Source organism: Dipodomys spectabilis, unplaced genomic scaffold, assembly GCF_019054845.1.
Source record: "Dipodomys spectabilis isolate Male_0828 unplaced genomic scaffold, ASM1905484v1 ptg000240l, whole genome shotgun sequence".
In the NCBI taxonomy this organism is placed as follows: domain Eukaryota; kingdom Metazoa; phylum Chordata; class Mammalia; order Rodentia; family Heteromyidae; genus Dipodomys; species Dipodomys spectabilis.
The window spans coordinates 4424242-4495014 of NW_024870917.1; the positions used below are offsets into that span (position 1 = coordinate 4424242).

Consider the following 70773-nt stretch of genomic DNA (forward strand, 5'->3'; position numbering starts at 1 on the left):
CCGGTCAGTAGGTGAGTTTCAAGGCTTTCTTTCACTTTTTCTGTTTACTCACTTATGGGCAGAAAAAGCTGGTCCCAGGTGGGCTCCCTGTTCTTCTAAATTAACACCTCCGTGGAGGTCCTAGAAGGAGAGCAGGCTGCTCTGATTTTTCAGCTCACTTCCTGGTTCTAATGTCTAAGTCAGACCCTTTTAATATTGATTAAATATTATTTTAATATTTATTAAATATGCTTCACTGTAACAGCAGCATGAGAGAATTCAGAAGGTCTGAGCATCTATCCAGCACGTGGGACATGAAGATGAGAGATTGCTACAGTAGTTTAATTTTACTTAAAGCTGGGTGCAGATGACTCTTGCTTGGAATCCTAGCTACAGAAGAGGCTGAGATCTGAGGATCGCAGTTTGAAATCAGAGCAGGCAGAAAAGTGAAACTGTGGCTCAAGTGACAGAGCACTGGCCTTGAGCCAAAGAAGCTCAGTCAGGGACAGTGTCCAAGCCCCAAGTTCAAGTCCCAGGACAGGCACAAACACACACACACAAAGATTGAGCTTAAGGAAGATGTAGCACATTGCCTGACAGGCAGGATCCTTGGGTTTCATCTCCACTCCTTAGGAGACAAAATGAACACCAAATTTGGCAGAACAAAAATTCAATTTGGAGCCATTTTTATTATGTTGAAAAATATGGAGCCTCTTCTGTCTTTGGTTGATACTGTTTTTGTTCGATCTTTCCCACGATTAGTGTATTTATTATATATTAGAATGATGGAAAGTCAGGCTAGTCATTTGTTGTTGCTAAGTTGGATGGATAAAGGCAAACAACAAACTGTGCAAGATTCTAATATGTTGATGATTAAATATCACAAAGGGATTTCAATTATATAAAATTGTGAAGTAACAGTTGAATTGTAAAACTGTTAAAATAAAAATATAATAGTTTAAGGTTTACAGACTTCTTTATTTGTGTCAATACTGGGGCTTGAACAACTCAAGGCCTCAGGCTGCCTCTTGGATTTCTTGTTCACAACTAGTGCTCTACCACTTGAGTCATGCCTCTAGCCTAGCTTTTTTGCTGGTTCATTGGAGAAAGAGGCTCACAGATTTTTCTGCCCTTGATGACTCTGAACCAAGATCCTCTAGGTCTCAGCCTTCTAAGGAGCTAGGATTACAGGTGTGAGCCACAGACACCCAAATAATTTTACTGACTTTTTTCTTCCCTCCTTTCCTCCCTCCCTTTTTTATTTTTCCTCCTAATGCATTTCATTTGTGCCAGGCTCCATAGATATGTGCATAACTATGTTAATTAGTATAACTGAAGCAGAAGTTTCATGAATAATACAATGCACTCCAATATTTCTTATTTTCCTTCTTTCTCGACACTGGTAACCTACTAAATTGATTTTATAAGCTTCCCTTGGGGAAGCGCTACTGTTTGAAGAATACTTGCTGAGTAAAATCCTAATCAGAATTCCCCAGAGAATGGGGATGAGGTAGTATTCAAAAAACCACGCGCCAGCCCCCAGCTCATCATGCTAAGTGAGATGGCAGATCACAAAAGATAAATGTGGTAGGATTCCATTTATATGAGGTCTCTAGCGTGGTCAGAGCCATACAGAGAGTAGCATGGTTGTTGCCAGAGTGGGGCCAAGGCCAGGTGGGGGGTTACTAAGAGGTACAGAATTTCAATTTCAGAAGATGAGAGAAGTTTTGGAGATGAGGTATGATGGTTGCATAGCAACATGGGCACAGTTGTAGCCCTGGTGTGGGGTTGGAGGGGAGGGGCAGAGGAATAAAGAGAGGAAGGGTGGGCAGGTACCCTTGCACTATTTCGTGTACTTTTGTGAAAATGGAACCAGGTAGCTTGAGGGCAGGGGTGGGGTTGGGATGGAAGCCTGGGAGCCTGATGGGAGGGGTGGCCAGACCCAGATGCATCGTGCTCATCACGTGTTGCCCTGAAACCCCTTTGTATCACTATTTAAAGATAACAAAACATAAAGAATTAAATTTTAGCTGGTGGTGGCTCACACCTGTCACCCTAGCTACTCAGGAGGCTGAGATCTGAGGATCACTGCACAAAGCCAGCCGGGGCAGGAACGTCCACAACACTCTTATTGCCAATGAACCCCAGAGAAACCGGAAGTGCACTGTGCTTCAAAGTGGTAGAGGGCTAGCCTAAAGCAAAAAGAGCTCAGGGACAGAGCCCAGACCGCGAATGCAAGGTCCATGACCAACTCAATGAATAAATATTAAAGCAACAACAAAACAAAGTTAATAGGCAGTCTAGTATGATCACTCATGCCTGTAATTACAGTTGCTCAGGAGGAGAGATTAGGAAGATTGTGATTTGAGGCTAACCTAGACAAAAAGTTAGTGAAACACCATTTTAACCAGTAAGTTGAGCATCCTGGGTGTTCTGTAATTCCAGCTGTGTAGGAGGTGTAGGTAGGAGTATTGTAGTCAAAGAAGAGAATTTATCATCCTCCTGGAAAAGTGGCTAAAAAGTAAAAGGGTTGGGGTTTATTCCAAGTAGTAGAGTACCTACCTACCAAGCATGAGTCCCTGAGTTCAAACCCACCAAAAATTAAATTTAATAAAAAGTAAAATTAATAAGTGGTAGATGGAAAATTCAGTGTGAGGCGTATTTAGCATAGAAAAAGGTAAAAATAAAGATACTGTCTGGAGAATGAGCACAAACACTAATCAAGTTCAAAAGGCCCAGTGGGTTCAGGGCAGGGTAATGATAGAGTGTGGGGAAATGCATCGCACAACGCAGGAACGTGGGGGTTTCTACGAAGTGCTGATGCCTGAGCTCTGGGGAAGAACAGTGGGAGCAGCATGGGAGGGGGGCGCAGGTGCTCACGGGGCCCACAGCCAGCGAAGGAGCCACAGATCTGGCAAGGGCAACAGTGGCTCACACCTATCATCTAGAGTTGTCAGCTTGAGGCCAGTCTGGGCAAAAAATGTAGGGAGACTCCATCTCAACAAACACACTGGAAATGGTTGTGGTGCATGTCTACCATCTCAGCACCTGGGAGTTAGCACTACAGTGACTAAGTAGGAAAAGCACCGTCCAAGCCAGCCCAGACAAAAGCATGAGAACCTAAGCAAAAAATTAAGAAAAAAAAGGGGGGGGGGCTAGGGTGTGGAGCACCACCTAGCAAGTGTGTGAGTTCAGACCCCAATACAGGAAGAAAATGTAAAAAAAAAAAAAAAAAACTTCTGCAGACAAACAAAAGCTCAGAGGGTTTGCACCAACAAACCCCAAACAACACTTGAACACATACGTGGGGTGAATCATTAGGAGAGCATCCCAGCGGTGCAGGTTGAGATGCAAAGAGAAAAGATGAGTGAAGAAATGGGAACTGTGCATAGAACTGACTGGAGAAGATAAGTAAGCAGTATCTTGTGAGGTTGATGGACAAGATGAAGAGTGTACCACATGACCGCATGGAGGCAGATATCTGAGGGGTCCACAGTTATAAATCACTCTATCCTTACAGTTTTATGAATCAGGGCAAAGAGACCTTAAATAAAATTAAAGACTAAAAGAAGATCAAAATATACCTTGTCCATGTAATTGTAACTCCTCTGTATAGTATTTTCACAATAATAAAAAAAGATCAAAACACTGAAAGAAGAAAGAAGATTAAAAAGAAATAAGCACACAGTTCAAAAATTTAAGATAGCCATTAAAACAACTGAAATGAAATAAAGGAAGAAGAAAACAGTAGGAGAAAAATCCTACAGAAACATTAGAAAAAGGAAAGGGAGGAGAAGGAGAAAGAAGGAGGAAGAGGAGGAGAAGAAGAAAGGAGGAGGAAGAGAAGGAGCAAGAGGAGGAGGAGGAGGAGGAGGAAGAACCACCCAAGTGGTAAACATAGAAATAATGCAATTTGGGAGAAAAATGGGGGAGAGGGGAACAAGTTTGACAAGAAATGTACACACTACCTTATCTATGTAACTGTAACCCCTCTGTTTATCACCTTGACAATAAAATTAAATTTAAAAAAAGAAAAAATAATGCAATTTAATAATAGATACAAATATAGCAGTACATATAATAAGTATAAGTGGACTAAATGTTCCAGCTAAAAGACAAAGATTATCCTTTAAACAACTTTTATTATTTTTAAAATCCCAAGTATACAGAAAATTGAGAATTGAAAGATACAGTGCTAACGTGCGGGGTCAACTGTTATTAATGATTTTTCTCTGTCACATCTATCTCTGTTTGATCAGGCGTGTGTTTAGAACACCTATTTCAGGTACTATGTATTATACAATAATATACTATTTACTGATAACAATGTAGTTTTTGAAGTCAAATAGTAATCTAGGACCCCAGCACTTCCAAATCGAGTAACCCGTTTGCGTGTTATTTATTCAAAGATGTGCGCGGGGTCATCCTTCCTGGCCCCCCAACTAATACGTATTTGTTGCTTAAACAAATGGTATCCAGGAAAGGATGCATCACAGAGCTTTTTGATTGGCAAGCCCTTATTGCAGGGTAGCTTTGTTTCTGGAAGCTGCTTGTTACTGCAAGTATTCAGCAGAGTGGCACAAAATCAGCCAACAATAATTGGCAGTGTATTATATTTGTAATGATTATTTATGAACTGTCACAGTACCCAGACACATCACTCACCCATCAACCATGTATCTAATAAGTATTCTCATGACTATTCAAAGCCTCTAACAGAGCCTGGCATTCCAAGAGCAAGAGAAAAGTGGAAGTTCATTCTCGTTAATGATTATTGTTCGTAAGTAAAGCACCTCACCGGGCCCGCCCCGACGGGCCTTTCATAAACAAGGCTCGCACGGACCGCCCCTCCGTCCTGGGGGAACAAGGCCCCGCCCCCTGCTGTCGGAAGCCCCGCCCCGAGACTCGGCCTGCGCCTGCGCACTGCTCCGAGGGACTCCGGGTGCGCGCGCGCAGCCTCCCTCCCGCCCCTGCGGCCTGCGCCGGGCACCGCTTCCCGCTGCCGGAGCCAGCCAGCTGCTGCTTGCGTGCGTACGTCCTTGCGTGTGTGCGTGCGTGCGTGCGTGCGTGCCGTGAGCTCGCCGGCACCGCGGCCTCGGCCTCGCCCTCCGCCCCTGCGCCTGCACCGCGTAGGCCGCCCCCCCCCCCCGCGCGCCCCGCCGCCGCCCCCCGCCCGCGCCGCCGCCCCCTCCGGGTAAATTTAAAGGGGGCGCGGCGTCCCGCTCGGTTCAGGTGACCTCCCGGGGCCTCCCGCAGAGTGCCCCGCCGCCGAGGAACATGGCGAAGGTGGAGCAGGTCCTGAGCCTGGAGCCGCAGCACGAGCTCAAGTTCCGAGGTGAGTGTGCGCGAGGCCGCCCGCCCCGGCCCGCGCCCCGGGAGGGGAGCGGGAGCCCGGCGCGCGGGTGACGTCGCCACCCCGCCCCCTCCCGACGGCGCGGCCGGGCCCTGCGCGGCGGCCACGTGCGCTCCCGCCGCCCCCGCCGCCTCCGGCCGTCGACGCGCCCGGGGCCGGGACCCCGTCCGTGCGCGGGGAGGCCGCCCGGGCCCGGGCGCCCGCTGGTCGGCCCCGCACCTCGAACCCCCGCGGGTCCGCGCACACCTCCCACCCCCCACCCCCCCACCGGAACGGGACCTCGAGGAACCAGTGGGCACGCGGAGCCCTGCACGGCAGGACCGGACCCGGCCTTGAGCTCCGCCCTGAGCCCGGCCCCCAGCCCTCCAACCACAGCCCCACTTCCGGCGTTGGGGTGGTTAATCGGGCTGCGTCTCCGGGACGGCCTTGCCCCGGGTGTCTTCGAAGCCCCTCTCCCGGACCTCGGCCTCCTGCCTGACGAGGGCCGCGAGCTGAGCTTTCCTGCTTTCCTCTTGGTGAGGGAGACAAACGCACGCAGGCGGTGACGAGTGTGCGCGGGGAAGAAGGCGGACCCAAGTGATGGGGTGGCCGGCAGGCTCACACGGAGGCTCCCGCGTGTGGCCCAACGTGGCGGAGCCAGTGGAAGCCAGGGCACCCCGGTGGGGAAGTAGTGTGGAGTAACTTGGCCAAGTTACCCATTTGGCACCTGGCACACTTGAACTCCGCCTTCCAAGCTCGCGGTCCGAACCACTGCACTGCCGGTCAGGCTCCCGGGAAAGGCTCTGAGACCGTTGTTGCCAGTTTGTGAAATGACCTCCTATGAGGAACTAACAAATCCCTCCCCCCACAACAAAACAAAACACACCCAATAGTTCCACAACAGTGCTGGGGACTCTGACTTAGGATGGTCTGTCACTCTGTCTTAGGACTTGAGGATGGTGTGAGAGTGGTGTGCATTTGGTAGAAGCTGTTCTGAGTTGTGGGCTTTCCGGGTTAAGGACGCATGGGTTAGCCCTCTGCGATGATGGGAACAGCAGTGTGCTGCAGCTCCCTCCCAAGCTCAGCGGAAGGGAAGCCCTGAGATAGCTATGGACTGTCACTTTTCCATAGCAGGGCTCGGGATTCTGCATCTTGTTGTCTTCAAAGCCTTTATCTGTGTGTGGACCTGAGCTTTTCAACACATAGTTTAAGTAACAGATTATTTTAAAATAGGCTTTGTGTTAGATGATTTTGCACAACTGAAGGTTAACCAGAGTTCTAAGCAATAAGTGCTGGTTAACTAAGAAGGTTAAGTGTTAAATGAATCTTTGAGTTAGAATGTTTGCAACTTTCAGTTGGGGCACTGGTGACTCACACCTGTAATCCTAGATGCAGGAGGCTGAGATCTGAGAATGATGGTTTGAAGCTATCCTGGGTAGGAAAACCTGAGACTCTTCATGTCCACAAAGGAAAAAAAAAAACGAAAACAAAACAACCAAAAAAAAAAAACCCGAAACCTAAGCTGGACACAGCTGGCTCATGCCTGTCATCCCAGCTACTCAGGAGGCTGAGATCTGATGATCTCGGTTCAAGCCAGCCCAGGCAGGAAAGTCCGTGAGACTCCTATCTCCAGTAAACCACTAGAAAACCGGAAGTGGTCCTGTGGCTCAAGCGGTAGAGAGCTCGCCTTGAGCTGAAGAGCCCAAGGACAGCGCCCAAGCCCAGAGTTCAAGCCCCACGACGACAAAAAAAAAACAAAAACAAAAACAGAAAAAACAAAACAAAACCAAAAAACAAACTAGAAGTGGCAGGGCACCGGTGGATCAGGCCTGTAATCCTAGTTACTCAGGAGGCTGAGATCTGAGGATAGTGGTTCAAAAGTAGCCTGGGCAGGAAAGTCTGTGAGACTCTTATCTTCAAAAATCCACCAGAAAACCGGAAATGATGCTGTGACTCAAGTGGTAGAGGCTAGCCTTGAGCTGAAGAGCTGAGGGACAGTGCCCAGGCCCAGAGTTCAAGCCCCATGACTGACAAAACACACACAAAACAACCAGAAGTGGAGCTGTGGCTTAAGCGGTAAAGTGCCAGTCTTGAGTGAAAAAGCTTAAGTGATAGCTCCCAGGCCCTGAGTTCAAACCCCAGACCTGTCACAAATAAATACATCAATAATAAAAACTAAAAAAAAAAAAACCCCAAAACCATATTGACCTTTCAACCTGTTTGTGAGGATGTAACCCCAGTGTAAGTTGAAGGGTATCTGTACTCGAGTTCCTGTGGTAGGTATTCTTGAGTCTGTGGGAGAAAGGAATCCAGATGGCTGCCATGAATCTCATGAGCCCTGGGTTTAAGGAAGTTCTCACACAAGAAGATGGGCTTGGTCCTTGTGTGAATCGCACATTGATTTAGTTGTGCCTGCTTCTTGTGTCAGATACCAGAAACCAACTCAACCTAGGTTGCATTTCCCTAGGGCTTCATGTCTAGGGAAGAGGCTGACAGGAGAACTGTCCAGGCAATCCATAGGGCCCCAGGAACACTGTGGAGGTCAGCTCAAGGTTTCACTTAAATGTGTGAGACTTTGGGCCGCCACTTCACTCCCCAAAGCCGTGGGTCACCTTTGAGTTGACATGGTTGATGCCACATTTCCTTGCCTCTAGTGGAAGTATTGCTACTGTTTCGGAAGTCCATGTTGGGGTTGTCCCACTGCTTTGTGAATACACAACCCAAGTGGCTATTGGTTGTTTTCTTTAGACATCTCAATTTGTCATTGCAGCTTCTCAACCTGAGAGGTTGGCGGACTAATCTTCCTGGCCATGGTGGGCCAAAGGAGTGATGGCCAAAATATCACTGGCTATTTTTGTTAGGGAAGTGGTCCAGAAGAACTTTGGGCATCAAATCGTTGAAGGGTATTGCATCTCACTTTAGAAGAGCCATCTGTCTGTAGGCCTGTGCAAATCACTTTCTGAGGTTCTTACTTTGCTTTAAGCTTGAAGGCAAAGATGATAAAATTAGAGGCTTAATACTCAGGTTTACTGTACAGAGATCATTAATTTTGGTCTTTTTCTGGTTACCCAGGGTCTTAACGGATATGATTTTGCTTAAGAAAGTAATAATTGGGGCTGGGAAGGTGGCTCAGTGGTAGAGTGTTTGCCTTGCATGCATGAGGCCCAGGGTTTGATTCCTCAGTACCACATAAGCAGAAAAAGCCCGAAGTGGCGCTGTGGCTCAAGCAGTAGAGCACTAGCCTTGAGCTGAAGAGCTGAGGGACAGTGCCCAGGTCCAGAGTTCAGGTCTTACGACTGACAAAAAACAAAAAAAGTAATAATTAAAGTATCTATCATTCAGAAATTAAAAATGAACCTTCTGGGGCTGGGAATGCGACTTAGTGGTGGAGTGCTTGCCTAGCATGCATGAAGCCCTGAGTTCAATTCCTCAGTACCACATAAACAGAAAAAGCTGGAAGTGGTGCTGTAGCTCGCTCAAGTGGTAGAGTAGCTAGTCTCGAACAAAAGAAGTTCAGGGACAGTGCCCAGGCCCTGAGGTCAAGTCCCAGGACTGGCAAAACAAAAAACAAAACAAAAAGCACAAAAAAAACCCTCTGTTAGGTGCAACTTAACAGCACAGTAGGATTATGTACCATGATATTCTTTGTGATCTTTGGAATTGTATGTGGTATGTTAGGGTTTAAAAATTATGCAAAAGAAAATAATACAAGTGTGCACAACCTCATTAAGTGTTATGGGAAGTGTTGTGTTAAATATCCCAAAGAGAAAGACTGGTGGTTTTCTGACAGGTACGCGACACAGGTTGCCATGACACAGGCTTTATCTCGACTTAGTGCATCTTCACGGCATCTTCTTTAAACCTCAGTGTAAGCAGTTGCTACTTTGGACTGTTCTGAGAGTGAAGGGTTTGGAGACCCAAGAGACAAAGATAGATTCATTGTCACCTGTTCTGTTGGTGCCAGTTCTTCCCAGGTCTAACCCTTTCCTGCTGTCTCCTTCCTCGGAGGTCTACTTGGGTCCAGCTCTGAGAGAGCTTTGTGAACGAGTGCCTCTCAGAGAATCTTTTATGTCTTCTTCCATCAAATTCCAGCTGTGGTAAGTAGCATGTCATGTACGTTTTGCGCTGTTGTCCAACACTTCTTTGCAGCTAGGACACTCTTCTGGCAATGGTATGTGAGAGTGCTTGCTAACCATTCTTGCTAGGTTGAGGCTCAAACCTACCATGTCTTGTTCTGAGCCTAAGCCAGCAGCCTAAAGGATGTCTGGATCTTGAGTTGGTTGGTGGGAACAGCACCAGTGGACTGGCGTTCATTACCACTGTGGCAGGTAGGCACTTGGGCACTGTAAGTACTGGTTTAGGGACACTGTCTTTGTTTGAGGAAAACAGGCTTATTAGAATCATTAATTCAGCCCCCTGGAGTTGATGTATAATTTAGGATTGTTTAGGAGGTTATAAGGAAAAATCTAATACCCTGTGGATATAGTCCATTCAGTGCAGTAATTATCTTTCAGATGCTAAGTACAACATTAATTCTTTAGCTTTAATATAGCACTGATTTCCTTAACATTTCATGATTGCATAGAGCAGACTGTGTTTTACAGCACAACAAAATGTCAGAAGTGTGCTTAAGATTTTTTATGGTAGTGGTTTCAATCCATCCTGAATAGATTATCTTCATTTATTTAATTATTAACCAGCTTGCTTGTCAAAAGCAAGTGGTATTAAATTAAGCTGGAGTCAAACTTAAATTATCATAGACAGTACTCTATACTTCTGAAGTCTTTTTTTTTTTTCTTTTTCTACCATTTGAGCCCTTAGGAAACACTGAACTCTTGTCCCTGGAAGGAAAATGTGAACTGGAAGTTAACTTCCTTTTATCTCCATCTCCACTTCCTTTTCTTCACAGTTAATTCCCCAGGGGAACATGTAGCCCCCTGCCCCATGCTTGGGAGCACACTTGGGAAACAGGGCTGTTCCTTTGATGTAAGTGGTTGTAACCTGTGCCACGTTAGGCTCATAATTACCTAATGGCTTTTCATCTGAATGTGGATTTATTAAAATAATTAGTCTGAATTGACGCTTATTAAAGAGCTGGACTCTTAAAACATTAATGTTAACTTTTATTTATTAGAATCATATAACATCTTTCTTTCAAATGCGGAAGGCAAAATCCTGGGCACTTTGACCCTGCAATATTCCCACTGAGTATTGGAAAAGGAAGGGAGGAGTCATGGGTGTGGGTTATGTTGACTATCATCCACACGCTTTCCTCAGGCTGGAGTTTTAGAACCTGAAACTTGAATTTTTACATAAAGAATTATCTCCATATATGTGATATATGAGGATTGCCTCACACATCCCCGCCTGTAGAACAATTTGCTATCTGGAGAATGACCACGATGGGCAGAAATGCGCACAGCTTTCAGCAAGATGACAGGTAGAAGAGCTCAGGAGTGCTGGGTTCCATTAGTCAGGAAAGGGTTGCCATAGAGCCTCTTTAATAAAATAAAATAAAAGCCTCTGCAGTGATTTTTGCACAGAGGATTGTGGGAGAAACGAAGTTGCATTATGGTTTTTAGGCTGGCTTCCTTGTTTTCTGTCATTTTAGGCCCCTTTCAGGCTGTCATCAGTGTATCATATCCTGAATTGCTTTGGCCTTGCTCAGCGGGTTTGCGTATTCTTTGAAGTTTTTACCCAGCAGACCTAGGCAGCTGGCTCTACAAAAACAAGACTTGTTTAAAGAGAGCTCTTTAGAGAAACAAAGTTACTGAACTTGACAGTCATTTTAAGAGTATTTTAAAAAATAAAAACATGGTAAAATAGTATCTCTAGAATATCCACTTTTTGAAATGTTAAATGCTCTGTTTAAATAAAACCTGTTGATGCCAAAATCCAGGGTTTACTATCTTGCATGGGTGGTGGTGGTAGGGGGAAGACTTGATAAAATGGTATAGCCCGCTGGGAAAACTAGTGTGTGTGTGTGTGTGTGTGTGTGTGTGTGTGTGTGTGTATATATATATATATGTATATATATATATATATATATATATATCTCATGTACAAGATATTAAAGGTAAATGTTTAAGTTGAATTATTTAACGTTATATGTGCGTGTATACGTTTAATGTGTTTTGTTGTGGATGCTGGATATTGGTGTGTGTGTGTGTGTGTGTGTGTGTGTGTGTTGTGCTGGGTATTGACCGCAGGGCCTGGAGCTTGTTGGTGTGCAGTCTACCATTGAGCTGTGCATCTTATGCCCAGTATCTTATATTAATTGCATAAAACTAAAGACATAGAAGTACTTTCCTACAGAAGTACTTTTTCTTCATCTGTTTGGAAGGGTTATTACTATCTTTAGAATAGGTAGTACTGGGGTTGGAATTTAAGGCCTCATGTTTGCTAAACAGGGCTCTGCCATCTTTTTTGGATTAGTAGGTTAGTATTTCTCTTCACCTATACTGGATAATGTCTTCACCAGGCTTTTGGTCTATGCCTGTGTGTGCATTCCACACAGGCCCCAAAGTCCTTCTGGTGGGAATATGCTCTGCTGATGTATACAAGGGGTTTGAAGGCATACACAGATTTGATTTGAACAGAGCCCTGTTTTTGCCTATTTGGGGCGGGGTTAGGGAAGTGACTGTTTACAGGAGGATATATTGAGATGGCATCCTATTAGATTATACTTGGAGATGGTGGCTATACTTGGACCACCTACCTGGAGCTGCATTGTTTGTGGTGTGCACCACAATTTTAGGGTCCCAAGGTCCTTGGGTTATCTTAAAGGGCATAAAAGGGAAAGCTAACAGCAGAGGACATGGTTGTAAAGGGATGAAGTGGTGGACCTCATCTTCACTCAGTTGGGTTGGGTCTTGGAGTTAAAAATTATGACAACACTTTTTTTTTTTTGGCCAGTCCTGGGGCTTGAACTCTGGGCCTAGGCACTGTCCATAAGCCTTTTACTCAAGGCTAGTACTCTACCACTCGAGCCACAGTGCCACTTCCAGCTTTTTTGAGTAGTTTTTGGAGATAGTGGTCTCACCGACTTTCCTGTACAGGCTGGCTTTGAACTCAGATCTCAGATCTCAGCTACATGAGTGGGTAGGATGACAGGCATGAGCCACCAGTGCCTGGTGACAATCACACATTTTATTATTTATTTATTTGGTTGGTTATGGGGCCTAAACTCTGGGCCTGGGCGCTGTCCCTCAGCTCTTCAGCTCAATTCTAGCTCTCTACTACTTGAGCCACAGCTCTACTTCCGGCTTTTTCTCCTTATATGGTGCTGAGGAATGGAACCCAGGGCCTCATGCATTCAAGGCAAGCACTCTACCACTGAGCCACCTTACGAGCCCCCAGTCACATATCTTTTAATGCAAGAGTAAAGATAAGGGAAGGGAAAGATGAGCATTTCCGGAGTGCACACGCTTCATTTCCAAAGATAATAACAGGGTCCAGAGACTGGCAGGTGGGTGTTTTCTAGTCCTTACCCCGCTAATAATCATCCTCTGTGAGACAGGCTTCTGGGTGGGATGCCCTCCATGATCCGGGAACTTGCCCCTAAGAAGGCCACAGCCATGACGGCAGTGCAGACGTCTGACCCAGGTTCTGTGCTGACACACACACACACACACACACACACACACACACCTGGGTGGGATGCCCTCCATTCTGTGCACGCACACACACACACACCCTTATAGCCATAAGGCAGGTACACACACACACACACACACACACACACACACACACACACACACACACACACACACACACACACACACACACACACACACACACACACACACACACACACACACACACACACACACACCCTTATAGCCATAAAGCAGGTACTAATGGCTGTCAGGATAATTTCTTAAAAATATCAATTCATCAAGGATTCTTCTTTGAATTTTTTTGGAGGGATATGGTGACTATAGAGCATGCTTAAATTGACCTTGTGAGTGTTTGTTCAGATCCTTCTGATATTCATGATTCTTTGTATTTAGAAAGCCTTGCCTTTTTGACTGTGATCCTGCTAGACTACTTCTTGGCAGGTAGGGCAGAGCTTGTCTGATAGAGATCTTGTAGGCTGTGGGTTTAGAGAGTGGGGATCCAAAGAGGTCAGGGTGCCTGGTGTCTGTAAGAACTGGCCTTCCCAGGTGCCTCTAAACTCTGCCACAGAGAACCGTATTGTTAGCCCTCTGTGCTCCAGTCTTGCTTTTCTTTGGGCAGAAGAACAAATAGGTGAATTACTTGAGACTTCTCTCAGTGTAGTATGTCACCTTAAGGGGACAACTGAAGTGATGTTTTATTCTGTATGAACATGCCTTGGAATGACACCATGCTCCAAATGATATCCAAGTACATGAACTAGAAACCATGTATGTCATGATCATCTTTCTAAGACGACATCCAGGGTGGAGATTCCCAACCTTCCCCCACTCCCTTGCTTTGGGATTTTCTTCATAGACAAGTCCTGGGGACAATATTTCCAGACTTTAACCAGAGATGGGTACTTTGCCATGCTCTGAAAGCTTCTGGTGGCCCAGGTTTGGGTTTGGTTTGGGTTGTGAACTGGTGAGAAAATCCTGGTCTTTTTGAGTTTCCAGTCTCCAAGTGTTGCGAGACAAGGAGAGAAGATAAGGAATGAATTCTTGTGGTCTGTCTGTCCCCAACTGGGGGCTTGGCAAAGGCTGTGCCAGTTCAGCTCTGGGCTTGATCTACTGGGAAAGATGACATGTGAGGGAGATGAGGCTGTGGGTGTTTTTGTAGGTACTCCCTCCCTGAATTCTTGCAGCAACCTAGAGGGGTATATTGTAACCTTCAGGTTATTAAGCCGGGTCATGAACTGAAGTTAGGAGTGGAGCTGGGATTTGAACAAAGATCTATCTGGCTGCAAAGCCATGTTTCCTGTCTTTGTGCTGGCCTGGTTTTCTCTTGGAAAAGATAGGTTGGGTGTGTGACTGCCCTTGGCTTTCTTAGTTATTACATTGTTAAGGAGGTGACAGGAAGGCTGGTAACAGGAATGTGGGAACAAGAGAAGGCACTGAAAGAGAGATGGGATACAAAAAAAAAGCAAAGGTGTTAAATTGTAATTGTCTCCTTGGCACTTCTTACATAAAGGACAGTTGCTGTGGACATTAGAGTGAGTGCAAGTGACTTGAAAAGAAAATGTCAAGTTTGGTGTCCTAACTTGGTCACTTCTCATTATGCATCATTTATGATTAATGTTGAAAGTACTGTGATTGTGCTAATGACCAACTGTGTATTTCTCTCTGGCCACCCCTACTTTATGGCAATTATTTTCTAATTCCTCTTGAATAAACAGTGCATTTTTGGGTTGATTGGCCACTGTTCCAGTGTTTTATTTTAATTAATTTTGTGTCAGTACTAGAGCTTGAACTTCAGTCCTGGGTGCCATTCTTTTCCTTTTTTGCTCAAGACTGATGCTCTATCGCTTTAGCTACAGCTCCACTTAGAACTTTTGGGTAGTTAACTGGAGATAATCTCATGGACTTTTCTGCCAAGGTTAGCTTCAAACTGTGATCCTTCAATCCCAGCCTCCTAGTAGCAAGGATTATGAATATAAGCAAGCCATCAGTGGCTAGCTTTTTGTTTCAACATGTTGGTTGGGGAGAAAAGGGCAGGGGATGGAGTGTTGCTTTCCTGGGAAAGCTTTCACCTCTTCCAGGACCAGGACTTGGCCAAGCGTGCCCAGCTATTTCAGACTCTGCATGCGCTTGCCTCACTTGGCTGTTAGCGTCACTCAGCCAGCCTCTACCATGGTGTCCTTGTTAGCATGAGGGGCTCGGAGTCTATGGGACTGTTTGCAGCTCCATACTCAAGAGTCTGTTTTAGCTGAAGGAGAGGTCCGTTCAGATTGCCGGCACTTTTCACATCTTTGGCACATCAGGTAGCCCTCTCTTCCAGGAGCCCACTGCTTCTGTTAGAAACCTTTTCTGGAGAATTCTCACTGACTTGTTTCTTGTGACTTCTGTGTGTCACTGACTTATTTTGTTAGGTTCTCTGTGCTTTGTTTACTTGTTGCTTGGAGTTCTGGTAGGGTTTTGCCCTACGGTTTCTCAGTGGTGACTGGTAGAATATATTCTTTCTTTACTGTTATTTCCTTCTCCTAGAACCCTAAAGATGACTGTATCCTGGCTGGGACATCTTTCATCATTTGGTGTGTAACCAGAGCCTTGTCCTTAATGGAGGCTTACCGGGATTTGTTGTTGAATTGACTTGTTGGCATTTAGATGGATCCTGATGACTCCTGTCCCTCCTCGCCCCACCTGAGTTAGGTGCATTGGGGCAGGATCCTGTCCAGCCTACCTAGAGCATAGGTGTTGGGTCTAGAAGATGCATGTCTTCTAGAGAAGTTCACAAAAGCTGATCTGCCCCTGTGGATATTTTAGTTTTATTTTTAAAATTATTGCCTTGTTGCCTTTCTTCTTCAAAGGAAGATTCTGTCCCTTCTTTGCCTACCTAGCACAGGGCTCGGTAGAGCACAAGACTTGGCACTTAGCCACGTGCAGCAAACACCTGTGTGTAGTCTCTTCCAACTTGGGAGAAGTGAGAGCCTGCTTCCTGAGCTGTGATTGCCCTTGCTTTCCTTATGTACAGCCCTTGTACACACCCTCCACTCCCACCGTCATGCCCAAGGACCTCGCTGCCGAAAAACTGCACTCTGCCTGCGTGACATCGGTCACCTTGTGGGTTCTGCCTACTACTTGCCGCTCTGCCTCCCTGGGCACCCTGCTTGCCTTCTGCTGCTGTGGGCACGCTTGTCCACGTCCATGCGGTGTCAGCGATGATGCTTGCTGCAGGGTCTCCTCCGCCTCTCCTCTGTTACCTTCCTGTCGGCCTCTTGAGTGCTCTACCTGTGCCTTTGTGGTAATAGAGGCAGCGGCTGCTGTTGCTGCTGCTCCTCCTCCTCTTCCTCTTCTTCATCCCATGCCTCACCCTGCCATCATCATGATCTTCATCATCATCCCTCCACACCTCACCCTAGCCCATATATAGAACTGCAGGGACTGTAAATACAACATGCTTCAAACTTATACCACACCACTCCCTCCCCTTGTCTCTCCATCCTCTTCCTGCTACTCATTGAATGGCATTTACACAGTTGACCAGTCCCCAGAGCCGGTGACTCAGATCTACCCTGCTCCCTCTTTCCCCTGGATGACTAATCATCTCCTAATGGACTTCCTGTCTGACTCTTTCCTTTGTCTCCACACGGAAGGAGCTTTCAAAAATGTGCATTTGATCACAGCTGTTGCTTGCTTAAAAAAAAAAAAAGTCACAAAATGTCTCCCTGTGGCCAGCAGAGTAAAGTTTAAGTTCTTCAGTGAGCCCCTTGTCTCTGTCGCCCACAGGAGCCTGGCATCGCCTCCCCTCGCGCTTGTGTTCCCTCATTAGCTCTCCACCACACCGTTTTGGCATATGCTGTTTCTATCACTGAAAATTAGTTTCTTCTCTTTCACTACTCTAGGGCCATTTCCTGACACTCTGCACTTACTTTGTTGTTCCCTGGGCTTCCACACTTACTGCTGTGGGTTACAGTCCATTATTTGGCTTCTTCCCCACGAGTCAGCAGGTCCTTTGTCAGTTTTGGACTACATCGCTTCCCCAGGTACCTGCACCTGCCACAGAACATGGCACGTGGCAGGTTCTCTGGCCAGAGGGGTGTTGTCTAAGAAAACAGGAGAAGACTTGCTGCAGCAGGTCTGGGCCTGCAGTTGTGTTGCTCAGGAAGTATCTGAAGGTTTTCTCCCATCTTCCCCACTGTTCTCACTTGCCCTCTCCGGTCCCAGGGCTCAACCCGGCCTCCTTTCCCATCACCTGTAGTCTTGCTCCTGTAGTTGGCCTCTGTTCCTGATGCTGTGACTTTCCCTTTACTTGATTTATCCTGTGCCCATGAACACACTCGGCCTGCCCTTCCCCATTTAAGCAGATGCCCAGTCTTCCACTGTGGCCACTTTGGGAGAGCAGTGAGTGCCAGCTACCGCTTTGTGTTCTCATTGCTTTCAATTTGCCATCCTTGCCTTCTGCCCAAGGCCTTCAGTTCACAGAGTTCTTTGTGTGACCCTTGTTGGTGATGTCGTTCACCTCTTTCTTACTGGATGTCTCCCAGGATGCTGACCTCGCAATGTAGTTCAGCACCCCGAACACCGTGTATTCCCAGAGGTCATCTCCAGAAGGATCTGGCGTTCCCTAGTTGAATGCTGGCTAGATATCCCTGTCTACTTCATTGCCATTAAAATACCTCATATTCATCCTGCCTCTACTGCTGGTTTACCCTCCCACTGTACTGTACTGTACTGTACTGTTAGTGTACAGTGAGTTGGGCATGTGCCAAATCGTAACTTACCTTCCACTCCCTTTCCCAGATCTCACCCTCTGGCAGTGATATCTTCTGCACTTTTTGGGGTTTTTTGATCAGTCATGGGGCTTGAACTCTGGGCCTGGGCGCTGTCCCTCAGCTCTTCAGCTCAAGGTGAGTGCTCTACCACTTGAGCCACAGTGCCACTTCTGGTTTTCTGGTGGTTTATTGGAGATAAGAGACTCATGGATTTTCCTGCCTGGGCTGGCTTTGAACCACGATCCTCAGATCTCAGCTTCCTGAGTAGTTAGGATGACAGGCATGAGCCAGCAGCGCCCGGCTTTTTGCACCTTTTTGCTGGTCTTACTCTCCCACAGTAGCTGGACCCTGTTCTCCTTGTTTGGGATTACTGAAAGAGTCCTGTGTCTGACCCTTTGAGCTATCCAGATTTAAAATAATTTTTAATGATTCAATTTTTAGTTGAAATTTGGTTAGGTTATTTCTCTTTTTAAAAACATCCACTGGTGCCGGGTACCAGTGGCCCTGTAATCCTAGCTACTCAGGAGGCTGAGATCTGAGGATTGCGGTTCAAAGCCAGCCCAGGCAGGAAAGTCTGTGAGACTCTTCTCTCCAATAAGCCATTAGAAAACTGGAAGTGGTGCTGTGGTTCAAGCGGTAGAGCACCCGCCTTGAGCTGAACAGCGCAAGGACAGCGCCCGAGCCCAGAGTTCAAGCCCCACGACCGGCCAAAAAAAGAAAAAAATTCACTGGTGCTAGAACTGACAGGTTCATGTCCACAGTTGTTAAGTTGCAGCCCTTCCAAATCAGGCAAACCATGTCTTTGAGCCTCAGCTTCACTCTCCCCTCTGTGCTCTTCTTTGGCCAGCTCATCAGGCTGTGCTCAGGTCCAGCTAGCTCTTGTGTATTCCTCCCTGGTGTACATGCACTCTGCAAGCCCATTCCAGCAGTGTTCCCCGCGGTGAGAGGTTTGCAGATCCAGCCACGAGCATGGGTCCCACAGCTGCTAGTAGCCTCTGAGTCCTGTGATCTCCAGTAGAGAGCTCAGCCTCTTTGTGCTCCCCCACTCTTCCCTGGCAGGTTGCCTACTGTTCATCTGATTTGGAAACAGCCCATCACAGAATGTCAGCCACCCGGGTAGAGGTCCCATTTGTTCTGGATGGGCCCTGGAGTGGTTCTATCTTCTCCATGCTCTGGGTGCAGGCAGCAGAACGTGCCATATTTAGCCCAAGAACCTAGTACAGAAACCCGGATCATCTTGTTTGTTCACCATTACCAAGTATCTGCATTGTTACAGATCCTGAAGGGTAGAGGTGAAAAACTTGGTATTTATGCTTCTCATCTCCTAGTGGGAAAGATGCTAAATGAAAATAGGACACGTTTTATAAATATGTGGGATCACAGGACTTGGGAGTAGCATTGTTTCTCTGTTCCACTGTCCTCCTTTCCCTCTCTTGTCTGTCCCTCTCCCCCACCCCTTCCTCCCCAACTATACGTTGACTTGTTGCTGTGCTGAGGATGGACCCTAGGGCTCTGCCACTAGATCCTGGTCCCTAGGGTCTATTTTAAGTGGGATGACTGGAAAGTCACCTTTCAGCAATGCTAATTGAACCGAGATTGAGACCTCCTTTCTGTCCTGGAGAGGAGGGAACTCTAGGGGAGAAGTTTGGGACTTGGGTTGTGCTGTGAGAGGGGAACATGCAGGATTCTAGTGGGGGTCTGGCATGGCATGTGGGTGGTGGTGAGGGATGTGTTGGGCACATGGCTTCTATGAAGATCCAGAGCTGTGGTTGCACCAGAATAGCAGCAATGGGAAGAAAGGAGAGAGTGCTGATTCCCAATCTGTTTTAATGGCTGCTGGATTGAGTGGAGGAAGCTAAGGTAACTGTATTTGGCCCAAGCATTTGAGTGAATGATGATGTCTTGTACTGAGATGAGAAGTGGTTGGGGTAGGGGGAGCCTCACTGTACTGAGTGGGTGCGAGGAGCACGTGTGAGATGGGCCTTTGAGTACTGGTTCAGCAGGGAGCCGTGCCCAAGATGCGAGTTTGGAAGTCATGGGCAGGGTGCTGGTGGAACACAGTATAGGAAAGAGTGATTAGGCCAGCCTTTCCACACAGAAGGCACTGAGCAAAACTTTGAAGAATGAGCACAATTTCCAAAGGCAGAGAGAGGGGACAATAGAAAATATTTTTTATCCAAGGCTTATAGCCTTTTCCCCTGGCCTCTTGTTGAATTTGTTTAAGAAGCTGCTGACCTGGATGATAATCTCTTTTTACTGGTATGGCCACTTAGGTTCTCTATTGAAAAGGAAGCCAGGCCAGATTATGCTCTAACTGATAAACCACATTCTACGATTTCTCACAGTTCACAAATTGAAAAGTCCAGTTGGGGCAGAGGGCTGTGGAATGCTAAGTGTGCTCGCTGGTGTCTGTGGTGGATGTGATTTTGTTGCATGGAGGCTATTCTCCTGCTGCCTGCCATCTGCGCTGGCTGGGGAGCCGGTTCTGAAACGCTAATTGTGCACTTGAGCCCTTCCCCAGTAGCAGGTTAGAGAAAGCCACAGCCATAACACTGAGAAATGGGGACCTTTTACTGCTTTACCCCTCTGCATCCTGATTGGGCAGATAGCTTCCTATTTTGTGTTAAGTTAACTATGTTGAGCTGGGTGCCAATGGCTCATGTTTGTAATTCTTAACTACATAGGAGGTTGAGATCTGAGGATCTCGGTTGAAAGTCAGCTGAGCAGAAAAGTCCGAGAGACTCTTTATCTCCAATTAATCAGTACAAAAGCTGGACTGGATGTGTGGCTCGAGTGGTCAAGCACCAGCCATGATCAGAAAAGCCTGAAAGAGCCAGAGGCTCTGAGCTCAAGCACCCATACCAACACATACACATATACATGTACCAGAGTCATGTTTGGGCCTCCTGTATGTAGGAGAATCTCTTTTTGTTCATTTTTGTGATCACTATAATCACAGATTTTGGTCTTTTAAGTAGGAACAAAACATACTAGATATGGGGGGGAGGGGGGAGGCTGGGAAGGGATGTGAAGGGTAAACCAAAGGAGGAGGCTGCAATGCTTGTTAAGAAATGTACGCATTATCCTGCCCATGTAATTGTAACCCCTCTGTACAGTATGTTCACAAATAAAATAAAATTTCAAATTAAAAAAACAAACAAAAACTATATAGAGCACTCAGAACCTTGGCGATTTAAAACCTTATTGTTTGACGGTGACCAGGTTCTAAATGCTCTACACATTCCCCAACGGAAAGAGAGGGCAGTAAGGAGAGTTGGACAGCATCGGTCTATCCCAGGCATCTTCGGTCTGCATCCTAGCAGGGCTTAAACCTCCTCACACTGTCCCCATTAACCAGTCGCATTTTTTTCCTTGCAATTCTGGGATTGCTGAGCAGTGTTAGGGAGCTCAGGATGAAAACGACAAGATAGAGCCCTGAGAACTTGGGTACCTTAAAACAGAACTGTTTTTTGGTGCCTCAGTTGTGAATACTCTCTACCTTCCATAATGAAGAGACAAGCCACCAAAGAGAAATAGACAGCATATTTCGGTCTCTAGTAGCTCCTATGTGCATCCTGGCTTGGTTCACAGGCCCTCTCTGTATCACCAGCCATAGGTCAAAAGATTTCTCTGAAATATTTGGGAGATCTGAGGAGGTTTTGGGAGCACAGGATGCAAATAACAAGAAAGAACACTTATAACTTGGTTACCTTAAAACCATTGTTTTAAGGTCCCCAAGTTTTGAGTGCTCTACACCTTCCCCAAAGGAGAGAAAAGCCGCTAAATAGAAATAGACTGCATTTTTCTCGCCCAGGCAACTCTGGTCTGCATCCATCAGGGCTTAATGCCCCTCACACTGTCCACAGAGCCCAGTCCAATTTGTTTCATCCAATTCTGGGAGAGCTGATCTGTGTTAGTCAGCTCAGGATGCAAACGACATGATAGAGCACTCCGAAATTGGTGAGCTTAAAACAGTTTTAAGGTCCCAAAGTGAGGATGCTGTACTCCTTCCCCAATGGAGAGACAAGCCTCCAAAGATATATGGACAGCACCGACCTTTCTCACTAAGCCCTAATCTACATCCTGTTCCATATACTGTCAACAATAACAGGTCCAATTATATTCCTTGCAATTCTGGGAGAGCTGAGAAGGGTTTGGAAGCACAGGATGCAAACGACAAGATAGAGCAACACAGAAATTCGACGCCTTAAAACAAAATTGTTTTTCAGGGCTCAAATTCTCAATGATCTACATCTTCCCCAAAGGAGAGATAAGCCTCTAAATACAAGTAGACCGCATCTTTCTAACCCAGGTTTCTCCGTTCTGCATCCTAGCTTGGCTGAAAGCCACTTATACTGTCCATCCACAGGAACCCGTCAAATTTTGTCTTCCAATTCTGGGAGAGCTGACCAGTGTTAGCGAGTTCAGCATGCAAACGAAAGTTTGAGTAAAGCAGATAAAGTCAGATAAGGTGATGTTAATGAAATGAACTCTAAGATATATATTCGAATGTTTTTTATTTGCTTTCAAGCGATTGCTTATGACACATTCATAAGATCATTTCTTTTTTACTTTGTAAGTCCCTCCCCCATTGTATAACAACTGCTTTCACTGTATTTCATGTCGGTATAATTTGTGGAGGGGAAGGGGAAAAACAATTCATTTAAATAGGGATACAGGTGGACCCATAGCAAAAATGCGATGTACAAGTCGTTATGTCCAAAACGAACTTTACAACTTTGGTTTGTGAGTGGTGGCTGGTATGGGAGAGGGGAGGACTGTGGGGGAGGGCAGGAGGAGGATGGGAAAAGATGGGAATGGGAAACAAAGAGGACGTTAAAATACTTTATAAAAAATGTACTCATTATCTTGCACCTGTAATTGTAAGCCCTCTGTACATTGTTTTCAAAAAAAATAAATGAACAAATAAATAAATTTAAAAACAAAAAACAAACAAAAAAAACATACTAGATATGTGTTAGCTGGTGGTATAAATAATATGTTTAGAAAAAAATTGTTTCATTTGAAATATTTTTGGAACTGATAAGTGAAAATTCATCTGTGTATAGTCTTCAGTTGTGGGCTACAATTTCTTAGTACTGGATGTAGTTAGACGATATGAAGCTTCTGTTCTTAAATATCCCTAGCCATTTTTCTACCTAAAAATCTAATGCATTAAAGATAGTATTTATCTTTAGATGAATGAAAGCTTCTAGTCATAAAGTAGCTTTTATCAAACATGCAGGTCTGAGTCTGTCTCAAGACAACTGCTAAGCCAAACATGTTTCAAGTGATAAAATACTAGTTTTCAACAGTATCCTAGTCACTGCCAATGTTTTTTGTATATATAGGGCATTCTAGGTGAGAATAAAATTTGTTCAGAAGAGCATCATATGGCTCTCACATTACATGTAGCTTTTTTGGAAAAATTACAGAAAAAATTCAGAACTATGCAGATAATGTAAGGAAAACCCAAATATGAACGAATTAATCATGTATTAGCCTTACTTTCAATATTTCTTTAGTGAAGAACACTTCATGAATCATTTAGACATGGTTTGTACTTTGCTATTCTCCCATTCACACCTCCTGTTTTTTGTTTTGTTTTTTGTCAGTCGAGAGGCTTGAACTCTGGGCTTGGGTGCTGTCCCTCAGCTCGAAGGTAAGCACTGTACCACTTTGGACTTTCCTACCCGGGCTGGCTTTGAACCATAATCCTCAGATCTCAGCCTCCTGAGTAGCCACTGGCGCCCGGCTATCCTTCCTGTTTTCCATACTTCCCAGAGGAGTTTAGTGTGAAGTCTTTCTGATTTTTGTTTGTATTTCCTTTACCAGCTCATGTTGTAGTTTTCATTGAACTTACGTTGCTTACCAGTTTTGGAGATGCAGATGTTGTTCATTCTTTTTTTTTTTTTGCTGGTCATGGGGCCTGAACTCTGGGCCTGGGCACTGTCCCTCAGCTCTCCAGATCAAGGCTAGTGCTCTACCACTTGAGCCACAGCACCACTTCTGACTTTTTTTGCTTATGTGGTGCTGAGGAATTGAACCCAGGGCCTCATGCATTAAAGGCAAGCGCTCTACCACTGAGCCACCTTCCTGGCCCTTGTTCATTCTTTTATTATCACTGTGTGACGTTTCTTGAGAGGATATTAGCACATTTATTAGGCCTTCTCTTTTGGTGTCACTTACTAATTTGTATCAGCATCAGTTAATTGCACATGTCCGTTTATGTGCACTGTGCATCTTCATTGTAGTCACCTGTCAAAATGTTGGGTTTTTTTGTTTTGTTTTTGGGCCAGTCCTGAGGCTTGAACTTAGGGCCTGGGCATTGTCCTTGAGCATTCTTTTGCTCAAGGCTAGTGCTCTACCACTTGAGACACAGTTCCACTTCTGGTTTTTTTGGTATGTGGTACTGAGGAATTGAAACAGGGCTTTATGCATGTTAGGCATTAAGTCACATTCCCAGCCCAAGAGGTCTTTTTGTGTGTGTGTGTGTGTGTGTGTGTGTGTGTGTGTGTGTGTGTGTGTGTGTATCTATCTATCTTATCTATCTATCTAATTTATTTGCCAGTCCTGGGGCTTGAACTCTGGAAGTCACATTCCCAGCCCAAGAGGTCTTTTGTGTGTGTGTGTGTGTGTGTGTGTGTGTGTGTGTGTGTGTGTGTGTGTGTGTGTGTCTGTCTGTCTATCTAATTTATTTGCCAGTCCTGGGGCTTGAACTCTGGGCCTGGGCGCTCTTCTTCAGCTCTTCAGCTCAAGGCGAGTGCTCTACCACTTTGAGCCACAGCACCACTTCTGGTTTTCCAGTGGAGAAAAGAGTCTCACAAGCTTTCCTGCCTGGGCTGGCTTTGAACTGTGATCCCCAGATCTCAACCTCCTGAGTAGCTAAGATTATAGGGGTGAGCCATCGGTACCTGGCAGTCTTTATTTATTTTAAAATGGTTCTTTATACATGCTGAATACCATTTGCTTGTCTGTTAAGCTACAAATCTTTTTGCTCCCCAGTCTGTTCTTCTAGTCCAGCATATGCCTTTGACAGGTTTTCCTGAGTCTGATCTTGGGCTTTTCTTAGCTGATTCTTTTGGATGGAATGGGGGTAACCTGAGGTTTGAACTCAGGGCCTTGCACTTGCTAGGAATGTGCTCTACTGCTTAATCCATGCCCTCCTCTTTTCCATTAGGGAAGACCCGTGTGGTGTTAGTCCTTGTGGAGTTAGCAGGGTGAATTTCATTTTCCTTCTGAAGGGTTGGGAAGTCAGTGAAGATCAACAGCCATGGGTGGGGTTGGCTGGGCTGCCTCTGCCACACTCACCCGGCTTCCTTCCATGTTGTTAGTGAGGGCTCTTGACATTGGTTTCTCTTTTGTGACTGTTGACTTCCTTTATTGATTTATAATTTGCTTACCATAAAATGCACCACTTTTAGGACACTAAAACTCAGTATTTTTAGCCCTCACCACCAGCTCCAGAACATTCTCATCATCCCAAACAAAAACTAGTACATTACTTGTCAGCCTACATTCTACCCTTGATCAGTCCTGGCAGCCACTTATTATTATTCTCTGTTTCTCTAGAGGTACATACCTGGCTGCTGCCCTGAGAGGAATCATACAGTATTAGCTGTTACCAGTCTTTTCTGACGGGCCTCTGTGGCTCAGCACGATGCTTTCAGGGGCTCATCCATGTTGAATATGACAGACACTATTCCATTGGATCACCATGCCGGGTTTTGTTGGTTCGCTCATCAGGTGGCGGCCATTTGGGTTGCCTCCACTTCTGCTGTGAGGAATTACACAGGTATAAAGCATGTGTACAAGTTCCTTTGTGGATGTATGTTCTCACTTCTCCTGACCTATCCAAAGGAGTGGAGAGGCTGGCTCCTATGGTGACTAATTTTCAGAGAAGCTGCTGGATTGTTTTCTGAGGCGGCTATAGATTTTTAGATTCCCACGGCAGTGTGTGAGCACTTGACACTCCCTTGTCCTCTCTAGCACGTGTCTGGGCGTGGTGTTGAGTGATCCCAGGGGACATGAAAGGGCCTCTCATTGAAGTTTTGCTTTTGTTTAGTGAATAATAATGTTGAACACATTCATGTTTGTGTTGGCCATTTGTGCATCTTTGGAGAAATGTCTATCCATCCAGAGTTATTTTTACGTCTCTTATCATAGACATACCTAGTTTGAGCAGGTGTTTTTCACTGCGTGGACTGTCTTTTTCACTTTGCCCTCTCCTCCCCTCTCTTCCCCTCTCCTCCCTTCCCCTCCCACGATGTGGCCCAGACTGGCTGGATGGCTTTAGTTTCTCTTGCTGTCATAGAGGTGCCGTGCTTCTCCGTTGCTGTCTCTTGAGGACAGGACAGGAGAGGACCATTTTATTAAGTGAGAACAATCTGTATTCTAAGATGTTTTTGGAAATTTTTTAAAATCTAAGTATGGGGTTCTTTGTGTGTGGTTACTTCAAAGTAAGCTATAGCATTGAATTTTCAGGTGGAGTTCTGCAACCCGGTGTGTACCATTAAGATACTTGGGTTGCCAAACTTTACTGTCATTCCCAGTGCATTGATTTAATGTGTGAGCTAACAGCCAATCAAGGAAATAAATGTAGTAAAAAATGACTAACTTTTCCAGTGTCCCTGCTCTTGAATTCTTGCTTAAGAGTTCTCTCTCTCTCTCTTATTCTCTTCCACTTTCTCTCAAATGAGCAATTTAGGAAAATAATTGAATAGTCATGACGTAAGCATTATTGACCTGAGTGAGTTTATGCGGCTCCCACTCCCGGGTGTCGGCGTAAAGGTAAAAGACCTCAGAGCTAGGCTTTGACCTGGCATCCCTGTTCTGGGCCAGACAGCAGCTCCAGAGAAGAAGCGCTTCTTCTGAAGTCAGGTGTCCTGCAGCTCACACAGGGACTCTTCTGTGCTGTGCATGGCTCTGCTCTGTGCTGGACTGTGATGAAGAATAGGGTGGGAAGAGATCTCCCCACCTGACCATTAGAGCAGTACACGCAATGTATCCAATGGAGAGCACAGTAAGCAGTCACCCAAGAGAGCCAGAAGGTGCCCATCAGGCAATGTCCTGGGAAGAACATAGCTCTGGGTGGAGTGGACAGAAACTTGCCCTGGGTGGGCATTCATTCATTCAGCGAGTGTATATCCTCTGGGCTATGCCTAGAGTGGTGTCACTGATCAGTTGTGGACAAGAGAAACCAAAATGCTGTGTCTGTGGAATTTCTTTCTATCCTGGAAGGAAGACTCGGGCCAACAGGAAAAGAAAGCTCCTGGGACCGGTGGCGTGCAGTGCAGATGGGTAGGAGGGCAGAAGGAGAGGATCCCTGTAATGAAAACAGATTACCAGAGGGTGAAATTTGGAGATGCCTGTCAAATGAACACGAAGTTTTCCTTTAGAGGGCTCATGTCCCCTATTTTAATATACTTTTCCCATGTACATAGTCTGTTGTATTGAAACCTCAAGCACAATTTTATTGCCCATACAAAATCCATCAAAAGTCATAGGCTTCCAGAGTCAGATTATTACCTTCCCAGAAGGTAATCTTTTTAGAGTTGAAGTGAAATATGGTAACTTGGTTTTTTTTGGAGGGATTGTGAAAAAGAGAGAGATTGTGTGTTTGCAAGACTATAAAATAATGCAGCCCTTTTTATGCAGGAGGAAAAAGCTGTTGTGAGGCTAATAACTTTAAGCTTGTATCTAGAAGGCTGAGACCTGATGGATTATATATCAAATTGGTATATAACTTATTTGGTAACACACACAGTATGAATTTTGAAAGTATTGTAGCTACATTAGGAGATAAATTACAAGAGAGTTGCATTTGCAACAGTAGAGTTTCATGAACTCCCAAAAAAGAAACACAAGCAATCTCTTTGCAAATCAAAGCGTCTTACTCTTTCTCATCTGTCCGCATTTGCGCACACACACATACTCATATATACTTTCAGAATACCAGTAGTTAAGAAATATGAGGGTACTATTAGAAGTGACTTAATATAAAATATAGTTTATTTCCTTTTTTAAAAAAAAACCACCTTCTAGGTTCTCAGCAGAACTGCCCAGAAGGTGGGGTTCCCAGACAGGAAAAGTGTATGGCACTGTCTCTCCCTACCAGAGTGCTTCACTGATTTTGGTTTGTGAACCCACATCAAATGTGGGTGACAGTACTCACTGTCCATTGTCTGTGTTCAGGTACATAGATGTCACAGCTTTTGTTGGTTAGGACAAAGGTAGAGTGGCTTGGATTTATCAATAGAGCACCAGTATTTTTTTTGCCCTGAAAGTTCCGTGTCCTCTCCTCCCCCTCCCCCTCTCCCACTCGCTGGGTCCTCTGTGTGTCCCCACTGCCCCCCCCCTCCCTTGTCCTTCACCCTTACCACATTAACCTCCCGCTTTTTTTATTTTTTTCTGGTTCCATAGTTTGGTTTTTTTCTAAAATGTCATATGTTAAAATCAGTGACTGTCACTTAGGAGCATGGTGCCTTTGTGTGGCTTGCTAGCTTATTTCTTTTTTAAGCACTAAATAGTATTCCATGGTCTGGCTATATCACAGTTTAATTTATCCACCTACTGACATTTGGTTTGCTTCTAAGGGTGTGGCACTTACAAATAAAGCTGCTGGAAATATCTATCTGTCTGTGCAGGGTTGAGGGTGATACACGTTTTCACCTTTCTTGGGTGAGTATCAGGGACAGTGACTGAGGGGTTATATGTGGAGATTGCGCTTAGTTCTTATTCTCAGCGGCAGTGCTGGTGCTGCCCGCCTTTCAGCGCCTGCTCAGTGCTGTGGGGTTGGATAGCAGAGGTGTGCTTCCTGGTTCTCTCATCTTGCAGCTCCAGTGGTGTGATGGGAAGTGTCTTTTCATGTGCTCGTTTGCCCCGGGCACAACTTTGATGAGTGTCTGTGCAGAGTTGTGCACATTTGAAATCAAGCTGTTATTTTTCTTCTTTTGACTTTTAAGAATGCTTTGTGTATTTTGGTGGATGGCCGTGCTTTCTTGGCTGTCTTTGTCAGGTATTTTCTCCCAGACTGTGTCTTGCTTGTGCTTTCATTCTCTTGACAGTGTTTTTGCAGAGCAGATGTTTTTATTTTCAGTGGAGTCCAGCTCATCATTTCTTCCTTTCATGGATTGCGCCTCAGCTGCTGTTCCTAGATCCAAGGCCATTTCGATTTTATTCTGGTGTTATAGGAGTTTTATAGTTTGGTATTAGAAGTGCGTTTTATTTTAATCTTTATATTATGGTAGAATTGAGTTGCTTAGTTAAAATACAATTCTATATTTATCCCTTAAAACATTATATTTGCCATTTAATAGCAAATGGGCTGACAAGATGTTAAGGGTTCATGAGGCAAGAGAGAATTCTGAGTTCACTGGGGGTTCTCACAGTTACTTTTTACCATTGGTGGGACATGAGCCCTTAAGTTATCCTTTTGTAAAGTAGAATTTACATTTTCTGAAAAGTCGTGTTAGTCATGAGTCTCTCAGTATTACAGAAAAGTGTTTGAACCATGCATAGATTAGGAGAGTATTTAAAATATTTAACAGAATGCTTTTCTACAAATTGATGTTTTCCTCACATCTTTGTTAGCATTACTTAGTGGTACAGAGGGTCTCCAAATAAACTTACATCATCTGATTGATGAATTTAGCTAGCCAGTTTTGAAGAATGTACAGCACCTGGAGCTTGACCCCTTGAGGATTGGCTTTCTTCCTTGACCTTGAGGCTAATACTTTGTAAATTTCATGTTTCATTTTTGTAATTGACACCAAAAAAATCAACCTTTTCTTCTTTGAGTTTTAATGATGTACATATTTCTGTTGGTTCTATGTAACTTGCTTTCTAAAACAGGTCAAGCCCAGGTCATCTTACTTTCTTAAGAAACATAATTGAAAAAGACAAAAGGGAAAATATTTAGGACTGGGGAGGGTGAAGGAAATCATACTGTGTTTTGCTACACCTAGAACCTTCTAGAGCTTATTAGGGAGTTTGTTGGTGTTCAGTTAATGCTCTTCTGGGAACATCGTTATCAAACTTACATAAATTTTCACAGGTGGACATGAACATAAAGAGAGCATAATGAACATTATTCTGGTATATTAGATAGAAGAATAAAACTTCTAACATGTATTTCTGATTTCTCCCAAATTCTTGTTTTTTTATTTTTCTTCCAATTTTCATTTTAGATGCTTAGTTTCTGGTTTTATATAGATGCTACCTGAAACAAGAATAGAAGATTAGAAAGAAAATGATTAAATGTATGTGTCATGTATCTAGAGACAGAAATCATTTTTTAATCTCTTAGAAGAAAAAAAATCCAACTTTTGAAGATTTCATTTGTAAAATTGACTTTGTACTTTATAAGCAATGTTTAAATTCATTGGTGATAAATATGCATGTTTGTATAGTACAATCCCATTTTTTACATAATGCTTTAATGGAAATGGCAGTTTTATGAAATGGAAGTGACTAGTAAAATTCTGAATGATGTTCATAAGCCTTTCCATCATTTTTATTGAGGTTTTGTATATTCTAATTCATTAATACAGGGGAAAAGGAGAACACTAACATGGTTTATCTCCTATAATTACTCAAATTGAATAGAATTTATTTTCAATAAAATTCTTAGAGAAAATTGCCCAAAGTGGGGAGAGGAGGAGGATTGGCCTGTTTTTATGAAATGTCTTCATTTTTCCCTGTGGGACTTGGCTGTTTTGCCTGTGATGTTGTTTTGTTGTGTGCAATTACAGCATAGCTGTATCCAGTTTTCACATATAAAAGCTATCAAGTCCAAGAAATCCCAGTATGTAAAGACCCAGGATTGAATGTTAAGGAGAAATATAGTCTACTGATTTTATTCTGCTTATTGCTGCAAATATTGCTTGTCTTTTAATACTTTAGATTATTTTTTAAACATGTGATTCATGTAATCCATTTAGTTTGCTATATATGAGATGAACCTAGGGAAATTTTCACAAGAAACTTGGTGTTGGGAGTTAAATTTGGTTTATTTTGTAGGGTCTTCTTCCTCCACTTCAGAAGGGAGGAAGGGGAAGAGACATTACCAGCCAGTTAGTAAGCTAAGCTTAGTTTCACCACAGTGAGATGTCTGTACATTTTGGGGAGTGGGAGGCCATTATGCACTCTTAGCCTTCTGATATGAACACATGTCCATGTTCTTGAGGCAGAATCATGTTGAAACTGTTTAACCTTAAGCTTATATCTAGGAAGCTTTTAAGGCCTGGTGGTTGATTTCCTTTTCAAGGATCACATTTATACCTGGAAGCTCATCCCTCGGAGTCACCTTGTCCACTGTGTCTCCTTCCCAACTCAACTACTCAAGTTGGAGCTCTGCTCCCTGGAGGTGTAATTGACTAGTGGGTTTATGGATCTGTGGGTGCCCATGTAGGTTTGCATGTCTTCCTGCTTTCCTTGGCCCTAGAAAACCACAGCTGTTTTTAGCTATCTTTTTTTAGCCTGTGCTTACTGAAGTGATTCCCACCTGAAGCCGGCAGAGAGTTTGTTCAAGATTAGACTTTCTCTGTCATCTGAGTCAGCCCACGGTATTGGAGGGTGGGTCAGGGAGAGTTCCAGAGGCTAGTGCTCCCATAATCCCCGGGATACTGTCTCAGCACCAAGTGTCCTGTTTCTCTCTGGAAGCCAAGGATGGAATGCCATCTGCATCCAGCTCTCCTTTGCCCTAGTTGCAGCGCGTCTGCCTGCCCTGCAGTGGAGGGAACTGAGAGGGTGGTTCATGATGGAGATTGCAGCTAGAGGAACTACCAAGACTTGACCTTCCTCACTTCTAGATAGAACTCTGTCTCTAGACCCTTCTAGAAGCAAAGGCTTCTTAGAAAGATCAGCAAGTGGAGAAATTCTTTTTTTTTTTTTTTGGTCGGTTGTGGGGCTTGAACTCTGGGTCTGGGCACTGTCCCTCAGCTCTTCAGCTCAAGGTGAGCGCTCTACCACTTGAGCTACAGCGCCACTTCTGGTGGCTTATTGGAGATGGGAGTCTTATGGTCTCTCCTGCCCCGGCTGGCTTTGAACCGTGATCCTCAGATCTCAGCCTCCTGAGTGGCTAGGATTACAGGCGTGAGCCACCAGCGCCCGGCTAAGTGGAGAAATTCTATGGGACATTTAATTCTCAGAGGTGCCGCCCACAGAGAAGTGTAACCCCCAAACCACAGCTGACCAGTGGCAGTCACTTCTTCCATACCAGGACCCATGCGTTTCTGCCAGCCCTGCACCATGCAGAGTAGCACAGCAGTAAGCGTAGGCCTATGAGGGAAGAAAGCCACACAACACCAAATACTCTCTAGCAATGCACACACAAAGATGGGGACCTATGAGACCTGCCAGTGCTGCAGCAGGAGTGCACTTTACCTGGGGAAAGGCTGAGTTCACTGGCAAACTCTGAGTTCTCTGGCCTGGAGGAAAGAGGGGTGAACTGAGGTGGTTGGGGGTGGTGTGTGTTTATTGTGCTTGTGCAGCGAGGCTCAGCTGGGTGCAGTTTTCACCAGGTTTTCTTGCAGATGAAATTAGGCATAAGCAAATGTGAAAATCATTTTATGCTCAAATTGCCCTCCTAATATGCACGTCAATCAATTTGGACAAATTTGTGTTTTCTTGAAGCAGAACCAACTGCGGTTTATTTGATTTTGGAATTGAGTCCCTTTTCTTTTCTTCCTGTCCACTATTATTGATTTCTTAATTTGTATTTAAGTTATGCCCTTATTAGATTGATTTTTCATACTTTGAGCCCCTCTAGAGGAAACCAGGCTAAGGTCTTAATTTTGCTGGAAGGAAACCACAGGTAGTTTCCTTCTTGGGGCCTTTACTTGCTGTCGGACACAGCTTCAGGGATACAGAGATGGGCAAAGAACGATACCGATCCCCGGGGTTATAACAGTGTCTCACTGAAAACTTTGCACGGTTCCCATTTAAGTGTCTTTGTTGGGTCTTCTGCATCAGGGATGTGTGAGCCAGTATGCATTTCTTTATGACTGCAGTGGTAGCATACACGCCTCCCTACCACCACCTCCTTCCCTGAAAGGTAAAGGCTGGAGAAAGCCAGTGTGGCTCATCTGTTGGAAAATTTGGGGAAAAAAACTTGGTCTCTAATTCATCTTCCCCCACCTGACTTCTTTTTTTTTTTTTTTTGTCCAGTCGTGGGGCCTGAACTCTGGGCCTGGGCGCTGTCCCTCAGCTCTTCAGCTCAAGGCTAGCGCTCTACCACCTGAGCCACAGTGCCACTTCTGGTTTTTTTCTTTTTTGCTTATGTGGTGCTAAGGAATCGAACCCAGGGCCTCGAGCATGCAAGGCAAGCGCTCTACCACTGAGCCACCTTCCCAGCCCCCCTACCTGACTTCTTAGTACACCCAGTGACCAGTGTCCGCTGTAGATAGGCCGATGAAAAGCAGCTTTCAGAGTAGTGTGAAAAGCACAGTCTCATGTGTCTTAGCCCTCTCCTGCGTTCCTTCCCTCGGCACACTAGTGTGCACATGCGTGCATTGTGGTGTAATTCCCTCTTCTCCCCTTCCTCAGCACAGGTGTGTGCATGTGTGTGCAAGTGTGGGCCAGGAGAACAGTCTCCCAGACAGCGAGTGCTGGTTACCTCCGGGACACAGGAAAGCTTATTAAGGCTTCTTTATACATATTTCATTGTTTGCTTTGTTTTAAGAAGCATGTTTTACTTTTTTAATTAAAAATCTAATAAAGTAGAAAATGAATAAATAATAGTAATAAAAAATATCCTCAAGGCACAGAGCTTTGTTTCAGTCTTCCTGCAGCTTGGGTAGTTAAAGCTGGATGTGATGTTTGAGGTGAGCTGCTCAGTTGGCTCTGGTGATGAGCCTAGGAAGGTACTTTTTTTTTTTTTTTTGCCAGGCATGGGGCCTGAACTCTGGCCTGGGCGCTGTCCCTCAGCTCTTCAGCTCAAGGCTTAGTAGCGCTCTACCACTTGAGCCACAACACCACTTCCAGCATTTTCTGCTTATGTGGTGCTGAGGAATCGAACCTAGGGCCTCATGCATGCAAGGCAAGCACTCTATCACTGAGCCACCTTCCCAGCCCAGGAAGGTACTTTTGTTTCTGTGTTATAGGCCATTAGCACCCCAAAGTCTTTCTTACCTCTGCTGCTCTCGATAACAACTCTTTGGGATCCAAATTTAGTCCATTTTACCTTGTTTGTTGTGGAAGTAAGTACGTAATATATGTTAAGAACTGGCCTTGGGCTCAGGCCATGTAGTTACAGATTCTGTTGTTAGCTGACATGGACGCTTGAACAAGGAGCCCTTCGCCCTGAGCCTGCTTGTCCTCAGAGTTGAGAGGTCTGAGGTGCTGTGGGTTGGAAGTTTACTGGGTGCCTCGTGTAGCAGACTCCACGGTGATGAGCTGGTGCTGCGAGCCAGAGACTGTGGCTCCTCCCTTCACCCTTCTCTTCCACAGCCCTCTTCCCCAAAACAAGTGAGTCCCGCACACGTTGCTCACTGTCTCTCTCGCCCCCAGGTCCATTCACCGATGTTGTCACCACCAACTTAAAGCTTGGCAACCCAACAGACCGGAATGTGTGTTTTAAAGTGAAGACCACCGCACCGCGTAGGTACTGTGTGCGGCCCAACAGCGGGATCATTGATGCTGGGGCCTCTGTCAATGTCTCTGGTAAGTCTTGAGACCCCAGGCAAGGGCAGGCCCTGAAGGGCCCAGGGCCTGGGGGCTTTGGCTTGGGTTTACAGTGTAGGGAGGTGTCAGACTCCCCCCCTCCCCCAACCCCCATGCCCTCTGCCTCTGGCTGGAAAGCTTGGTGGTCCCATCACCTCTGTGTCCATAATTAATAGGCCTTCGGTTCTGTGTTCTCAACCTTGGAGCCACAGTATTAGAGCACATTTAAAGTGGTGACTTTAGACTTTACTTCAGAATGAGTTTGGCTGTCACTCCTTTGAAATTAAATCTGCCCTTTGGCAATAAATAAGAAAGGGCTAAACAAACTTAATTTTACTTTGTGGGAGAAAGCTAAATGGAGTTATTTTCTTATTTAGGCTAAACAATTTCTGACATTAAGCTCGTGTCATTTCCAATGATGGGCAACTGCACTCTACTGATTGTGAAAAGCTAGAGGAGATGAGGGCTGAAGGAACTGGAATGCGTCCAAGGGTGCAAGTTCTGTGCTGTCTGATGGGTTTCTCTCCCCTTTAGTCTGAGAGTGCATATTTTCCAAAGCCCAACTTTTGAAAAAGATGCTGGTATAGGGCCCAAATTGGGAATCGGATTTCAGAATTGAGGCGTGAGCAGTGGGTTAGTATTTCGATGTATTTGAGAAATGGAATAAACTTTTAGCTCATTAGAACTTGTGGAGCCCAGGGTGCCATGGGGAGTGTTTATCCTCTTGATACCAGTGACTCAGGGTCTAGAGGCTTCGGGATCATTAGGAGTGACTTTTCATTTGAAGTGAGTATTTGTCTGGCTTTTTCTGTGATAGATTTTGATCGTGATACATTTGGCTATTCATTTGACACCTAGAAGAAAATGACTCACCTCTTTGGAAAGATACAAGGTGTTTCATTATCTAATCATTCCTGCAAGCTCTCATTCCCTGCATTTTCTGGTGTCTCTCATGAAGGGGCACCCATTCCAGTTCCAGAGTAATTCTTTCTTCACTTAGAAGGCCAGTCCTAGGCCCAGCAGCAGCCAGGAGGGTAGGACTAGCATTGATGAGACCCTCCTTGTGCTAGATCTGCACAGGTTCTGTTGTGTCATTTCTGTCATCTGCCTGGGAGGGAGGCCCTGCTTCCTCCATTTTTACAAGGAAAGAGATTGGTGTTGGCTTATCACAAAGTTGGCTAGAGACAGAGCGGCAGCCCGTTCTGCCGGGCCTGGCCTGTGCTCTATGAACCCAAGTGCTGAGGAAGGGAGTAGCAGAATGTTGGCACTTACAGATGCGAAGGGTCCAGATGGCTTATGTTTTTCTGTTGAAATCTTTTATTCCTTCTATTTATAACCACCTTTTTTCCTTAGTTTCCCTGTCCATATTAAATTTGAGCAAATTTGAGTTGTTGGTAGGTGAAAACTATCAACTTTCAAAGTCAATGCAGGTGGGGAAAGCAGCATGGTTTTCCAAATAAAATGATCCTAGTAGATAATTGCATAGTGGAGGTGCACTTTCCGGTATTAAGTACAATTGTGTGCGTCCATCTGTCTTGAAGCAGGATTTTTTTCTACTGTTCACTACTAAGGTTTGAACCCAGCACCTGCTACTGGCCAGGCAGGCACTGGACTGAGAGCCGCACCCCTCCACTCTAAAGACGCTTGTTGAGGATTATTGCATTTAATCTTTTGAATTCAGAGATTTATCTTTTTTTTCTTTTTTCATTCCGAGATATGAATCATGGGAATGTTTTAAAAGTAATGGTACTTCTAAACACTTTTCTTGATTTCATCTTGGTACTTAATGAAGGCTGAGGTTTAATGACTATGGCCTTCTCTTTGCAGATAGGAAAGTGGGATGCAGAGAGTGGATATGATCGGGTGGATAGGCTCACATTGAAGTCCAGTGTCTTGGCTCCTGATCCAGTCATTTTCTAGGTTACAGTACTGCCCTCAACTGAGTTAGGGGATGACCACACTTACAAATGAGTGTATAGATCATTTATGTGGGAGAAGAAAGCAGTTGAATAGTGAACATCCTCGTATCTGCAGGCCTACCCCCTAGACAGGACAAGGTTGTATTTACTTGGTGTGTATCCCTGTGCTGAAGCTGCCCTCAGGGCATCTCAGGGCAGCCTTGGGGCTGGGGAAGGACCACAGCCCCAGGGGCTGCAGATTTATAAGTTCCTTTTATTAGATATGCATACCTGGGGATAAAACTCACCCACCTTGACCACAGGTCCTCGTGACTTGGCGGGGGAGGGGAGAGGAGGAGGGCAGATGCAGTTGAGGCAGATGTAGGCAAGACCAGTGAGTCCACGGTCTGACCTCACTTCATACACAGTGCTCAAAGATCACTAGTCTGGAGATCAGGAACCTGAGCAGGAAGCCAGCTCTACTCTTTAGTCAGTTGGCTAAGCAATGCCGATCTTGTCTCTCTGGAGGCTCTGGCATTTCTGTGGAAAAGGGGGAGGGACCGTATTAACTCCCAGAACTGCTCAGACAGTATTAACAGAGTGGACTACACCAGTGGGGCTACATTATTCTTCCTCTGCTCAGGTAAACCTGGCAAGATTCATTCAAGATACATTACTGAATATTTGAATTGCCTTTTAAAAGTAAATTGACCCCATATATTTTAGTAATTTATGAACTTAATTTTCAGGAGGAATTCATGTTTTCTTCTTCTTTTTTTTTTTTTTTGTCGGTCCTGGGGCTTGAACCCTGGGCTTGGGCGCTGTCCCTGAGCTCTAAAGCTCAAGGCTAGTGCTCTACCGCTTAAGCCACAGCGCCACTTCCCATTTTCCGGTGATTCATTGGAGATAAGAGTCTCCAGTGGTTGTTCCAGTTGTTCTGGTTGTTCCAGTCTGTTGCTTAAGTCCTTCTCTTTGTCATCTCAGTCTCATTCCTGTAGTCACTCCTTCTAGATCCATGTCTGTTTCTGTGAAGGGCAGTAGGCAAAAGGACCCTGGTGTGCATGCTCAGTTTGTGTTAGATGTCCCCGAATGCCACAGTTGGGCTCTTGTTCTTGCACACCGTCTACTGGCTCTGGTTGGGCATCCTGCAGGCCCCGCCTCAACAACACAGCACCGCTTCTAGGAGGTTGCAGGAGAGATAATTGGATTATCCTGAAATTGCATATGCAAGGAGTATATAATTTTTTTTTAAAATATGGAACGCTTCACGAATTTGCATGTCATCCTTGCGCAGGGGCCATGCTAATCTTCTCTGTATCGTTCCAATTTTAGTGTATGTGCTGCCGAAGCAAGCACGAGTAAATAATTTTTTTGTTGTTGTTGGTCATGGGGCTTGAACTCTGGGCCTGGGTGCTGTCCCTCAACTCTTCAGCTCAAGGTGAGTACTCTACCACTTGAGCCATTTCCGGTTTTCCAGTGGTTCATTGGAGATAAGAGTCTCACAGACTTTCCCTGCCCAGGCTGGCTTTGAACAGCGATCTGCAGATCTCAGCCTCCTGAGTAACTAGGATGACAGGCATGAACCACCAGCGCCAGGCTGTAACTTTTTGAGTTAATGAATTGTTTGCAGCAGTGGGGCTCTTCCCTTTTGTTCTAGCTTTATAAAATTAAGTCTATTTTCTGAACTGTATGATGGGAAAATATTTTTAAGGCAGATAATTTCTGAAAATGTCTTTGTGGTAAGCTATTAGTGGTTGTGGATTTTGTTAATACTGCAGTTTAATAATGAGAGCGTTTTCCATTAATATTCCAAACCATGTTTGCCAGCGGATGCAGCAGGTGAAGTGGTGAAATTATGGGCTCATCAAAAATACTTACACTTCCTGTAATATGATATTAAGTTTAGTATTTTTATAACCTTCACTGAATTCTAACTTCACTAAGTAGCAAGCACATTTCCATTTGCAGTTCAGTTATACCCATTGGTTGCCTGTGTACCACACAAATTAGAAATGCAAACTAAGGGGGTTATTGGAAAGAGTCATTAAAGATCCCAGTATTTATGGTACCGATACACTTTGCTAAGTATATCCTGGGTACTGAAAATGGAGTAAAGACAACAAACACAATCTCCAATCTCCCAGTGTCTTGAGTCTGTGTTCTAAATTCTCATTTTGAGTAGTAAGGAGCAGTATTTCTGACACAGCCTTTCACTACTCTTTACAGTCACATTTAAAGCATGAAGTTCTTCCAATAAAATCCTTAGGACAGAATTAATATCTGTAATTCTTGGATGGAAACGGGTCAATTGATGTAATTGGGTAGTATTGCAATTGATAATTAATCCTTTTAAGATTTTGCTGACTCAGTTTAATGTTGCTGTTCGGTGACCCTGGACCAGTCAGCCTTGGGCCACAGCTTTCAGGTGACTAGCAGTAGAGTATAAATGCTTGCTTAAAAAGAAGCCAGCATTTGTCTATGAAGTGCTGACAATGAAGCTAAATGGTGGTGGGGGGTGGTGGCGGTAATTGGGCTGTGGGTATTTGCATGCATGCACGTGTGTGGGGGGGGCGGGGGTGTGCTTGTGAGTGTATTTGAGCTTGAGCTCAGAGTCTCCCTCTTGTTCAGTATTTTGAAATTTGTTTTTTTATTATTATAAAAGTGGTGTACAGAGAGGTTGTAGGTTCATGAGTCAGGTAATGAGTGCATTTCTTTTTGGATAATATCACCCCTTCCCTTTCCCTCTCCCAGTTTTTCCTTCCTGTCCCCACACACAAGTTGTATAGTCAGTTTTTTTTTTTTCTTTTTGATCATGGCTGGTACTCTACCATTTGAGCCACGAGCCACGTCTGTAATTCTGGCTGTTTTGCTGGTTAATTAAAGATAAGAATCTTTTGGGTTTATCTGCCCAGGCTGGTTTCAAATTTCAGTTCTCAGATCTCAGCCTCTTGAAGAGCTAGGATTATAGGCATGGGCCACAGTACCTGTCTAGTTTGGGCTTTTTAACAGCAGTGTTCTTCATGTTTGATCTTTGTTTTGGAAGTCTCTGATAAGTGGAACCTTATTATAAATGGTTTCGGTGAACTGGGTTTATTACTCTCTGATAGGAACAACTAACAGTCATACTTAAAAGATGTCTTTAATCTTTTTCATCAGATTAGATTATGGTTTAAAAAAATTACCAACAAAAATTCCACTTAATTGTGCTTTTAAAGGTTTTCAAAGTTTACTGTAATATTTAGGTTTCTTCAGAAGAGTCCTTTTCATTTTTCATGTTTGTTCCTTATACTTTGAAAAGCTATGATCAAGAGGTGGTCAAGTACAGACAGTACACCTCACTTAGCTGAGTTGCCTCCACAGGTCCCTGCAGCCTGACCCAGCAGCACTGAGAGCAGAGTGTCAGGGCAGCCCGCAGTGAGGTTCTGTCAGTGGACCTCCCCTGCTGTGACCTCCTGCCCCAGCCTCCACTCCTGACTGCCAGTCTCATATAGACCTATTCTGCTTTCTTGCTTATCACAGAAGGAAGGGACAGGGCAGCTGTGATGGTGCCTGCCCAGTGGTGCACTGGCAACCATACCCCAAGGAGCACACGTGCAGGAGCGGGGCCTGGAGTCCCTGGAAGGAGGCTCTGTTCCGTCTGTCTCAGCTGCTCCAGAGACCTGGCTTAATGGTTTACCACCACAGGGCACTGTGGGGAACCTCAGCACAGCACAGCACAGCGAACACCAGAAAGAGGCTGGTGGGCTTTCATTGTTGAGGTGTAGGGGACAGGAAAGCATATTGAGGAAGGTATTTACCAAAAAGAAGCAGGGGAGACTTACTATTTGGCCTATGCCTTCTGTCACACACCTCATCTTTTGATCCTGGCTTAGGTATTTGTACTGCTCTGCACAAATAAATAAAGTGAGATCAGAGGGTCAAAAAGGCAATTGATGTAGATAAAATTAATTATTTGCTTGCTAGACTACACAAGAAGGTAGACGTGATTTCAACATGTTGAGAATCCTAGAGGTAATGATAAATGTTGTGTGGCTTACAGTTGTAACTCAGATGTCACGCTTTGAGCTAGGGTTACGTCTTCTCACATAGGCACACTGCTCATCGTCAGCTGATCAAGAGTTCCGCTTGCCATTTATATTTGTGTGATTAGTTTCAAAGGTGGAGAGTAGTGACTTCATTGTGACTGCATCATAAATGCAGTTTGGTGGAAAGTGGTCTTTTGCTGTACAGGCTGTGAGAGAGGAAAGAGCTAGTATGTCAGGAGACAGGCTGAGAAGATGGGCAGCTGTGTTTGGGCCACATGGGAGAGAGAGTAGACAGAAAAGAAGCTAGCTGGGTGATGGAGAGCAGGAGCTCTCCTCTTCCTGGGCTGCACCAGAGGCTTTCCAGAAGAATCTGACTCAGGAATGCTTGAATGTGGAAAGGGAGGAAGGTGCACGCTTCAAGTCAGTGGGAAAAAGCTAACTAGCTCCTGAGTGTGCACTCTACAGATAGCCAGTACTGTTTTCCATCTAACTGAAAGCCAAAGGAAGAAGAGCCCAGAGTCTATCAGCAGTAAAGGAGCTGGCAGTGAAAGGCACCCCAGAAAGGAGCGAGGTCCGAGGTGTGGTGCTGACCTAGATCTCCTGGAGTGGGGTCAAGCAGCTTCTGTTTTTATTTTTGACAGTACTGGGGTTTGGATTGGGGCCTTGAGTTCTACTACTAAAGCCACGCCTCCAACTTAAGCAGTTAGTTTTACAGGTTCCATAGCTTATGGTCTAGCAGACACTGTACCCTGAGTGAGGATGTGAGTGAGGAGTGTGCAGTCTTCAGCTGTCTCCTGGTAACAGGTTTCCTTTAACATAGTATCAGCAGATAATTCTAAAAGTAGAATCGATGGTTCCTCTAAGAAGGCTTTCTCATCAATGTCTTTGATATTCAAGTGAAATAAGTTAATGGGAGGCAGTTTTATAGCCTGCCAGGAAAAGAAGTACCTAGTTTCTGTTACAATTTACATCTATGGATCTGGAAGAACAAAGGATTGACAACATTTCTTCTGTCATGTTCTGTAAAGTTTTAGCTGATACAGTGTGGCAAATTTGACATGAGTTGATGGTGGCTGATATACACAAAACTTTTCTACTTTGCTTTGGCTTTGGTTTCAAAGTAGGACTTACTTTATAGCTCAGGCTATATCCTCAGATTCACTGGGTGGTGCAAGCTGGCCTGGCTTTTTGTCTCTGCATGTAGAGTGCTGGGATTATAGGTGTTTGCCATTGATGCTCAGCTGAAATCTAAACTTTCTGGCAAAAGTTGGGCTGTATAGTACAGGATATAGAACTGAGGTGTGTGAGGTTATCTAGAGTCACACAGTCTGATAGCCAGGGAGCCCAAGAGCAGAGGCCAGACATTGGTGGCAAAGAGCTGAAGGGAAGGGCACCTGTCCACCTGCACACAGAGTGTCCCAAAAGCTCACTCTTGACACCCGAGCAGGCCATGGTGATGGTTCCCACCAGCTGTGTGGTGTTGGTGCCTAGGCAGTAAAATGGAGGTAGAGAGCCAAGACTGAGGTGCCCCAGCACTCTGCACGAGCCGTGGCTGTGCCATTGCTTTGGCTTCGTTGCACAAGTGTCGGCTGGCCTCATAGTGTTGTTCCACATAGTGTGGTCTGTGACCTCCTGACGTGGGGGTTGGTAGATCCCCGGGTTCTATGTACCATGCTTGGAGAAGTTGTGATGCATATGGACTGGAGCCCTGGCTCCACCGTTGAATGTGCTAGCCATGGGACCCAGCTAGACTGGTCATAGCCTTCCAAACCTCTGTCCTAACTTCAGGAGGCAGAAAGCTTGTTGGAGAATATGCTTTCTTCTGTCAGCTCGTACTCAGCTAGTACCAGGAAAGGTGACTTTTCCTCTTTTCATCTTGGGGTACAGTGAAAGTATGGGTGGGGTGGAATATGAAAAAGAAGGGCCTCACAGTGGGGTGAACCTAGAACACTTGGTCTCTGGGGGAGCCCTTGGCACTTGGCTGCTCTTCTGTGCGCTGCCCTGGCGAGCTGTCTCTGCGTCCTGCCACAGGCTCTGCTTGACATGGCTCCCTGCCTCCTGACCTGAGCCAGCCCCTGACACTGCTCGCAGACGTGGGCTCACATCTGTCCTTCCTCTCTGGCGGTGGCGAGGCTCTGTGGGGCATATGGGAATCCCAGAGATGGGTGTCCACGGCAGCAGAGCGTTGATGAGTGCCCAGCAGAAGAGAGGCTAGCCAGTGCTGCTGTCAGCAGGGCAGCTGCTAGGCCTGTGGTTTTTGTGGGCGTGATCTGTCCACCTGGGTGTGAACTGTCCGCCCGGGTGTGAGTGGGCTCTTCCATGGTGTAACACAAGTTCGCCTCTCCAGCTTTAGTTTTTTTCATCTGAAAAGTAGGCATGCAAATAATATCACCCCTGCCCCTAACTCACACCATGGTACTACCTCTTAGCGATTAAATGAGACACTAGAATAGCACCCAGGTGGTGGAATATGGACACACTCAGGGCCATGGTCAGCTTTCTTTGCCTAGGAGGCTCAGTTTCAGGGAACTAAGCTTGACATGCAGGTTAGCCAGAGCCTTGCAGCATGGTGTGTATTCTGAAGCAACTGTCATTTAATGGAAGGGAGGCCTAAAGAGGCCAGACAGGGGGAAGACCCTGCCCATGGTATGTCACATGACCCATCTATCCACAGGTCCTCGGCATACTTAGGGAGAGCGAGTTGGGATTGTTTATAACCTGCTGGTGAGATGTCTCTAGTGTTCTGTTGGCAGAACACTATTTCAAGCATTACCTTGATGAGCTTCATAGGAAATGGGGTGAAGAGAAGCTAAAAGCATTTCTTAAGTGGCTTGGATTATTCCATTTGAGTTTGTGACAAGATGGTTTTTATGTGTTTCCTTGAGCACAGCAGGCCTATGGTGTGTCTCTAGCCTCCCTGTTGTGAGGGGTGGGTGGTAGTGTTTGGTGGGCTGGTGGAGTGCATGACAGGACTAGGTATCAGAGGCCTCTGAGTTCTAGCCCTACTCCCAGTACCTTCTCCTCTTAGACCTCTCCGGCTGCAGGCTGGTGACCTCGCTTACAGAGTGGAGTTGCTGGTCTTGGCTTCTGGCCTCCTCCTCTGGGGGTGTGCTCAGGAGAGACACGAGAATCCCATCAGAGCACAGCACTTGCATGATGAATGGCTCTGGTTACCAAGTTCTGACTCTCCTAATGAAATATTTTCTTTCTCAGTGATGTTACAGCCTTTCGATTATGATCCCAATGAGAAAAGTAAACACAAGTTTATGGTTCAGTCTATGTTTGCTCCGACTGACACTTCTGATATGGAGGCAGTAGTAAGTACCGAACACTTCTTATTCTTTTTAGCAATAACAGCCCAATTAGGTATAGAATTCTGAGTGCATGCATTTCAAAATGTGTCAAAGTTGTTTACAGAGGAACTATTTCTGAAGAGGTTTGTACTTTGACTACCTGTTTATACTAAAACTCGGTAATTTGAACATTTACATGGCTTTCTAGAATGTGTTTCTTGCCTGATTTTATAAACTCGGTTTGCTTCAGCAGTGCTGTGTTCTGGTGAATTGACTGGAGAGGTAGGGAACGTGTCTCTTCCCTCCCGACACAGGGCGTTCCTACCTTACTTCCAGAACATAAAGGGGTACGGGGTGCTCACTGTGGCTTTCTGCTTCCTCTGTCTTTCCTTGGAAGGGGAGCTTGGTTCTGGTAAGCATGGTTCTTTGGTGGGTTTGTGTGTCTGTGTGTCCATCTCTCTTTGTGTATGTTACTAGTTTCCAATTTAGGGCCTGTGCATGCTAGATAGTCTGAGCTACATTCCTGGCTTGATTCTTTGCTTTTTAACCCTAAATTCCCTTCATTTCCCCCTTACCCCTTTGCATAAGTACATGTTTAGCTTGTTCTGGTTTTGGTAAAACTAAGATGATTTTAGTTTTTATAAGTTAAATTATTATTTGTGTTTTTACAAAAAGAGAGATCATAATAGAAGGTTCCCCGAAGCAGGGGGGAGGGGGGTGTACATGTGTGAGTGAATCCACAAGCCTTCTGGTACGGTGTGACCCAAGCCTGCAGACAAGCCTTGCTGGCAGTGGTGTGGGTTCCCTCTGACCTCCCGCTCACCAGCCCGGAGGGCCAGATCCCCAAAGGGGGTCTTTGTGTCAGTAGCTGACACTACACCGTTGTTTTCCCAGGGGCAGTGTCATGCAGAACTCATCTTGCCCCTGTCACCCCCCCAGCCTATGGTTTTAGCCTTGAAAACGACAGTGGCCCTCTCCACCGCTTCACTTAGGGGCAGAAAAAGAAGGGTTAGTCAGGTGCTTCTAAGTTTGCAAGGGATCAGTGCTAGAAAACTGTTTGCTTCAGAATGACTATTTCATTTCCTGGAACATGTCGTGTTAGCTCATGTTGATTGGTGTGATCAAGGAAGCTACCTACAGAATGTATAGTGTTCCAGAGTGTGTTCTGCCTGGCACTCTGCTCAGCACAGCAGGACAAGGGAGAGGCCATCTCTGTTGTGAGGTTAAGTTCTGCCTTCTGATAATGTTGCAGCCATGAGCATGTTCCAGAGTCCTGTGTGATGGAATAACAACAGTTCAGCTCACACTGTGTGCTCAGTGTAAACACCTGGCCCAGTATCGGATGCCTGTTCTTCCAACTGTTAGAGGCCAGACAGTGCCTGGACCATAGAGTGTCATTTTACTTCTTAGTAGGATGGTTTCGATAACAGTGAGCTAAGTGCTATACAAATAGACGCTGAAGAAAACGTAGGAAATACACAAGTGAGCAAAAGCTAACTGGTGCTTCTTCCGCCTGGCAGACCTGACTTCCCAGGCACTTTGTGCTTCCCTTTGTTTTACATGTTTATTTCTTATTTCTACCAACAAAGTATTAAATGTAGAGCAGTGACCACTCATCTCTACTTAGACATGCATTTGTGAACATTTTGCCCCTCCCCTCGCCTTGGCCCCCCCCCCCCCCCCCTGCTCTTTCTTGTTGGTGGTGGGGCTTGAACTCTGGGCCTGGGTGCTGTCCTTCAGCTCAAGGATAGTGCTCTACCACTTGATCCACAGCACCAATTCTGATTTTCTGGTGGTTTATTGGAGAGAAGAGTCTGATGGACTTCCTGCCTGGGCTGGTTTTGAACCCTGATCCTTAGATCTCAGCCTCCTGAATAGCTAGGATTACAAGTGTGAGTCTCCAGCATCTGGCCTATCTCTTTTTTTAACAAACTTTTTTTTTTTTTTTTTTTTTTTTTTGCTGAACCAGACACCTCCATCAGGCTGGGTGATGCTTTGCAGAGCAAGGGCAATCTTTTGGTACTGTCTTGCACAACCAAGAAAATGAGCCATAATTCAGCATTATTACCTAATACTGAAACAAACCCATGCCCAGAGTTTCTGAATATTTCAAAATTGCCCTTCAAAATTGTTCTCATTCTAGTTGAGGTCCTCCCCCAGCCTTCCTACACCTCTTGTTTTTCACAGGCCAGGCCACGTGGGCATTTAGGTTCTGCACAGGCGAGGTCACCTGTGCATTTAGGTTCTGCACAGGCGAGGTTACATGTGCATTTAGGCTCTTCACAGGCAAGGTCACATGTGCATTTAGGTTCTGCACAGGCGAGGTTACATACGCATTTAGGTTCTTCACAGGCAAGGTCACGTGTGCATTTAGGCTTTGCACAGGCGAGGTCACATGTGCATTTATGTTCTGCACAGGCGCGGTCATGTGTGCATTTAGGTTCTTCACAGGCGAGGTAACGTGTGCATTTAGGTTCTGCACAGGCGAGGTCACGTGTGCATTTAGGTTCTGCACAGGCGAGGTCACGTGTGCACTTAGGTTCTGCACAGACAAGGTCACATGGGCGTTTAGGTTCTGCACAGGCGAGGTCACGTGTGCATTTAGGCTCTGCACAGGCGAGATCACATGTGCATTTAGGTTCTTCACAGGCGAGGTCACGTGTGCATTTAGGCTCTGCACAGGCGAGGTCACGTGTGCATTTAGGTTCTTCATAGGCGAGGTCACGTGTGCATTTAGGTTCTGCACAGGCGAGGTCACTTGTGCATTTAGGCTCCGCACAGGCGAGGTCACGTGTGCATTTAGATTCTGCACAGGCGAGGTCACGTGTGCATTTAGGTTCTTCACAGGCAAGGTCACGTGTGCATTTAGGTTCTGCACAGGCGAGGTCACGTGTGTACTTAGGCTCTGCACAGGCAAGGTCACGTGTGCATTTAGGTTCTGCACAGACGAGGTCACGTGTGCATTTAGGTTCTGCACAAGCGAGGTCACATGCATATTTAGGCTCTGCACAGGCGAGGTCACGTGTGCATTTAGGCTCTGCACAGGCAAGGTCACGTGTGTGTTTAGGTTCTGCACAGGCGAAGTCACGTGTGCATTTAGGCTCTGCACAGGCGAGGTCACATGTGCATTAGGTTCTTCACAGGTGAGGTCACGTGTGCATTTAGGCTCTGCACAGTCGAGGTCACTTGTGCATTTAGGCTCTGCACAGGCAAAGTCACGTGTGCATTTAGGTTCTGCGCAGGCGAGGTCATGTGTACACTGCATCAGGAATATTGCATGTGGATTTATTTCATTGATGCTGTTTGGTCACTTAGCTCAGAAGGTGAGCGCCAACTCTCCTGGATAGCGAAGTGTGTCTTCCCTGGAGTAATAGGGCAGATATTAGGATACTCTCCAAGCCATCGTGGCTGTCCTGCTCATCACCAGCCTTTCCAGGTGGCTTTAATACTGTTGGTGACTTTGCCTGGTCTTCCTGTAGCACACACCCATGGGGCATGTGGGTAGAAGAGCAGACTTCAGTATTGTTTATAGTTTCTTCACTTAATATTCCGCAGTTTCCCCTCACGTAATTGCATGCTCTCAAGCAGTATTGAGTGGCAGCCTGCTATTACTCCATTGCCTGAGTCTGCCATACTGTGTGTGGCAGTCCGCTGGTGTCAGACACAGATTGTTTCTTGCTCTTGGTACCTCCTTGTTCCAGCTGCTTCCTGAGTGGCTAGGAGGGAAAAGGGGGAAATGGCTTTCTTTCTGTATTATAACCGTGCTGTTCTGTCATTCTTGAACAGGACTCCTGTCCTATCCCAGAACACAAGCTTAGCAAAGAGCTGCTCTCTTCAGCAGGCTGAGGGCAGGAAGCTTGGGACAGGGTGGAGCTCAGACAGCCACCAGTGGTGGAGAGCAGCCTTGGTAGCTTGTGCTCCTTGGTAGCTAGTGGTTGGGTGTTAAAGCTGCTCCCAAATGGTAGACTCTGCGGTGAGCATGTGTCCGCTTTTGTAAAGAGAGAGCGCGTCACCTCTGCTTACACAGACATATGGGGATGACCCTCCTGTGGAGCATGCCTCCCAGGCCAAGGCCGCCATAGACCAGCAACAGGAAGAGCTGGGCGGAGCGCTAGAGCAGGCAGCAAGGCATCAGAACCTGAAAAGGGAATAAATATTCAGGAAAGCTATTGTATTTAATCTTGTCATGTTCAAAATATTGAAATCCCAGCAGACTTGAGTTCTTTATTTGATATACATCAAGGCTTTCTCATTAAGAGTATTTTTCTGAAATTGTCAGTTATAGGAGGGGAATTATTCTTCCAGCAGCTTTATAATATCCTGATTATTAAATTTAAATTGTTTTAGTGGAAGGAGGCAAAACCGGAAGACCTTATGGATTCAAAACTTAGATGTGTGTTTGAATTGCCAGCAGAAAATGATAAACCAGTAAGTATGTTTATAGTTAACAGTAATTGAATGTTGCAAGCTGATACTTATTTGCATACCATCTCCTGCAAAACCAAGATTTAAGTTGGCAAATTATTTTCCTCCTCATGTATGAAAAAAAAAAAAGTTGAAGTCAACAAATAAATGGGCCTTTATGAAACCAGCCTTTGAAAGTCTTACAGAAAGACAGCTAATGGAAACAGTTTCCCCTTGAGAAGCATGGCCTCTGGCCTGTGCAAGCCTCCTCCCGGGTCTGTCGAGGCCCAGGCTGCTGTCAGGCGGCAGTGACCTTGGGGAAAACTTGCCCTTTGTCTTGGTGCTGGTGCTGGTAAGCATGTGCACTCTTGCCCTTCCCTCAGCGCCATCTTTCTTTACTCTCTTGTCTCTACAGGACCCTTTCCATCCCACTCCCCATTCATTCATTCATTCATTCATTCCCTTCCTAGTACTAGAGCATAAAACTCATGGCTTTGGGATGCTAGGCAGGTGCCCTACCACGTGAACCAAGCCCTCAGCCTCCGAGGCTGCTGCTCCTCTGTATAATTGACATTTGGGCTGGATTGTTCTTTCCGCTGGGGCTGTTGTGTGTGTACTTCATGGTATTGTGCAGTGCCCCTGGCCTCTGCCCACTAGATACCAATAGTACAGGACCACCTAAAGTGCCTCCAGACATGGCTTCATGTGTGTGGGGTGGGTCTGGGGAAGTCCCTGTACCCTGCTTTGTCCCCCATTGAGAAGCATTTATCTCCTGTGCTGTCTGGTGGGGGGAAGGGAGGGGAGCACAGCCCTGCTGTCCTGCTTGCTCTTGGTCCTCTGTCACCAGTGGGAGTGGAGACTGGATCCTTCAGCATAGTCATAAATTTAAAATGTATTACAAATACACGAGTGTAAAACCCCTATGAATATGAAATGGGAGTGAGTGCTCTGAAGGCTTATTTTCACATGAGCCAAGATGATCTCTGGGAATGCCACTGGCTTGTGTCAACACGGTGGTTTCTTCTGTAACCAACCACTGTCATTTCCTGTTCCTTGAGTGGAAGAGCTGCTTCTGTCTTGGCATTGCAGTCTCCGCTCTCTGAAGGGCTAAGTGTAGCCTGGGTCCAGGCCTTCCAGGCTCCCTTCCGGCGGGGAGTGAAAGGTAGAGCTACATGCCTCCTCTGCATTTTGCTACCAGAGCCCTTGGACCACCACTCCAGCCCCTGCGCATACCGGTGCTCTTGGCTCCCCTGGCAGGACTTCCCATTGGTGTCTACAGAATGTCGTGGCGCAGTCCTGCAGGGAGATGGGTGGGTGGTCTCCGCAGACTGAACATACTACCCTCATCCTAGCTTCCACATCACGCATCCCACCCAAGCCAGCCAGTTCTAGGATGCTTAAGTCTCAGGGGTGACAGTAATTTGTGGCTAATCATTTTTGGGCTTGAACCATTACAGTATGCCAATTCTGATGGCAGGAATTTGATGGCGTCCTACACACAACACTCTTGAAGTATTAGCCTCAGCCCAACTTCGTTGTCTGCCCTTGTTCATAACTTCTAGAACCTAGTTGCTTTCGATTATCAAGGTGCTAGATAAAAGTGATCCGTTATTAAATGTCACATTTTCCATTGTGGATGAAATGCTGTCACATGTGGTGTGTGCCAAAATCTACTTTGTTTTGCATTTAAAAATCCTTTCCTGCATGGTCTGACACTTGAACTTTCATTTATTTCTGAACAGCATGATATAGAAATAAATAAAATTATATCCACAAGTGCATCAAAGACAGAAGCACCATCAGTGTCTAAGTCTCTGACTTCATCTCTGGATGACACGGAGGTCAGGAAGGTGATGGAGGAGTGTAAGCGACTGCAGGGCGAGGTCCAGAGGCTGCGAGAGGAGAACCAGCACTTCAAGGTGTGTGCTCGCCCCGCCCCACCCCACCCCATCCCAGGGTGGGGGGAGGGCCTGGCTGGGAAGCGGGGAGGGAAGGGGTGAACCTCTGCAGTGCTTGGGCGGGATTGGTTTTTTTTTTTTTTTTTTTAGGGCTTGGGATTTGCTCATTTTTCTTCCTAGGAAGAAGTTTGCGGTTCTCATTGGCTCTCCAAAGAACATTGTACCCCGACATTGAGAACCATTGTTCTAGAAATTGTTCAACTATTTAAAGTCTTGTCCACTGAAAGCCAAAAATGAATACCATTCCCACCTCCGGAGGTTCACTTAATTGAAAAACATCATTGGTTATTTTGTGTGGGCCTTTTCAAACCTTGCTGCTGCTCATTTCCTGAGTAGAAGAAACCTCTTGAAGTGGCTAAAAAATAGAAATGGGCTCTTCAGACACGAGCAGGCATCGGACTTTACAGCCAGTAGGCCCATAGATCTGCTCACACAGTGGTGAGACTCAACACACAGCCCTTCCAGTAGAAGAAGCGGAGAAGCCCAGTGGCCCAGAGAGGCCTCATGTGGCGGGAAAGGCTGTTGGGTAATGGGCAGGCACTTCTTTTGCTTTGAGGCCTGTGGAGGCCCATGGAACGAGGCTGGGAGCTAGCTTTTGGACTGCTCTAGCTGCAGCAGTTCTCAGGCCTTTGTGCCCTGTGTATGCTGAACTCCTCTGTGGCCCCTTTCCACCGTATAGAATGATCGCTCCTTTCAGACAGAAGTCAGGAGAGTATTGGTGGCATTGGTTGGGGCCACCTAAGCACATGGTAGTCTTCCTTTCCTGACATGCCAGTACCCATAGCCCATTCCCTTGTGTTGCCTTTCCTTGTCTTCATTCTACCTGGAGGACTGGGGAGTATCCCCTCCCCCTCCCCCTGCTCTTCCTGGTCTTCATGGACTCCTTTAGTACCTTCTTTTACTACAGAGTAAATTATGAAGCTGACACTTTACTTTTTGGCTAAAAATCCAAGATATGCCTAAAGCATCTTTTTGAATGTATTTCTCTTCAGATAAGAGTGTCTTATGCCACTTAAAGTGATGAATAGGTAGAAATAGCTTATACATAGACCCAATAAAATAAACACTGCGTTTCGTTATGCCCATCTTGGGGGAGTTAGTCCCATGTTGCCAGTCATTCATCACCAAGCTGTGGTATCAGCCGTGCCCAGGAGCAGAATTCCTTTACCCTATCACCAAATCTATCTTGGCATTAGAACATACTTTATCCTGCAAAATACTAATTCTTGTTTTGTGTTGATTTGTTTTTATTGGGCCTATAAGTGTACTGAGATTCTGCTAGGAGCCCAGCACTGGGACCAGATCTGAGCCGTCCCCACCCTGAGAGCTCCCTATTGCTGGGGTCCTGGGACAAGGCGGTGACACAAAGGATTGCACCCTGTGGGCCCATTGACCATGGTTTCTGGGTGCTGGTTTCCCAGTGGATGTGAAAAGAATGTGGGGGACAGAGAGCACTGCGGGTTAGGGAATGAGCTGGGAAGGAGCATATGGAGTTGTCGGTATGAGGGTTGTGGAAAAGAGGAGTCTGGGCAGAGAGAAGGCCCTGGTGCTGGCCCTGTGCAGGAGTGTGGGCCCTGGCGGTGCGACATGGGCAGTGCCTTTGCAAAGTGACCTGCAGGTGCTCCGGGGCATGGTAGCAGTGAGGGTGAAGGAAGAGTTTTCCGGGTAGTTGGTGACAGATGACCACATAGCTCTGTATGTATGAGAAAGGGTATTGGAACTTTAGTGAGAAATCTGTGCCTTAGGAAGAAAACACTGGTGATGGGTGTGTGCAGGTCTGCCATATTTAATGCTCCAAGTATCCCTTGATCCTGCTGTCTACCTGGGACTCATCAGGGACCTGCTGAGGCCAGACAGAGCGCCGCGTGTGAGCCAGTGCCCCCACCGTACGCTTCCTTGCGATTTGTACACTCATGTCTTGGGACGTGCCTGTGATAAGAAAACTTGGTGCTTGGGTGACTTGAGAGCCAGTTCACTAGACACAGAAGAACAGAGGGTCCAGGCTGAGCAGGAAGAGAAGAGTGGCCACGGAAGTGGGTAGGGCCACGGATGCGCAGGGAACCGAGGAGGTCTCTGCCAGTGGTGTGGTCCAAGTGCCTTCCCACATGGGTAGATTGCGGGCAGCGTTTCCCAGTGGCCTCATCCTGGCCCTTCCCCACTGCAGAGTGTGTGCTGAGTCCTCTTTGAAATGTACCTTTGCTCCGTAGGAAGAAGATGGGCTGCGGATGAGGAAGACCGCGCAGAGCAACAGCCCCATCTCAGCGCTGGCTGCTACCGGGAAGGAGGAAGGCCTCAGCACCCGGCTGCTGGCTCTGGTTGTTTTGTTCTTTATCGTTGGCGTCATTATAGGGAAGATTGCCTTGTAGAGGAAGCAAATGGGATGAATGGAGCCACCATATCATGGGATTTAAATTTATCATAACCATGTGTAAAAAGAAGTCAATGTATGATGACATCTCACAGGTCTTGCCTTTAAATTACCCCTCCCCACGCACACACACAAATGCACACACAAATATAACATAAGTTAACAATCTTCTAGAAGGTTAAAATGTATAGTAAGTGACTGGGGGAAAGCAGTGTGCTCTGTTAATGCCGAGTGCCGACAGTACAGCATAGAACTTGTTTTGAACGCGGGTGGGCCTGGGTTCATGTCGCTGGATCACCTCTCTTAAAGCAGGACACTCTTCCTCGCTGTTGGTGCTGGCCTGTGGGCGCAGGACACTGACTGAGGAGGCCGGTGACCCCCGCCCGCCCACTCCTGCCCAGGCTGCGGTCCTGTGTCTGCACATCCGTCCGTGGGACCCACGCAGAGCAGCAGTCGCCACAGAGTATGGCGCTGCGGCAGCGGCTGGCGTCCCAGCTGCCACAAGAGGCGTGTGGCGACTGACCCAACACTTGAGAGGAAAGGCAGTGCTTCGTTCTGTGAAAGGGACCAAGCTCACTTCCTGTTGGTTCATGTAGCGAAACCGAGCTGGTATCTGGGACGTGCAAGCATATTTAACTTATTTAACGTGTCTCATCTCATGTGTTCTTACTGTCACTGAGAACAGTTAGGCACCGAGCGGCAGCCGGCAGGCAGGGCTGCCCGTGCTGCTGGGCGCCGAGGTTCCTGGCTGGGCGTTCTCCATCAGTCAGCAACAGCTCTTGTGAGGGGAGAGTCTTGGTGGTGACGCTCCACTCTGAGTCACCCACTTTTAAACAGAGAAGAGTGGCTGTGCTTCTAGATTGTCCTTCCACCGCTCTCAGCCACCACTCTGACTTCCAGTGCAGGCCTGACTCTGTCCTGACCGCCTGGGTCCCTGGCCGAGGACCCTGGCAGGCGGGCTGGCTGGTAGAGGTGAGGGAGGGGGCTCCTAGCTGATCCATCTACTGCTAATGGAAGTCTGACTGTGAATTAATTTTACGCCATAAAAGACCAATCCAATTCTGTTTGACTATGTAGCATCTTAAAAGAAAAAAATTAAAATAAAGCCCCAAAATTAAGAGTTCTTTTGTCATTTTGTCACATTTGCTGTGTGTGGGGAATTATTATTATTTTATCATCATTAGTTTGCTGTTGGAAGGCTGATTTTAAAATGAGCTCTGTCAGTGAGAAATATGAGTTTAATGATAGGACTGTACGCACACGGGGGTGTGTGTGGCTAAGATTAGGGGGCGCGCCAGCTGTTGGTCTGCTGCCCTGCCTTCCCGCCGCCCCGGCCCCCAGCAAATCAGGGAGCGGCCCCAGGCGGAGGGGGGCCCCTGGGCAGTGAAGAGCACGAGCCCTTCAAGAGGAAGCCTTTTTCTCCCTTTAATTCTTTCTAGGTAGTAGTTGTGCACAGGAGCTAGCATGGAACAAATGGGCTTATAAACACAGTGCATCTGCTTTCACGTTCCTCCACCTCTCCCCGCCCCTCTCCCCCTGGAGAGAAGGACCCCGAGCCAGCTGTTGAGGCCCTGCCGTGTCACGGCCCAGCGAGTCTCTCCCTGTGGGTGAGAGGTTCCCCGTGAGCACCAGCGGCTCATGGAGGCGTTGCCGAGTGGAGCTCCCGAGCACCTCGGCTCAGGTCTCCGGGAGCTTGTTCACATGGACGGCCACTCCCAGGTACCAGTCTTCAGGAGCTGCTTCCTACAGCCCCGGGTACTTAGGACTGCAAGCTAGGAAACTGAACTGGGAGGTTGTACCCTCTGCTCCCTGGCTGGTAGCCTCCAAAGGTCTTTCTGCAGCTGCCAGCCCCCTTAGCCTTGAGAAGAGACAGGCTCTGGGCAGCACACAGCCCAGCCTTGGCAGGCTAGGGGTCTGGAAGCTTGTTCTTGAGGGCGTGGCTGTGTGAAAACAGGTGCGTGTGCGTGCTATGGGTGTCTCGCAGACACACACGTTATCTTGGGTTCTCTCTGTGAGAGTAAGGTAAAGGGTGACTAGAAGGCTGATGGATATTCGGGAAAAGGCTGAAGGCCAGTGGGGGGTGGGCCAGGAAGCAGCCGAGGCTAGTTCTCTTGTTACAGATCCCTTAGTACCTCCGTCTAATGTCCTGGCTTTAGAAATTCCAGCCACGGTGCTTGTACAGAGATGGAAGCAATAGCAGAGCCCTGTAAATTGTTATTGATTGAATTTTTAAATTGATAATCTAAGCTTGGAATGATACAGATACCTCTTGAAGATAGCCACCCGTTTTATTTGTAGGTGTGAGGAACCTGGCTTTAATTTTTTTCTCCTCCTAGTTTGCATGTTTTCCCTCTCTAGTCTTAAACCGCTGGCACCAGCAGCCATAAATACTGATAAAATCAAAATGGACTTTTTTTTTTTTTTTACCATTGGACAGTTTATGCTTAGAGAGACAGCTTATACCTACGTAACACAGAAGGGGAAAAATGAAGGCTGGCCAGTGATCCGTGAAAACCTAAGTGCTTCCAGACAAATCCTAGGAACAGAATTGCTATCGAAAGATATCAGTGGCCAGCTTGCAGGCTCTAAGTCAGATAGAACCGAATGTTGTGAGAGCTCACAACTAAATAGCCTTTCAAATTAATTTGAAAACAAGCTCCTGTGTGTGTATGTGTGTGCACGCGCGCGTGCGTGTGTGCAGCATAAGGACCATGTATAAGTAACCTGACAGTTTTCAAATGGTGCCTTTATTTTTATGCACACAAATTGTTGTGTTTGCAAACTCAGACCATGCCAAAATGCAGCGTGATTTGTCATTTGCAGCTCCTCAAAAGTAGCTGGCCCAAGTACAACTTCCTGGTTCTGTTTCATAAAAATCCTTGGTTTAAGAGGGGGAGAAGTCCAGAGAAACCAGTATTTGCCCCTTCCCCCCCCCACACACACACATCGGGCCTGGGGGCCAGTGCCCCCGGCTGGCAGTGGCACCCTGCCTCCTGCTGAGCGCTGTGTGGCTGGTGGTGGGGGGCTGGGTGGAACTTGGCGATTCATGGAAAGGTACTATTAGGAGGAGACTGATCTTAATGACACTCAGGGCCATGTTTGCTGTTGCTGAGGAGTCTCAGCTGGACGGCAGGAGCAGAATCGTGCGTGGACTCTCCCCGGTACCAGATGGGGGCAGTGGCAGGTGGAGGGGCTGGTGGTGGAGGGGCTGGTGAGGCCAGCCACCACCGTGGGAACACCCAGAGTAGTCAGCTCCCCTGGGGGTTGCCTGGCCTTGACTGGATTTGGAGAAGCTTTCCCCTCCTCCAGCAGCTCCGGTGATAGGAAGGAACCTTCTAGAGGATGTGGCTTTGTCACTGCCACCCCACCTGCATCGCGTGCTCAGTTCAGCTGCATGTGTCCTGCGGGGAGGAGGAAGGATGCAGCAGCTGGCGCTGTCACCCCCGGAAAGCCCTGTGCGGAGCCGGTCTCAGCTCCCAAAAGGAAGCAGGCAAACCTGGACCCCCTCACCTGCCTCGCCCGCCTGTGCAGCCCCCAGTGTGTCGGCCTGCACACCCACGGCCTTTCGGGCCGGAAGGAGCAGAGACAGGACTCCGGTTCCGATGTTTTCTACTGACAGGGAAGAAAGGAGCTGCCTCCGGAATGAATTTGGGGGCTTTAGAGAGACAATTGCCGGTCTGTCTCAGCTAGGTGACATCAGGCTCTGCATGCCGTTTGTTAAAAGTTGGCATTGTAGACGCGGCCTACAGAGGACTGAGCAGAGGTGAGCTCTTGTCCGCTCTGGCTTTCTCCCTGAAGGAGAGATGCGAGATGCAGGGGAGGGGGGAGGAGGGAAGGGAAGGAAGCAGGCAGCCCCGGACTCAGGCAAGGCAGGGGTAGGAGCTGAGTGACTGGACAGGCCCTCACCCTCTGCTCCATCCTGCCTGCTCCGCACAAGGCTTGGCCATCAGGAACAAGCAAGCGCTAGAGGCCGTGAGCCCCTGCCTGGAGCCCGGATCTCCCCTTTGGGGTAGAGGGTGGGGTTATAGCCACATGTGCAGCCCTGAAAAGAATACAATTTTTCATTTTACTTTACTCCATTACAGAGGTATGCGGGCAAATTAAAAAGACAAACATACAAACAGCTATGTATTATAGTTAAAGGCGAAAATAGAAGGTAGATGAGAGGTTGTTTTGGTGAAGGTAATTACTTTAGATTTTTCTTCTTAATGGAATTAATTCATTAGAAGATGTCTGCATCCAATCTGTAGGAAAGGGAAGAAAAAGGTTAGCAACAAAAATATAGCTATTATCCAACGCCATAAATATTTGCAATTATGATACCTTTGGAATGTAGCCACGGTATGGATTGTTCTGATTAAAAGATGTCAGTTGAATAAAACAGTGTTGAGGGAACATCATTTGCTGCTGGTAGATAAATGCAGAGGTTTATTTTTAAACCAGGAAACATTGATCCTGTAACAATGCCCTATTACAGTTGCTTTATTACACCACCGGGCTGATGGAGATTTAATCATTTGGCTAATAGATGTGGGTGCAGGATGGTGCCAGCTCCCCGTCCTGGGCTCCAGCTTGCATTCTGATGAGGTGGGCCTGGAGTCCAGCCTGGGCCACTGGGGTCTCTTTCTTTCTCCCTCCCCTCCACCCAATCGCCAAATAAAAGGGTAACCTGTTACTTTTGTGTTTCCCTGCAGAAAACACTGGCTAAAGGGAGACAAATCAGACCTCTTAACACAATCTCATTAAAGCTTATTGCTAACAAGAACACAAAACCTTTTATGACTTACGAAGATGATAAATTCGTGTAGATGTTTCACATATTCTCGCTGGTTTTCTTTATAGCACAGACTTCATTCTTTTCCTGAACGGGCTGCATGCGTTCCCATCTTTCTTTTGTTGTTTTTTCTTTTTAAGTAAACAAAATTCAGCTCTTAACCCTCCAGCACATCATTCAGTACTGTTTTTTTTCCCCATTAAATCATTTCTGTGGAATCAGAGGTCAGAATTAATATTGTCTATAATACTGAGGCCTTGTGTATAAACTGTTTTTTTGCTTTACATAATTATACGTTTAACAAATGTGTAATCAGTTGTAATAAGTTCCTTCTATATGTTAGATACTCCTATGAGGGGTTGAGAAATTAATCAGTGGAAGTGATTTCTTTTTTAAATTTTTCATTCAGAAGCAGTCTAATGGGCTATTCAAACTCATCAAGAAAAACATTTGGTTCTCATTTTGATCACTAGCATTTCTTTCGTGTTTTTTTTTTCATTTTTTCCCTTTTCCCCATTCTCTCTCTCTCTCTCTCTCTCTCTCTTTCTCATTTCTAATAGCTTATAAACTGCTGCCGTGGAAATTACTGTAAGAAACTTAAAAATTGTCTATTTAAATGTCCCTTTTCCCTCCTCTTTCCTTGTTGGAGTGAAGAAATAATCTCAGTAATGTATGCTGTTCCCAGCCTGGCTTACATCTTTTTTTCTGTCTTGTAAAAGATCTCTGCAGTCTGTGATGTGGATGTTTATTCTGACTGCAGTGTACGTTAACATGTTAGGAATGGAGTATTTTAAGAGATGTCTTCGAATGCTTTCCTTTTCATAATTTTTCCTTTATGTGTTTAAGTTGTATTTCCTGTTTTGACATGGAACTCGTTTACAAAGTCCGTGCAGGAAAGGACTCTTTATCATCATGCATTTTGGTTATCTGATAGTAATAAATTCCTGGTTTTACGGCTGACTTTATGTTTCCTGGTGGGAAGGAGACGTATGTCTGCAGTGTCCGGATCGAACGCCGCTGCCGGTGCGCTCGCATGTTGTCAGTCTGATGAAATCTGCCCTGCCACCGCGCAAACTTCTGTGTGCGCTGTCTCCGTCTTATGCTCAATAAATTCAGTGCTCTGAATATGTGTAAAGGATGCTTCAGTGTACATTATTTTGAGTCGGTGGCTTAGGCACATTTAGATAAGCTCTGGAGAATGTGCTGCGTGAGTTTAGGCTCTGGAGAATGTGCTGCGTGAGGTTAGGTAAGCTCTGGAGAATGTGCTGCGTGAGTTTAGGTAAGCTCTGGAGAATGTGCTGCGTGAGTTTAGGTGAGCTCTGGAGAATGTGCTGCGTGAGTTTAGGCTCTGAAGAATGTGCTGCGTGAGTTTAGGCTCTGGAGAATGTGCTGCGTGAGTTTAGGCTCTGGAGAATGTGCTGCGTGAGTTTAGATGATAAGCTCTGGACAATGTGCTGCGTGAGTCGAGTCCACTGCCCAGTTCTGCTCTCTCCTCTTCTTGGGAACATGAAATTAGATTAAATGAGAGAAAATCGCAGATATTTTGTAGCAGAAAACGGATTTAAGAGCTCATTTAGGTCAACTTTAAGGACGGAACTGCTGCCCAGGGGCTGGAGCATGGTGGGGGGAGGCCTCTGGATGGGGGGGGAGGCGGGTCTTTGGTCTTAAAAGTGAGCTGGCTTGTCTTTAAGAAGTGGCTGCTGGTTCCATGAGAACAATCACGCGGCATTACCTTGCCGAAGCCTCTGTGAGAACAATCAGCCTCCCTTGTACCAGTCCCCACTTCCTGCTCCCCACCCCCCAGCAGATGTAAGACAATAGGAAGTCTGGATCCACCGTACCCCAAACCCAAGCACGCCCTTCCTCCAGAGATAGCCAGAATTTTCCTTTCTATTAGACGTGTTCCTCTAAGCCCGTGTTTTAATCACAAGCAGCAGCACACTACCTGCCCTGTCACACATGTCGCCTTTTTGGCTTTGAAATCTGTCTTGGGGACTGTTGCATGTCAGCACGAATAGTGTCCTGCCATTCCCTTCCATGGCTCTGTAGTCTTCCTCCTGTGATGTGTGGCTAATTCACTTACCAGCTGAGGGGCCTTTGTGCGGTTTCTTGCCTTGCTTCTACAGACAGCTGCAGAAAGCACCCTTGTGCTTGTATAGGTCAAGAATACAAGAGGGTCAGTTCCCAAAAGAGAGAAGCGGTCAAGCCATGGCAAGGCCCCATATTGGGCTCAAGTGACGGGCTTCCTCCTGCCTCCCTGAGCACACGGTGAGCTCAGCCCCTCGGGCTGCCCCCTTGCCCCTTTGCCAGCAACACACATCATCAGCTGATCTGCGCTCTTGTGCTGGCTCCCACAGCAGTGTCGGGTTTAGCTTGCATTACTTTGCGTAAGCCAGAGCAGATGTTCATGTGAGTGAAAGCCATTGGAAAGCCCATGGTGGCCCGTGGTGAATTCGGGTCTAAGGGGAGACAGGCTTGTAGCAAGAGGGAGTGAAGCAGAGCAGGCACACGACACAAGTCTCCCTTACCACTGCTCAGCTCTCGCGCGGCGTAGCTGCTTGCAGTGAAGTACAAGCAAGTACAAGGGCACAAGGGCCGAGGGGATGAAGCTTCCTGGCCAACTCATGACGCCCCCTCCCCCATGCCAATACTAGGGCTTGAACTCAGGGCCTGGGCACTTTGTTTCTCAAGGCTGGCGCTCTACCACTTGAGCCACAATCTCTGCCAGTTACAGAGATCAAAGTCTCGCTGACTTTCCTGCCCTGGCTGGTTTGAAACTGCACTGCCATGCACGGACACAGCACCTGCAGCTGAGGACTGCACTGCCCAGACTCGTGGGTGCTTTTCCCCCATCCTGGGGTGGTGGTGGTGTGACTGGCACTCACAGAGGTCATGTCCCAAACCACCCAGAGCCCCCGGGAGAGGCTCTGGCCATGGTGGCAGCGTGGGGGACATGCGTAAGCAGCGGGGTGAGGAGATGGGCTGGGAGGTACAACAAAAGGAGTCCTGGAGCACAGCTGCACTGCTCGGCCATTCTCTTTGTTCGTGCATTAGAAAACAGTCTGTGCCCCGGGATCTGCCCGGTCTTGTAATGGGGTGATAGCCCCATCAGCCACTGAAAACACCCTCCAAGCCTGCACTTAAAGCCTAGGCTTTCTGTTTTCAAGTAGAACTCCTGTTTCTGTTTTCTCAGCAATGTCTGGCCACTAAAATCACTTCAAAGAAGAAAAGAAAGAGTAAAAAGTTGGAGAAAACACAAAATGAGTATTATGGGCTTTTTCCCCCTGTTTTTGAAAAATGTACCTTTATACTACTTCAAAAATGTTAAGAAATGGTGCGTAGGCAGGAGGCTGTTCAAAGCCAAGCCAAGACCCATGGTTCGGCTTTAACCCCTTCCTTGGTCACATGGCTCAGCCGGTCCTGGAATGTATCTTCAGCTAGGAATAATAAAATCCCAGGCCGTGTGTGAGGAAGGGCTGGCAGCCTGGGGCCGGGACCCTGTCACGCACCGTCTGTTTTTCCTGCTCAGACTTGCAAGCTCTCAAGCATCTTTTTGCCAACTGGCTGTGACTCTGCCTCCCCGGCAGCGCCCCCAGCATGAGACCCCTCCCCTCAGTCACTTGGAGGGGCTTGCTGGATTTCTTTGAATCAAAGCACTTTTTGCCTGCATAATATATAAAAAAAGGCAAGTGCTCCTGACAGTGTCACGACGAAAACCAGGAGTCCATGTCACCCTGGGCTTTGCTCCCCAGAGACGGCCTGGCTCTCCTGTTAGGACTGCTTCTCCTGTATTTGCCGTTAGCTTTCAAACAAATGGGCTTCTTTTCTTGGTTTTTCTCTTGGAAATACTCTCATTAGTTTTCTCCTAAGAGAGATACAGAATGGATTCTTAATCTTTCTCTCAATCCTGTCCTAAGCACAGATTTTCTTTCTCCCTCCTTTTCCATTACTCAGATAATAATTTTTGGTTATTTCTGTATCTTTGTGCCTGGCTACGATGCCTAGAATACTGTTTATAGTTTTTTGACTGTGTTTACTTTATGCATAACCCTTATTTTCCTTGGACTGCACAAATCTTAGAGTTTTGTCTGCTTCCTTTCCTCCATATAATGAATTCAGTACCAAACACTGAAAATTTTTTTAAAAAATCTCAAAACCTGACAGGAAGTTTCTCAGAGAAATCCTGCGTTCTCTTTTTTTCCTGTGGACCAGCTGTCTGGACTGGCTACAGCACACTTACCTATTCTTGCCAGACCTTTGGGTGTTTTTGTTGTTGGTGGTTTGTTTTTTGGTCTCTTTTTGGTTGAATTCCCTCTTTTTTGGATTTCTAGTTGCTCTTGTTTACCTCATTTTGGGGGTACATGTCTTTTATCAGATCTCTGAGGAAGGAGTGTTTGGGGCATAATTTTCCTGTTACTTTGAATATGTAAAAATGCCCTATTCTGCCCTCTTGCTTAATTAGATAGTTGTGCTGGATATAAAAAAGGGTTGAAAATCCTCATTCCACTCATTTTGAGTTTTCGATGCCATTCCTGGAATATCTAACACCATCCATATTCCTGATCCTTTTTGATTTCTGGAGAAAAATTTAACTTTAATCTTCAAACATCTTTTCTGCTAGTAAACTTGTAGTTTTTAAGAGTTTGTTCTTTTCTGGTAATTATTGTTAGATCCTTATCTTTTTTCATTGAATACATTGTAAGGTAGTGGTTTTGCTGTTTTTTAAAGAGTGCTGGGAATTGACACACACACACACACACACACACACACACACACACACACACACACCGCCACCTCTGTTTTCTCAGTCTAGGGTCAGTCTGCTGTCCAGGTTCCCAGAGCTGGCTGACATTTGGGTTCTGCTTTTCTTCTTTGTATGTGACTCTCTGTTCTGTTCTTTCCCTGGGACCTTGGAGTGGAGGTAAAAGCAGGTATCCCCCTGTTCCCCTCACCCTGACTCAGCTGGAAGCCAGAGGGTCTTCTGGGGTCTGGGGTCTGTGCTTTGTTTTCGTGATTGTGCATGAATCTTACTAAAATGGAGGTATCTATTTGAACAGGGATGGCTGTTGGGTTACTTTTCTTTTTCCTTCTTTTTTTTTTCCCCAGTCAGTCGTGGGGCTTGAACTCTTGGCTTGGGCACTGTCCCTCAGCTCTTCAGCTCAAGGCTTGCACTCTACCACTTGAGTCACAGCACCACTTCTGGTTTTCTGATGGTTAATTGGAGATGAGTCTCATAGACTTTCCTGCCCAGGCTGGCTTTGAACCAAGATCCTTAGATCTCAGCTTCCTGAGTAGCTAGGATGACAAGCATGAGCCACCAGCACCCGCCCAGCTTCTTTTTCCTTCTTAAGGATCAAAAACTTACAAATGTAGGACTGACAGAGATAGATCACTAATAACCCAGCAAGCAAATGCCTCAGAAAGGGACAGAGTCCCCAATGAGTTCCATTTTCGTCCTTTACAAGTTTGGTCTCTCTCTGACCTAGGAGGTGGCTGGACGGCTCCAGGAACCATCTGGCTGTTTTATGAGTGAGAAGCTGAATGGTAGGACAGAGGTGGGCCAGGTCAAAGGGTGAACATTGTCTGAGGGGGCTGAGTCCCCCCCCCCGCCCCTTCCTGACCTTTGTAGAAGGAGAAGTTTGAGAGACTCTAGGGACCTGTGCCAGGCCCCGCAGTCCCTATTCAGGGGCCATTGTCCCCAGGTCCTGGGACTAGCTTGGCTACTAGAAAATAGGAATTCTGGAGGCTGAGGGTCTCTACTTGGCTCTATCATGTTGGAAAAAAGCATCAGCTGATGTTTGCTGAGTGTTTGTCACCTTGGTGGCTGGATTTGGAGCTTTTAGTCACTCCACCAGTATTTACCTAACCTCTATGTGGACCAGGGGACAGTCTGCACACTGGAGGGCATGGTGGAGGCAGGAAGTGGGAGCGGGGAGGGCCCACCACCCCTGGCCAGCAGCTCAGTGGAAAGGAGAGGGCAAGATTCAGGTACTGACTAATAATTGAAGAGAAGAAGAGAGAAGGGTGGGAGAGGCACAAATGGGACCCCAGAGTAGGAAGCAGGGACGAGGGCTGGGCCTGTAAGGAAGGGCTGTGCCCGCGCATGCAGACTGGCCAGCGCGCCACCTTCAGAACCATGGGGGCAGGTGGGAGGGAGGTGGTGGTGGCCTGGAAGTGAGAACAGCCCCCCCCCCCCCGCCATCTGTGACATGAATGGCAACCAAGCAGCCCCGGCCTGGGTCCTAATGCAATTGTACCTTCTGCGTCACAGGCTCCAGCCTGGCCTGAGTCACCCGGCTCCCGGGAGACGAGCGGCGTGGGGCCGCGTCACCTGTCACCCGTACATGCCGTTCCTCTGCCCGGCAGCCCCGTGCACTGGGAGATGCAACATCCTCGCTGAGAGAAAGGCAAAGAAGTAACTTCTTTTTGCTAACCAGCATCTGTTAGCTGATGGGCCTGGTTTTTTTTTTTTTTTAATTGGTTAAAGCTCATTTACTCTCCTGGGAGCACCCCCCATCCCCCCATTCCCCCCCCCCATTTTAAACGTGACCACACATACAATGGAGAATATTAATTTTGTTTTGCACTGAGCATGGACTCCAGGCTCTGTTCCTTTGTATAGACTAAAGCTCTCTCCTAGCTTCCATGAGAGTCGGGGCGGGGAGTTCGGCTTCTGAGATGAGCCCCCCTCCCTCCCTCCCCTGGCCAACACACAGGCCGGGGCTCTGATCTGACCCCCCCCCCCTCCCCGGGAGAGGCTGTGCCTCCCTCCGCTCCTTCCTGTCTGCAGGGACTCTGGTTCTGGTCAGAGGGATGGAAGGTGGCCGAGGGGCCCAGCCCAGCCCAGTGCAGCTGTCCAGGAAAAGTGTCCTGTCCCAGCCCTTCTCATGACAGATTCCCTCCCTCCCCTGCCACGGGCTGGCACTGCCCACAGGAAGACCAGAACTCGGCCTTCAGTCTCTCCCTGACAGGTCTGGCCAGCTCCTTCTTACTGATCCTTGTGTGTGTGTGTGTGTGAGAGAGAGAGAGAGAGCCCCCTTGGGCTGGTTAATCATCCTGTTGTAGGTCTGTGTGAACCTGGGACCCCTCTCTCTTTGCTCAACTCTGCCCACCAGCACCCCGAACCCCACTGGGTCCAGGCAATGTGAAGAAGCCCGGGCCTGTCCTCAGGAACCTATGCCCTTCACATTTCCGCCAGTGTCACAACGGAGTGATGGGCTGGACTGGCAGCAAGGGAAAAAGAGGCTGCTTTCTGGGGGACACCAATGGTGGGTGTCCTGGGGGAGGGGGTATGTGTGGGGGGTGGGGATATATGGGGTAGCAGCCACTCAGAGGGGTGCAGGGAGCGCAGCCATTCAGAAAGAGGGGTGTAAGGGGCACCAGGGCCGAACCTCGACAGCCACGGGGAGCTAGAGCTGGAGTTTTCTTCTGAGCTCAGCGCCAGCCCCCCGGGAGCCCTGTGGGCACGGGCGGGGTCGGGCGCAGCTGACAGCCGGGGTTTACCTCCGCTGGTTTTATTCTCCTTCACGCATTGTCTGGCAGAGCCTCCGCTTCCTTTCTTTAGACCCATAATCCCCTTGGTTGACTTTAATAACCAGCAAGAACATTTTTCAGGCTGTTTAATTTTATTAAAAGATTCAAATTTGATGATAAATGGTGGCTTGGTTGCTTCAAGCCTGCGATACAAGACCTGCTCAGCCGTGGGTATCGTATTGACACCTCTGTTACCCCCGCCAGAAGCTCCCCTCCCCCCGAGATTCTAAGACCGTAAATAATCTAATTATTTCTTGTACTTTGGTAAATATGCCAGGAACACTCGTCGCTGTTTGAGACCCACAGAGAATACTAACTTGGTGCGGGTTTTTTCTTTTTTTTTAAAAAAAAGAAGAATGGGTAATAAGTTAGAGCAATTTCAGCGGGCTGATTGAACCCCACACAATCTCGGAGAGGACAAGGGGCTTCTCTGAAAGCATCATTAGTATCGCAGGAGATTGCTCAAGACCTGTCATAAGAACCAGAGGCCACGGAGGGGGAGGATGAGCAGGCGATCCAGTACGTGCTCCTGAAAACCCTTGAGCCCCGGATGCCAGTTAATCTTGTGGCGTACAGATGGGGGGCTGGCAACACGGCAGGGCCCCCGGGAGAGGCACAGCCTGTCCTCCCTCCGACATCCCACGTCGCAGTCCCAGCAAGCGGACCGCAGAGCTGAGCGTGTCCTGGGTTCTCACCAGTGGATGGCATGGCACAGCCCGGCGGTCCGGAGATGTGCGCTCAGAGCCCGCGGCCCCCAGAGCACAGGGAGGCCGCAGGCGGATTACAGGGCAGGCCTGATACCATCATTAGTATTAATTGCGTTCCACGCCTACCCGCCACTCCCTCCCTCCATCCCCTCAGACCGGCAGGCGCAGCCCAGCCCGGGGCCGCTGGCACCCGTGTGGGACCCTGGTGGCTCCGAGGTAGCGCCCGGCTGGTGGAGGCCACGCTTCTCGGCTCAGCCCAGCGCAGCATGGACAGCTGGAGGCCTGACTCGCTGGAGCACAGGTGGAGAGAGGCAGGCCAGTGCCAGAAAGCCAACTGGCCCCCAAGAGACAAACCCTTTGCCAGGAAGCCCAGAGTCCTGAAGCCCCGCAGCGGCCTCTCTAACCCATGGCCCTGCTTTGAGTCTGTTTTGCTAAATTCACATGACCGGTCTCTAAGCGACAATGCACCACCGCATAGTACCACACCACACCGCACGGCTTGGGTAGAGCTGCGGGCGGGCGGGCGGGTGTGGACCTTGGGTAGGGCTCAGCCCCAGCACGAGAAGGGAAGGGGTCACCTCCCCTCACACAGGACCCGGGCAGCACAGATACCAGCTTGGGAGTCAGTGTGGCCCCAGGCCTAGCTTTGGAAGTGTCTTTGGGCCCTTGAACTCCAGGACACTGGGTGGGGGGGGGGGGGGCAGCTACACCAGCCTGGTATGGAATTGGGGCTGTGTGTCTGTCCAGGCCAGAGTGGAGAGCCACGCCCTTCCTCTGAGGGGGCTGGCTGGGCTGGCCTGGTCCGCTTGAGCCAGAGCTGTGGAGGAAGCCAGCCCCGGGGCTGCACTATAGGGACCTGGGGGGATGGGGACATGGGGACCTGGGGGGATGGGGACATGGGGACCTGGGGGGATGGGGACATGGGGACCTGGGGTGATGGGGGACACGGGGACCTGGGTGGCAGGGGACATGGGGACACGGGGACCTGGGTGGCAGGGGACATGGGGACACGGGGACCTGGGGGGATGGGGACACGGGGACCTGGGGGGATGGGGACATGGAGACCTGGGGTGACGGGGGACATGGAGACCTGGGGTGATGGGGGACATGGGGACCTGGGGTGATGGGGGACATGGGGACCTGGGGTGATGGGGGACATGGGGACATGGGGTGATGGGGACATGGGGACCTGGGTGGCAGGGGACATGGGGACATGGGGTGTCAGGGGACATGGGGACATGGGGACCTGGGGTGACGGGGGACATGGGGACCTGGGGGGATGGGGACATGGGGACCTGGTGTGATGGGGACATGGGGACCTGGGGTGATGGGGGACATGGGGACCTGGGGTGTCAGGGGACATGGGGACATGGGGACCTGGGTGGCAGGGGACATGGGGACCTGGGGACCTGGGGTGATGGGGGACATGGGGACCTGGAGTGATGGGGGACATGGGGACCTGGGGTGTCTCAGCCTACTGGTCCCTGTGCCTTGACATTTTGGTGGCCATCATTGTCCCACCTCTAGGGAAGTGGCTGTGGTGACCTAAGCCTGCCCCCCTCCAGATACCCTGTGGGGCTGGCCATGCAGTTCTGTGGCTGTGCACCCACCTAGCTGCCACAAGGGTTTGATCGCAGCATGAGAAAAAGAACGAAGATCCATGACTTGGGACCCCTTCGCTCAGAAGAGGGCAGAGCTCCCAGATGTTCATTCCAGTGTTAGGTATGGATTTAGGATTTGAGAGCCTGGCCTCACTGTGTAGTCCTTGCTTCCCACTCAGCCTCCCGAGCGCCAGGATTCTAGGTCTGCCCGGCCTGCGGTGTTAATTTGTCCTGAGCAAAGCCAGTCTTCAGTCTTGGGTTTCTGCCGCTCTGTGCTAGGAACTATCTTTCTTCTATCTCTGGCTTATTTACAGTTGACCCAGGCTCACATATTCTCCCAGGTGGGTTTACAGTAAAACACGTCAACAGGAAACAGACGCTAAATCAAATTGCTCGAGAACAGTCGGTTTGCATTTGGGAGTGAAAAGCTTGGTAGAGACCATGGAGGAACCAGATACAGAGAGAGAGTGAGTGAGTGTGTGTGTGTGTGTGTGTGTGTGTGTGTGTGTGTGTGTGTGTGTGTGTGTGTGTGTGTGTGTGTTTCCTTAAAGGGATCTGCTGCTCAGAATTCAGTGGCCTTCTGCAAGACAAATGGCCCTAGAGTTGCCACCGGCCAGAGCTGACCTGGAGCCTCACAGACGCACCCTTGCTTGTATCAGGGGTCCAAGCAGGACAGGAAAGGAGCGAGGGGCATTGTGAAGGTGCAGCTGTGAAATTGGCTCCGATATTTATATTTTCAGGCAAAATACCCAAGGCTTTTTACCAGCTTGCTGCTGCTGGGTTTCATGCCAAACAGAAGGGACTAGAGATTTGGGAAATTATTGGAGATTTAAAAAAGGAAACTCAGAGCCTTGTGCTATAGCTTGGCTTATGTGCTCAAGGCGCGCTGTACCATTTGAGCCATGCCCCCACTTTTGGCTTTTGGGAAGCTAGTTGGAGATAAGAGTCTTTCCTTTGCAGGGTGGCATGGAGCCCTCGTCCTCAGATTTCAGCCTTCTGAGTAGCTCAGGTTCCAGGTGGGAGGCTGGGGGTGAGAGGTGGTGTTGATTTTGATTTTGTATGTCCCCATCTTAGAAGTTCTTATTCTTGATTTCTGTGATGAGTCTAAGCATCGTTTTTGCCTTGGGTTTTTTGTTTTTTGGGTTTTTTTACCCAGAGGGTCACCAGACATGTTGAAAAGCTAGTAACTGGCCACGGGCATGTCCGCACGGTGGAAGCTGTAGTTAGCTGGTGCGTTGGTAATTGGGCGGCGGCTGCTCGCCGTCTCCTGTAATTTAGGCCTTTTAACCTTCGTTCTGACCGTGGCTACACTAATGTGTGTGGACAGGACAAAACACATTATACGGAAATAACCCTGGCCCGCTGTTCCCTACCACACACGACTTCCATAGATCCGTGCACTTCCGGTGCCGGTTAGTAATTTGGGCCAAGCGGTTTTTGTCCTAGCCAGCTTCAGAGCCAGCGTGAGAGAAGAGGAGACAGAGAAGTCGTTTCTCACGGAGGATGAGGCCGGGAGGGGACGAGCGGGGAGGCCGGCGGCACACAGCCCCGGCACCAGCACTCGCCCGCGTGGCAGCCAAGGCCTGGCTGGCTGGAGGCAGTTTCATCAAGTGATTTCTCTCACGGCCCTAACAGGTGTCTAATGAACCCCGGAGGCGGCCCAGAGGAGGCCGCTGACTGGGAGTCCAGACCCAGGCCAGGAATTTGGGGAGCAAATTGATTTCAATTTAACTCCTGAAAGCGCTCATGTCCGCCATCTGGTTTGGGCCGTGGGCAAGCAGAAGGTAATGACTAACTCCGCAGCTGGGGAGTTCTGGGCAGCGGTGTCTTCTTGGAAATGACCTCCCTCCTGCTCGCCCACCAGGAGCGGACATTTAATTTGCCGTCTGCACACCTGGCTCTGCGGGGCACCGGGCACCGTGGCGGGTGGCCTGCTTTTCAATCACATCGCCGGCGGCGTTGGTCTGGGACAGAAATGGCTCCCGGTCTCTGCTGGGAGCCCTGTGCCCTGGGTGAGCGGCCCTCCGCCCTCTCCACCCCAGTGAGGACTGGGGGGGGGGTGGGGCGGCAATCAGACACAGTGCCCCGCCTCCCCACTGCCGACTCAGGCCGGAGCAGCCTAGAACATTGGTTGAGCGAATCAGAATGAGATGGATGGCACAAAAAGAACCCGAGATTGGTTTATTGATTAGGAGAGCTTTGTTGTGATCCTCTTCTGCGGAGGGGGGATGGGAGGGGGAGGAAGAGGAGAAGGGGGAGGGGGCGGAGGATGGATGAGTTTGGCATCTGTCTCATCTTTAGTGCTTGCTACCTGGGAGACTGCAACAAGGATAATATGATGCTCCAAATGGCTGAGAGCCTTGAGTGCCCAGTATATAGTAGGTGCTCAATACAAGCTGAAAGATCCCTCCCTCTGCTTCCACCCTCCCTCTTGATTAATTTACCTGGCCTCCTTTCCTCCCTCCCTCTTTCCCTCCCTCCTTCCCTTCCTTCCTTCCTTCCTTTTTTCCTAACTTCCTTCTGCCAGGGGCTTGAACTCAGAGCCTGGGCACTGTCCCTTAGTTTTTTCACTCAAGGCTAGTACTCTACCTCTTGAACAGCAGCTACACTTGTGAGTTTTTGTTGGTTAATTGGAGATAAGAGTCTCACAGACTTTCTTCCTGGGCTGGCTTTGAACCACGATCTTCAGATCTCAGCCTCCTGAATAGTTATGACTTACAGGAATGAGCCACACTGGTTCCTGGCTTATTTGCACTCCCCCTCCCCCACAAAAAAATTCACTAGATGCTTAGTTACAAGTTCCCAGAGTCTAACCCTGCCTTCATCTGTGCTAAGAACTGAAAAGCAGAAACCTAAGGGGGGGTGTGAGGACCAGATCTGAAGGGGGTGGTCAAGAGAAGCCCACATGGTGGAGGCTGAACGGTGTTTTCTTTTGGGAGAAGCCAGACAGCCTTATGGAGGCTTGAGAAAAGATCATTCAAGTGGAGGAAACATCATGTGCAAATGTCCTGAGGCTAGCAGAGCGGAGTGGAGGTGCTGGTAAAGGGGGCTCTCAGAATGGACCAGATGCTATAGGGCCTCTCAGGCTGGGACCCGGAGCAGCCCTCCGAGCCTCCCAGACTCATGGGCTCTGGCATGGGTGCTGGAAGCCGGTGGGCAGTTGTGCTGTCTCTGTAGGTCAGGTTGGCGTGCGTGTCACCCAGGCAGCTTTTGGAGCCTTGCTGCGTGGTCCAGGTTTCAACTGCAGGCGGCGCTGCATGTACATGGGGATGAGCTCAGGCCTGCTGACCCCAGGCGCCGCGGTGGCCCTGCTTGGTGGAGCTCGGTTCTGGGTGCATGCTGGCCTTTGAGAGATCAGAGGATGGGCGCCATCTGCCACGGCCACTCAGGGGTCCCCATCCTAGAGGGTGACATGCCAGTAGTGGGCCTGGCCATGTACCAATAAAACTTTATTCACACAAACCAGGCTTGGCCCACCAGGCTCTATTTTATTATTATTATTTTCATCATGGGGCTTGAACTCGGGGCCTGAGCACTGTCCCTGAACTTTTCTGATCATGGCTAGCGCTCTACCACTTAGAGCCACAGAGATAAGAGTCTAATGGACTTTTTTGCCTGGCTGGCTTCAAACAGTGATCCTCAGATCTCAGCCTCCTGAGTCAAGAGGATTACAGGCGTGAGCCACCGGCGCCCGGCTCGGGCTCTGTTCTGCGAGCGATGCAAATGTGCCCACTGGCTTGGGAAACAGGCAAAACGAGTCCTGGCTCCTCTACAGTGCCCTGGGCCGGAGTGGGGCTGGGGGGGAGGCAGTGTGAGGGGTGAGCGTCCTCCCAGACCCCTCCCAGTTTTCTCCCAACCAGGGGCCACTG

The 70773-nt window shown here is 47.5% G+C and overlaps 1 protein-coding gene and 1 non-coding gene across 2 annotated transcripts; one reads left to right on the forward strand and one right to left on the reverse strand.

Moving 5' to 3' along the window:
- Nucleotides 1–5136: 5136 nt before the first annotated feature.
- Nucleotides 5137–53412, forward strand: Vapb (VAMP associated protein B and C). Its single transcript, XM_042699267.1, has 7 exons — nt 5137–5146; nt 5247–5314; nt 34191–34343; nt 43480–43583; nt 47907–47987; nt 49706–49882; nt 52129–53412. Exons 2-7 carry the CDS (start codon nt 5257–5259, stop codon nt 52285–52287), a joined length of 732 nt encoding a protein of 243 aa, XP_042555201.1. The 5' UTR covers nt 5137–5146; nt 5247–5256; the 3' UTR covers nt 52288–53412.
- LOC122124640 lies at nt 37491–37597 on the reverse strand. The gene has a single exon (XR_006150607.1). It is a non-coding gene; the product is annotated as a U6 spliceosomal RNA (small nuclear RNA).
- Nucleotides 53413–70773: the final 17361 nt, after the last annotated feature.

Excerpts from the sequence above, each read along its gene's own strand:
- Vapb (XM_042699267.1), top strand. The coding sequence starts at position 5,257 with ATGGCGAAGGTGGAGCAGGTCCTGAGCCTGGAGCCGCAGCACGAGCTC. Across the intron at positions 34,344-43,479 it reads GGCCTCTGTCAATGTCTCTG|TGATGTTACAGCCTTTCGAT; the intron begins GTAAGTCTTGAG and ends TTTCTTTCTCAG. Across the intron at positions 47,988-49,705 it reads CAGCAGAAAATGATAAACCA|CATGATATAGAAATAAATAA; the intron begins GTAAGTATGTTT and ends ATTTCTGAACAG.